Consider the following 60,948-nt stretch of genomic DNA (forward strand, 5'->3'; position numbering starts at 1 on the left):
AAATGCACATATTATGCATAATAAACTTATTGTCCAGTGACATCTTGCTTCTGTCTTCTCAATTGTATTTATATATGCAAATATCCGCAGTACGGTTTTATATTCTGATGTACACTATTTGTTGCTGGTCAAGAAAAATTGAATCCTGTCTGAACATTTTCATTTCGATCACACAGATGTCATGCCGGGCAAAACATAATTCAAACTTTACAATCCATGTGTCTTCACGTCATTACAGTGGACTCCCGTTATAACAAACTCCTCAGGACCGGCAGTTTTCTTTCGCTATATTGAAATTCTGTTATAACCGAACAAATAAACGATAAAAAACAAAGAGCCGGTAATGTTGCGGCCTGAATTTTTATTTCGTTGTAACCGGAATTTTGTCATAACCGTGTGTGTTATAACGGGAGTGCACTGTATTTACTGTCGAGAATTATTATGATTGATGGCTATCATGGCTATATCGTCAAATTTATATAGAGACATATAAACAAATAGAACACTTAGTCTATGAATCATCTCCCAAAGAAATCCCCCCAAAATCTCCCAAAAATGCATAATAATTTTCACACATGTACATTATAATGTGAATGTATATACATACATATGATTTATGTATTGTGTGTGTATATATATATATATATATATATATATATATATATATACACATGTATGTATATGTATACTGTATATGCACACACGATAAAATCATACACATACGGAGGTACACATATATACACGTGTGTGTGTGGGTGTGTGTGTGTGATGACAAATACATTTCGCACCCTAATGAAACATCCACATGGGGCAAGCAGTAATTGACATAAGGCCATAAAACATGTCTTGTCAAGGAATAGGCAGATTGCAAAAAGCTTGTTACATGACAAAACTGTCAGCCACTTTATTCCCAATACAATGAGATCACAAAGAACTCACAACCTTAAGGGTGGGATTTCACGGAGCACGCGAACGATTTGCGAAGGACGCGAATGACAAAATCCAACATTCGGAAAAGTTTTTCTCCGAATGTTTTCCGACAATGAAGCCGGAAACTATTCTTGCGCAATTTGTGCGAAGTTCCCACGACGTATGTGCGATTGTCGTGTGTATCATTGCTAAAGTACAGCATGTTACGTACACGAAGAACACGCGACGGAAATGCGAACAACGAAAAATTTTCAATAATCATGGGAGAAAATGTAGCAAGGAGAGGTGGAAGCAATAAAAAAAAATCAACTCAAATCAGCTTTTTTTAGTTGATTTTTTTTCTTTCCTCTATTTCTCTTTTCGTTTTCTCTCATTTCTCTATCGTGTGTTTGCCTACATTTTTTTCCCCTAGGACGTATCTCCACTAGTAAAGCATTTGATCATTTTTTTTTTGCAGTTCCTCCAACACATAATCTCTATAGTTCAAATGAAATCTACATACTTAAGATTGATTTTAAGTATATTCTGCGATTTTTTTTTGTATATCAAATATTCTTTCTCTTTGCTAGTCTATAATTTCTTTTGTTACTATAGTTGTTAATGATTGTTTGATGTTTAGATGTATGCTACGATTTCTATTTGCAGAAAACGTACAGGGCATACATCCCCCAAACGTGCGCTAAACGTTCGCGAGAATGTCTCAAAAGGTACGCGAACAGTTTGCGATTACGTCGTAAAATGATCGGAAAAACTTCGCAGATTTCGCGTAACATACGCGAGACATTCTCAGAAGTTTCGGAGTCTGTTTGGGGTTTCACGAACATTTTGCGAACATCGCGCGTGTCTTGCGAAGGTCTTGCGCATATGACGAAGCTTTAAAGACACTTTCGAGAACAATTCACGAGCAAATCCCGACTAAGTGTGCGGAAAAGGTTCGCGAAAAATTTCAAACTTTTTTGAAATTCTCGCCGAAGTAAAAACGACATTCGCGAACAATTGACGACGCTTCCGAACCCTCACGTTTGTTTGGCGATCTTTTGCAGACTAAAATGCGAATGCTGGATTTTGCCATTCGCGTCATTCGCAAATCGTTCGCGTGCTCCGTGAAATCCCACCCTAACAAGACAGCTTTTAAGATACCCACATTTTTGTTTGTTGTCTTATTAAAAAACACTGCTGTTTTCTCTGACATTGTGAAATGTGAAACATCAATGTACATTTTTACAGCTGGAAGTATAATGGGAGTTTTAATTTCAGTCATACCACTATTTTTGTCTATTTAGTTGTAACATGAATGAACGATTTCATTACTGCAATACTGTATCTGCAAGATACTACGAAATCATTGAAAACATACTGATGCCCAGGGGGAAAAAAAATCCCCACACACAATTTAATTTTTAGGGACAGATACATTTTGGTTAGGATATGTTAAATTAAATTTCATCAGGTTATTTTGGGTGAGATGTATATATGGCCTATGACTATTATGGCTACTCCTCAAAGACAGTGAATAATCTCAGTATATTCATGTCAATGAAGGGCAATTCGTCAATCAGTTGCAATAAACACGACTCAATGCAAGAATCATTAATTTGCATAAATTGCAGTACTGTACCAGCTGCCAGGAAAGGAATTAGAACCATCACTATCCACTGGGAGGAAGCTCATCGATGAAGGGTGATTTGTCAATTAGGTTAAAAAAAACCACACACAATAGATGAGCACTGCTCCTCTTTCACATCCATTTACCAACATAGTGTAATCACTGCACATACAAATTCATTGTCTACAGGCCTACTGTAAAAGTGGATATTTTTGCGTGAGTAATTTTTCGCACTCAGCCAGGTAATGTGAATTCTACATGTTTTTAATTCCAAGGAATCAAGGCATAAACTATTGGAACACATGGCAAGCAAAAATATTCACGTGCTTTTATTTTCCCACTACTTTATGGTTGCACAAAATGAGTGCAAACATTTCCACACTGCAAAAATTTCCACTTTTACAGTCATATTTAAGCAAGTGATAGTTCAGCATGATAGCTATTGCATAGAGAGATAAAAAATTGACACAAATGCACACATTCTAGGCTGTGTGTATAAGCAAAGCTGACACAAAGTTAGAAACATGTACATATAGATTACTATTTTCAGCATACGAATACTCTATTGTACAAAGTTTAGTCCATTTTTATCAGAACTTGAGTTGTACACAACATAAAACAGTGTGAGTGTGCAGGTGTGACATCAAAAGCGAAGCTGTTCAAATGGAATCCAGTGATTTGAAATTGAAAAAATAAAAAGTGGCTTTTTGATTTAGCACAAACTCCCAACAAACAGCTGCAGTGAATCAGATAATATTTTTAACAAGTGGCTCCCTGGGTAGTGCCTCAGTCAAAAGAATGACTGAAGGTGGGCACATCTGTCCCACTTTCTGTTTTACATCATGAAGATCAGAGAGACAGCAATCAAAATAGAAATCTCCCACGTATTGATCTGCAGTGTTTAACTCATACAATCAACTGTTAAGTCAGAATAAACATCTATTTTATAAGTGTCAGTCCATGTCACTGATGAGACTATTGTTGCTTTAGCAAACATCATCCTCATGGAAGATGACTTGAATGAAATTTTCTGATAAGGTGAAAAAGTCCACACACAAAAACAAAAATGTTGTAAAATATCACTTTCTTGTTTTTTCCTTATACATGATCAAGATCATTTTCTGGAAGACATTACAAGAGAGAAAGGGGGTGGGGGGGGGGGTGGGAAGAGAGCAATTTTTTTAAATCATTGCTTCCTGCAAATACATTGATATCTGATTTTCTTCCAGGCAAACAAAGAGAGTTCTAAGCTCCTAATGCTCTTCAAGAAGGCACATTCATGTGAGCTGCATCTCACCTTGCTTTACATGTTCAGCAACAACACCAAAAAAACTGAGACAATTTTGTGATTTTTCTCTCATCAGTATTAAAGCAGCACCTCATCACTCTCTGAGGTAGTATAGTTTCACTAACCCTATGTGTCCTTTTGAGCACTCATTAACGCAGAACACCCCAAAACATACACATTGTCTCAAGTCTCTGGCACAGAAGGGTTAACCATAGGACTGTAAAAATTTACAATAACAGACAGGACCAAAAAAAAGGTAATTTAGTACTGTAACCTCTCATGAGAGAACATGGATACCACAAAACCTTTGAGAAATAAAGATATACAAATGTATATTTTTGAAAACAAGTTGTTGGGTGAGGATGTGAGCTTTGACAAAATAGAATTTTGTTGACAAACATTATTAATGTGCTTAGTCTACACCGTTTAAACATGCAGAGATCCTGCTACAAAAATCAATATTGCACTTTATATGAACTACACTTGGCGGAGGGGGAGGGGAGGGGGGAATCAAGAAACTGCATTTTTGAGCTATCATCTTCCCTTGAAATGTCAAAAGAGCATGTTTCTCACAGTCGGTCTGCCCACGACCACAGACACCCCTCAATCTCTTTCCAAGGGTTTCCTGTGCGGTAGATGCGGAGCCTCTTGCTTAGATGCAAAATCCTCCCAGTAAGCGAGGTCCTCCGGATGCATTGCGGTTGCCGTGGCGAGAAGCTCCTCCGGCTGCAGGATTGTGAAAGATGGGCAAGTTGGTCGCTGGTAGTCCGGTCCTAGCTGGGATTGGATAAAGATACAGAATGGACAATTTGTTATCAGAGATGATGGAACATTGTAATGACGGTCTAGTCCAATCCGGACCTATGCAAACTAACCACTTGTTACTATCTGGTCCCAAGTGCATAATGTAATTTGCACGATATCATCCTTTTATTTTCTCTTTTAATTCAAGTAGTTTGATCTTTCTTCTTGTGCTTCCTTTTATTGTTGCTCTGTATTCACTTGATATTGCTTGAGTCTGATTGCATATTAAAGACTGAGCACATTTTACCCACAGGGGAAGCGACTGATTAACCCATTCCTCCCACAATTTTCAAAGAACCTTTAATGCCAACAGATGAGATTCTTTTTACCTGTCTACAAAGAGAGAACAGCTCGGTAATTTGCCAGAGCAAAAGCAGTCAAGCGAGCTGATGAGATGAATAGAGCATGCATTGGGCTCACAAATTCCTTTGCTCTACATTATAGGGGCACCGCAATGGGGTCAGCGAAAGTCAAAATCTAGCGAGCTTAGCATTGACTGCTACATAGAAGTTTTCTAATGAGTTTAGCAGTGAAATATACACACTACTACATTGGAAAAGGTGAATTACACAAAAATAACTCTAGAGAGTACATAGTCATTTACGCCAGTCTGGTATCAATATCACGTCTGACTGACATACCTATCTGAATGATGACCAATCAGGGCAAACACTTTTTGAGCTACTCTACTGCGATGTTTTAGAAATATAACTGTGACTTTTGACTCTCTAAACTCCAGGACTCTGAAGCCTCCTGAGTCTCATGACTTAATCTCAGATGTTATCAGCTTTCATTTTACACCATATTTGCATCAAGTCTGATGAAGTTATGAGACATGTGTCAACAGATACGATCAGTTAATTGTCTTATTTCATTTTTCACTTTTTGTACAATGCAAACATAGAGATGGACAAGCAAAAATAATCTTTTGTGCACTGCACAAAATAGGAAGTCAAAATGTGAAATTTGCTCATCACGACAATAGAAGCGCTGCATGGCATACTGCCACAATTTGTATGATTTATGGTTTTTGTTCTTGTTCATGGTTACAGAAATAATTTTCCATCAAAATCAGTCTCATTGTTACTTCTGACAAACCTATAATTTGCACAATGACTATTTGTGCTCAGGTCGGCATACAACATCACACAAACATCATATTCCCCTGTGGCAAAGCAAAAGAATGGAGACTTCAATCTGTTGACCTCATCTATTAACATGAAATTCTTCAATGTACCTTGGGGATAGATCACAAGATAGAACAATGTGCGTATTTTTAAAGTCTACATATTACAAAAACAGGAAGGAGGTATGACAAGATCTTGGCAACAAAAAAACAATATGGTGTGGTTGCCGCCATGCCTGGTGACATTTTTTCCCCTGAAAAGCCACCCCCCCCCCCCCCCATCCCCCCGGGCTAGCACTAACCTGCAATGCCACTGCCACATAATGCTCCTCATCCACCATGGTTTCCTGGAACACCCACTTCTTATCCAGTCTATCACGCAGGTACAGCTCCGTATCCATGGCGACGGATGAGGGAGACAGCTCGAGGGTGCCGAGCCGGAACTCGGCCCTCTGGAGGTCGAAGCCGAGGCCGATTCCGAGAGCCTTGATGTAGCTCTCCTTCAGGCACTGGGGTAGATAAAATGCATAACAATGATTGTTAACCCACTGAGGACGAGCTGATTTTGCTACAATGCTATAACGCACATTTCCTATAGACACCTGCCCCAGTATACTGGGGACTAGTCTTAACAACAAGGGTTAACAACAATGGATGGGACAAGAGAAAGAGAGAGAGTGATGATGATGAAATATCTTGACTACCAGAGAACACTATGGACAGTGGGAGGGAACATTAAAAATGAAAATTCAAGCACATATAATCCTACAGGCTAAGGGGGGAAGGGGAAGGATGAAAACCCCTCTAATGAGCTCAAAGACTATCTACATAGAAAAGAGAGGAAAATAAATGTGAGAAAAACAAGGAAATGAAGAAGAGTCCCAGAAAATGAGAGAGAGTGTGTGTGTGTGTGTGTGTGTGTGAGAATTTAAAGAAAGGGTTTTGAAACTGTAGGGAAAGAATGCAAGGACATCTATAAATGAAATTTAATGTAAGAGAAATCAGACTCGGAGTAAAGGTGTCTCATTAACATTTGTGTGAGAACAATCAACACATGTAGGAAAGAATCAAGAATATACAGGTCTTCCATAGGAAACATCCTCACTCACAAAGTACACAATATGGAACTAAAGATATTGAAACAAAAAAGATTAAGTAGCAAGATTTAAAAAATAATAAATATATAACTTATGAATGTTGCGGCCTGGCCCCACTGGCATTTAGACAGATTTGCATATGAACTGCGCGCAGAATTGGTTTATATTCACAAAACATCCACAATATTTGTGAAACATGCTTGTATGAGTCGGCCGACATCTGCACACGTCCGCAATTATCCACAGAGACACGATTTTCCGTTGCCAGGATTTTTGAGCTGCACAAAATTTTGGTTGCAGATGCTTAGCAGATATAACCAACTTTGTGCACAATTCATATGCAAATCTTCTTAAACGCTAGTGGTACCAGGCCCTTAGGAAGATTTTAATAGCAGCAGGGCAAAGATTAATAATGGCCACTCTGTCATGTGGAGCCAGCATCATTTCACCTCCAGGTATTACCTAATGTACTTTTAAGAGAAAACATAGTTCTGGCATGGGTTTGAGTACACGTCTGGCACCATTTCATATTTGCCAGGATGATAAGTTGTTTTGGAGTATTTTGAGATCAAAAGTGTCTCAGGGAAAACTTGGCCCTATTTCAGACAATTTACATGCAGTTTGTGATCACCATATTCTACGCATAGGCGCTTTATAGGCACACATTGGCATGCTGTATCAACTCCGCCCATAACTGCGACCAGCCAGAATGCGAAGCGCTCCCATAGTACAACATTGTACAATCCAGAGGGACAACGTTTAACTCGGCCCCGCCGTCAAAGCGAGGCCGAGTTGTCCCCCAGTCCAGGTTAGCCTGACCCCAATCGGGTAAGTTCTGGGATTGCAACTCCAGCGAACCTTTTTGGTTAATATTTTGCAGTTTCGTTGTTACCCAAAAAATATCTTGTTATTACAGCTTTATTCCACACATTTCTTAGGCATACGTGTACATTTGGGAGCGAAATTTGACAATTTTTGCAGGCGTACCAGAACTGAGTTTTGGCTTTAATACTAAACAAAAATTTTTAATTTGCACGAATGAATAAGTAACTGCGTCTCCGACATAGAATACATGAGTAAAGAGATCTTCAACCATCTTATTAAAGTAGCTATACATAGACTTGTAGACTACAATCACGGGTGACACAAGCACAAATAAGCACTCCTGCGATGTCAACTGTTTCCAAGAAAGAAAGAAATTTTCATCAAATAACTTTTTTTAAGAGGAAACTCAAAAGCAACAAAATATTAGACCTACCCAATGTCGGTAGAACCTGTGAAGTTGTTGGTATGGTGTGTCTGCTGCCAGGATAGTCTGCCACTCATAGGGAGTAAACTGTCTCTTCATATTCCGGAAGAAGTCCTCCATGCTTTGATCTGGGAAGAATGATAACCAAAGAGAAAAATACTACAGAACGGGTTGGGAGAATCCTGCGATCTTATCTTATCAATTTTACTGGCAGCACCCTTGATCACTTGCGATCAATGTTGTTGCGCATACTTGTAACAAAGAGTTTGTGTACTTTAGCAAGCATCCAAACACTCTAATAGCAAGAGATGACTTACAGTACCCATGGAGACCGGGTTCATGCACTTTCTTAGCAAGCATTTGAATACTTGGCAAGAGATGGCTAGCTAGCCATGCATCAGTAAAAATTTTCATGTATCAATTATTCCATGGCAAGCCAAAAAGAGAGACTTGCAAATTTTCAGAAACGAGATAAACAACTGATTTCGGGCAAAATTTGTCACCATCCTATCACAGACAAATGATGTATGTGCTTGCTTGTGCGTCAGAAGGAATTGTGTACATGCGGTAATTATGGAATGTAGCCAAAACCCACTTAGTTTCGCCTCGTGGGTTAAGCATTCCATAGTTACCTTGTGCACACAATTCCTATTATAAAATGGGTTCAAGAATGTAGCCAATAGGAAGCGCTGAAATGAGACACACCTCCTTCCTTTACTTCAGTACAATTGCACTGCCTGTAATCCTATGGTAAATTGCCGATCGTCTGTGCGCGCGGCTCCTTTGAATTGCAGTGCCTGCAATGCTAAATATGCGAAGTCCAGAGGTTAGATATCGCGATATCGATAGCCCAGCGAAACGAACGAAAAATGGCTGCCTCCAGCTCGGATCCGTTGCAGGCGCAATTTGAACTGTTAAATGACGAGGAATTGGATGAATTAATCAATGGAACTGATTCGGCGAGCACGAAGCGGTCTCTGAAATTCGGATGGCAAAGATTTGAGGCCTTTGTGAAATTTACCAAGACTTCATTGACTGATATTTCCCGTGAAATTTGGATCAAGGAAGGAGGACGGCACATCGTACAGCAAACGTAGTATTCAGTCAATCAGGTATGCAGTACAGCGTCACTATCTAGATGAACAAGATTTTGACATTTGTGACAAAAGCACATTTCCGAAAAGCAATAGAGTGTACAAGGCAGTTCTTGTAAAGCACAGTCCAAGAAGAGCGTAGAACTTCAAAGACATGATCTTTCTGATGCCAGTGTTACTAATACTACTGTTAGATCTACTGTTGCTGGTGAAGAACATAATCGTCATGATCATGGAACAGAGTCAGAGGAAATGTCAATTTCTATTCAGAGTTCTCAGACGCAGAGTCAGGTTCAGGAGTATCGGTATCGAAGTGTCTCCATTTTACAAAACTCACCTCAAGTTCGCACTTCTAGTGCACCTCACTTCCATTTCCAGAACTGCGAGGTGCACTTCCACCATAAGTAAGGCAATTGGAACTTGTACGTGAGTTGATGTTTGTATTAGTCTTCATTTCACTGTTCATCTTCAATTTGGTTGACGTTCACTTCACTTCGACGTTCACTTCACTTCGACGTTCACTTCACTTCGACGTCTTCACTTCACTACTTCATCTTGAATTTGGTTGACGTTTACTTCACTTCGACGTTTATAGGTAAGTAAATAACTCATAGACCCATTTTATAAAACTAATGATGCACAGGATTATTTCGTGGCGTAAGTGAAGGTGCGGCGCACTCGAGAGTATTGACAATGGTGCAACATGCACCATTGTCAATACTCTCGAGTGCGCCGCACCTTCACTAACGCACTCTTTCCTGTGCATCATTAGTATATTATAAAATGGGTTCAAGAATGTAGCCAATAGGAAGCGCTGAAATGAGACACACCTCCTTCCTTTACTTCAGTACAACTGCACTGCCTGTAATCCTATGGTAGATTGCCGATCGTCTGTGCGCGCGGCGGCTCCTTTGATGAATTGCATGCATACGCGTACGCGCTGTCAATCCTGTAAACAACTTCTAGTTCGGGCTGCCGGATAACCAAAAACCCTAACCCAACGTTTTTCCCATATAGGTTTAACACGCGCCATGCCCCAATCTGTGCCGTCTTAAAAAAAAAAACGCCGGCCGGCCGGCCTGTCTTCCCTTGTGCATATGTGGCGTACGTACGTATACTGTACTATACGTACACTTTGTACAGTACAGTAGACCAAGCGTTATGGGACCGGACGCGTACATGGAGTCACTTTGAAGAGCAAATCCAACGATTTAGCAGGTTGATTCTCACGCCGTTTTCAGAGTATGTTGTCTAGTAGGCCTATATGAGGAGTCTATATCAAGTCTTTAAGGTAAAGGGTGCATATTCTATGTAAAATAAGTAAGTTTTCATGCGGGTGTCCGGAAACCCAACCCCCCATTATACTTATACACACTGTACTGTATGTGCGGGACTTCCGCGAGTGCGACGTGCGTAAAAGTTTGGGACGAACATCTTCGGACGTCTTGACCCACAAAGGTACGTGAAAAACGCTGAAAAATGATGTTAGTTTTCGAATTTTCGACCCATTTTATAAAACAAATGATGCACAGGATTATTTCGTGGCGTTGGCTAACGCACTCTATCCTGTGCATCATTTGTATACTGACACACTCCGACCCGTGCATCATTTGTACACTTAAGTATCTATCTATTGTTTAATTTGACACACTTAAATTAAAATGGAACCCAAAATATACATATGACTTGCATGAATGCTTCAATGATATTGGAACACATCAGTGAAAGTTTGAGGATAATAGGACAATCCATCCACAAGGTATGAATTTTGAAAAGTTTTGGTACTGCCATCATGGGTAAAAAAACAAGTACAGATTGTGATGTTTCATACAGAGAACGATATACAGAAAGTACGAAGAAAATTTTGCTAAATTTTACTTTTTATGAAAAGTACACATTCCCTCGACTTGTAACTGACATATGGTAAGGGTAATAGTATTCGCTCTGCTTTCTGAGAGAGGTAAGTCTAACGCTCTTTCATGGTGCTAGAAAAGTAAAAATATGTTGATTGTGTTTTTTTGTTTTCCATATGCAACATCATGAACTGTAGTAGTCTTCTCACCCGGCCGTAGCAGCCCAAAAACTTTAAAAATTCATAACTTCTGAACGGATAATCTGATTTTCCTCAAACTTTCACTGATGTGTTCTACTAATATTGCTGCATACACTCAATCTACAGACAGACAAGGTTGTTTGGTGAAAATGAGTGAAACCTGCCCAGATGCCCTGATGTTTCAAGCAATGATAGCAAAAATACCATGAGGCAAATCTCTCGTTTGAAGAAGCTACACCCCTGTAGACAATGCCAGTGTATATCTTGGCAATCAAGGACTTAAAAACCAAAGATATGAAACACCTGTTTCTTGACCCTGGCCTAATCTAAGCATCAGTCACTGCCACAGGGGTGGGGGGCACCCGCGAGAGGAGGAGATTGTTTTGGTTTTGGCATGGGCTATGTAGCTCCATGGTGCGTGTGTGTGTCGACAAACTTCTACAATGCTCTCCTTCTTATTCCTGTATTTTCGTTATTTATGGGTCAAATTTTTTCGTTTGAAATTCAAAACGGATGACTATAGAATTTCTCAATAGAATATAAAATCTAAAACTTTAGAAAGAATAGAGAAAATTGAGTGCACTTTGAATGGTCTGCCACAGGCAGATATCCTTATCATGCTCTTACGTAATATGACAGCTGTTGCGGTCATTAAACCCTGGCTTGGCCTCCAGGTTTGCCACGCCTGAGTAGAAAGTTATTTTGCAGTGGGCAAGTACATCAACTCCCAACTCTCAAACGACAAATCGCTAGGGGGGTATAGCATCCCATCAGCTTCGTTTGGCGATGGGGTCTCGCCTCAAACGGGGGTTTGACAGCATGCTTTGGCAAATGTTATCATACATCTGAATAAATCCAACACTCTTCCAGGACACGACTAGGTTAATTTTTCTTCAAAAAGCTACAACATGAATGATGCTTTAGCAGCCTTGGTGCTTACACATGCTTATGCTGCATTCACACCATGTTCCCGGCGGCCACCGTGGACGAAACGGGATGGATGTGAGACAATGCAGTGAGATGTGATGGACAAACATGACAGGCCATGATTGCTATGGACACCATGTCAGATTTTAAACTGTCAACAAAATTGCCATTGCAGTCCTGGTGCTAATGAGAGACGTTTGTCATAATAAAGTGGGGTGAACGCAAAAAAACAAAAACAAAAGACATCACGTAATAGGCTGTAACAAAACTTGGAGGTTGTCTGTAGCAGACCGCAACAGAAAATATTGATAGTCTAGCCTGACCAGACGCTGTGAGAACAGCGTCTGATAGCTATATGTTTACCAGGGCGAGGACTGGAACGAACAAGACTAGAATACGAAGAGGGGAAAAGAGGAGAATGTCTAATCTACCCACGGTCCATTGAGTTTTGGGTTAACAGGGCTGCCATGGCTGTCGGGAACACGGTGTAAATGCAGCATAAGGTAAGAAAAGAAGAAAGCACATCTCACTTGGCCTGACAACTTTCATGACGTCCACGCCGCAAGGTAGCTCGGGTTCTGTCGCCAGGACGGCGTAATCCCCGTGGTGGGACGTGTTGAAATTAAAGCTGGGGTATTCGGCTCGGTCGATGGAGTCCATTTTCACCAGATAGGGCTTTCCCCTCTCCGTCCTGGCCAGTTGGATGTCAGCCCAGGGGATGCTCAAGGTCTCATGGATGGCCTTCCGTGCCAAAAGCCGTCCTGCCTGTGCAGTGTTATGGTAGAAAAACTCTTGTATTTGACCTCGCGTCACAAAACTCACAAGTGGCAAGTGAAATGGTTGAGTTTAGGTTAGATTCTGAAAGACGATAAGATTCTAAATGTTCACCAAAGGGAACCTCTAAAGTGATTTTGCTATTTTTAGCTTCCTAAATCATGTTTTCTGTATGACTGGATTTTTTATTTTCTTGGGGGGCAGGGGAGCAGGAGAGGGGTCCTAAGCTACTGCCTATGCAACACTTTTTACTTCTCAATGTATATATGAAACTAAGCTGTCATTCTTTGAAAATACAGCAGAATGTGAGAATTTTGTGATCACTTTGACACCATAAGCAAATTTAAGGCAAAGACATGGACAGAGTCCCTAAGGGTCATTTAGTTGATACTGGGTAGACATAAAAGAGTTTTAAGCCTCACTGCATCAGCAGAGGTACTGATATGATGTCATATCAAGCAATAGGACATAGGCCTGCCACTCATCAGCTAATGGTTAACATGTACTATGTCACAGATGCTAATTTGCGCACTTTTAACACAGAGACTCCAACCCCAAGCACCTTCTGATCTGGAGATTCTCCCGCCTGAAATCCCTAGCAAACGGGAGACTCTAACTTGGTGTGCGCGAAGCGCATATCACGAGCTCGAAGTTCCTTGTGGCCAGGGTCCAGGGCCCGCTTGGGCCCTAGTGGAAGCTCTCATGATTAGGGTTCTTGATGCTTTCTCATGCTATCTAAGGTTATTTTTCAACATATACGAAGACAAAAAGTAAGAAATCATTTCAAGCGGGAGACACAGAGCCAGGGCGGGAGAAATTAAATCTCAAGCGGGAGAACGGGAGATTTTGCAAAAATGGGCTTTTGGCGGGAGATCTCCCATCGAAAGCGGGAGAGTTGGAGTCTCTGTTAACAGATAGCCTTGTGAATAAAAGAACAACGGCTAAAAAAACAACAACAATTTTTTTTTCTTCACCAGACAAGGTCACAATTTTCATGCAATCCACGCACAAGGTCATTGTTGCCATTTACAACCGATGACAGGGAGCTTTGTGCAGACTGCTGAAGAAAGGAGGTGATCAACATCTACTAAGATTTCAATAGACTCCCTCTAAAGACCACTTGCAAGTTCCCTATGAGATTTTATGCCCCTGAGCAATTGCATTCTGTGACCTCCCCATCCTCACTAATCAACAATTCTCTACTCGGTTTCCTGTAAGGTGAGACTGCATTGGCAAACGAACCATCGCTGACTTGGCATCCTTGGTGAAGACAAACTGACCGATCCTCTTCTTCTCCTCCGGCTGGATGCTGGACGAGGCCAGGAGCCACTCTGACTGGTCAGGCGTCCAGGAGCCGCACTTAAATGCCCATCTGATACTCGTCATGGTCTTCAGCTTATGGGCAAAGAACAAGGCACACATGATAACACAATTAGCTGTTTTAGAATGGAAAACATTTTGTTGTGCCCCACTGCCAACTCCTCCATCAGTTTTACCAGGTACGTACTCTCTAGGTCAATACATGCCAAGTTCAATTTACTTATGCACAAACAGATCACAATACACTCTGTGCCTGGATAAGAGAAATCCTGTGCATCATTACATTGTATCTCAGAAAGATGAACCAGGGCCAAGACAATATGGATTCTAAAAGGTTTCATTAATAACAGATTTATAAAAAAATATATATACATATGATTGATGTACCCCAAGCATAAAGGTTCAGAATCTATATTTCCCAAGCTCTCATGTTGACATGAATTTTGATATGTCACATCATTTAAATAATCTGATTTACACAGTAGAGAACTGGCAATGCACATTCACATGTGATCTATGTCTTTATTGTGGCAATTTTAGACAGCAAATTGTTTACCAAACTGTATCTCTTTCTCCCAACTCACCAGTTTTCAAATTATACCATTCATGTGGTCGCTGGGGCAACAATACCTTATATTAAATGGGTTAGTCAAATACCGGTTAGTGATTGGCAAAACAGCTCTAGTCACGTGATGGAGGTACATTCGTTATGTTCGCCCATCGGCGAACATTCTTGGTAATGTTCTCCCATGGGAAAACATTTTCACATAACAAATGACAGAAGGCCTAGGACCGTGCACGCACAGTGAATTTGGCTCTGCGCGAGCGAGCGATTGAGTACGTTGTGCTGCATGCTGGTGTGGTTGCAAAGATGTTAATATAAGATCGTACACTGAATCTCTACGATCTTTGATGGTTGACGTTAGACGCATTTGACTAACCCATATAATATAACAGATGATGACTTTTGTTGTCGGGAACATGTACCAAACATTCCACCCTCAGGGTTTGAAATGCTATTTCGGGAGGCTATAAGTCCCTCGACTTCGTCTCAGGACTTATAACCTCCCTTAATAGCATTTCAAACCCTTCGGGTGCAACATTCGGTATGTTCCCTCCCCCGCCAGTCATCATCTATATAATATCCACAAAATATCAAATGTTCAGGAGAGAAAAAAAAATGTCGGCCAAAGCACATTATCAAATGGGATAGCCTTCCCTTTAACATGCTGTGGTGGTTTCATTTTGGGGGTAAGACAGCTGGGATATGGACAGAAACATCACTTAACTGATTATCTGACCATTAATCAAAAAAAAAAGTCATTTTCACCAAAATTTAAGATACAAGGTCTTGTCACCCCAGCGACGGTGATATACTACCAATGCACACACATGTGCTTGGCATCATTCCAGCTCAAGATGTCTCTTAACCAGTTGAGGACGAGTCCCAAGTATACTCAGGCAAGAGTCTATGGGAAATGCGTGTTGTTGCAAAATCAGCCCGTCCTCAATGGGTTAAGGAAATGGTTCACTTCACTATGTCTCCTGTCCCCTTGATTCTGGACTCTTGCTACCATAATGATGGAACTCATCATACTGTGGGGAAAATCTGCAATGCACATATAAACTATACATATACATATACATCTTTTAAAAATGAAGTATGAAAAGTCATGTAGTCATTGAAGAAAGAAACAATTCAGCTTACCTTGTGTCCCTTACTCCTGACTGTCCTCTGTAACAGCCTGGCACTGCTGAGTGTCTGAAGCAAGACTGGCAGGTTTGGTGCATGGTTGGCTACCAGCACATTCATTCAGTCAGGCCATCCAATCACAACCAAGCTCCAGGAAGTGGATTATTTCCTGAGATACAGTAGGAAATGAAATAAGGGATTCCCCAAAGGAGTGCTCCCAAGAACAATACACATGTGATGACATAATAAGGGGGTGGGGAGAAGAAATAAGTCTTTGGCCAAATACTTTGTATAGGTTTGTTTTTGGAAAGTGGTGGTCTCAAAGAAAGGTGAAATGATGTACATATCTGCATAGATCTATACATTTTTACTCTGCACTTGAAATGATTACACATGCTGGTTTGCAGAGAGAGAAGGTACCAGCTACTATACAAGACTATAAAGCAGGTAGAGTAACATACTGGTACATGCTGTTTGGCATACAATGCAGTTACGTACGTCGCAACTGCGGCATGTAAAAAATAACAATAACAACAACACCACACACTGAACCACAAGGGTTGTGCACGTTTAGTAATATCTAAGTAGTATGACTTGCTGCATATCATTGCTGTTTTTATCATGGTTCAGACGTCACTGGCTTTTGGATACAGAGCTACCAAGTCTCATGCATTCTGTGTGAGACTCAAGCATTTAGGGGCCGTCTCACGATCTCACGCATGACACCCATTTTTCTCACGCATCGGGCGAAGTCTGCAACTTGGGCCTATAATAATGAGCATAGCTCAAAGGATTTCCCTTTTGTCTTTCAAAATAAGTCAAAAATAGACGCTTACTTTTAAGTATGCACCTGATTCCACCATTAAAAGCTTTAAAAAAACCTGGGAGGGGGGAAAAATTCATCCCACACCCTCGCTCGCGCACACATTTGCGCGCCGAGATGCCTAGTCATGAAAATCTCACTCATAAAAAGTTTTTGAACTTGGCATCCCTGTGGATACTATTTGACGGACTTTTTATCTCATTTTTTTTTGTCCTGTCTTCTCTTTTGCTGTATTTCAATATGAAACACAGATTTTGCATTGAGTATTGTTAGTGAGCTTTATCATTTTTTTCTTTTGTATCACTGGTAACACAATCTGAACTTCATGTGAGCATGGAGCTTTACCTCATATATTGCAGTGATGTATATAATACAGCAACCACCTGAATCAATAATGAAGATAGATTATCTATTCCAAAGTACGTAGGGAGGCTTTCTTAGAACATTCTCAATATTCACTTTAACATAATAGATGAAAACGATGGCATAATACACAATAAATCTATTTAACATTCATCAAGAAATTATTTTGGTACACACTCCAGAAGGACCAGAATAAGAAATAATTTATCTCAATCAACTTGCTGAGGACCACATACAAGGATTATGTATAAAGCCTAAATAATTGTTATTTTCCAACAATACCATGTACAAACATGGTGTTTACTTTTTACTGTACTGGAGAGATTCTGGCATATATAAGATTAAAGGCATATTCCAATGTCTCAAGTACAGCTGACCATATTTTTTTTTCACTAAATTTTTTATATAGATACACTCATCATACACACAAGGAAAGAATGATTTGGACTTCATCACTGTATGGGTCTGTAAAAAATTGTTCAATTTTTAGACACAAATTATACAGAAGGAAACCAATTTGTGCACTTAATTCTAATGAAAATAAATTATTTTCACATCTGATTCCCTGCAAATGAATGTATTCTGCAAAGAATATCAGAAAATCTCACTGAAAATGTTGAAGAGTGCATTAAATACCTAGTTTCCCATAAGTGTAAAGCATGTTACTTGATGTCAATTCTATTTTTCACCATGGGAATGGATTTAAGGCTTTTCAGATATGATATCAAAAGGAATGAAACTTCTCTGGTGATGAGAACTTTATGCATAATGACACAAAAGATGTACCCTAGCCCAAATAGTGGTAAATGAATTTTGCAATGTTGCTGGCAATGCTGGGTTCAATACAACTCCACCAAGGAGGTCATGTTTTTGTTGGCATGTTGGTTACTTTGATTGCCTGTTTTCAAAATAACTCAACAATTTGTGAACAAATTTGAATGAAACTTGCAGTAAAAGTTGATAATGACACAAGGAACAGATCAAATTTTGGTGGTGATCCAGGAATTTTTATGATTTTTTTTTACTGATTTTTATCTTTTGGCAAATTATAGGGGAGTTCAAGCTGCACATATTTGAGGTTTGCATGCGCACACTAAAGTGCGTGTTCTGCTTGAGAATATATGCTAGCAGCAGGAAGCTGATTACGAAGCAAAAGGCTTCTTTATCATTGGAAAATTGGGCAATTTTCAGCATGTGTGTATGGGTGAATGAGCTGCTTGTCAGACTCAGAGGTCTGCGCTTTTAGAGTGCTTTATATTCTAGTTGACTATTTTTAGGTGCCGACAGTAACACACATTAGCACTGGATTTTCATTAGGCAACTGTACACTAATTTCATATGTGTGTACCTTTCATTGCTCTGATTTACTTCATCCTCAGATTTTGCACCTAAAATCAACTCATAGAGTGCATGTATCCAAGACATTCAAAAGGAAACATAATAAACACTGACATATCCTGGAGATACTACACTGCAACATTATACTTGGTGTGTATTTGGTGTCCAACCTCTAAGCTTGTAGCACACATTTCAGGAATATAACAGTCATTATAGAAATTATCTTCAAAAGTAACAGAAAGAGCATTTCCAGAAAGAAAATGGATGCATTTAATAGTACATGTATGTGAATGACTAGGTAGTAAATCAGACATAAGAAAAAAAAACTGTTCGTGTTCTGGCTTTAAAAACGAGGATATTTCTAAATCTTTTAGCACATTTTGATTGTGACCATGGGAAATTAATGATTCAGAACTATGTATTGTCACACTTTCATTCACCAGTAAAAAAATATCCATGTTACATTTACCTTACATCACATGCCTTCATTGGCTTGCCAAGTAATGTTTTTCCAAACGATAAACAACATTGCTCTGGCAAGTGTTGGCATTCACTTTGTCCTTGTTCGGCCTGGATCATCTTGCCTATTCTTGGTTCTGCATTTGATCAAGCCTCGCTTATTCACTAACCGTTTGTGTCTAGGCCATGATACATGAATATAATTTATTAATTATATAGCAGGAGCAGTAGATCTCTATTCCATTTTATATTTTTAGTACACATACATGCATCTACTCTAGGCAATAAGAATTTGTCTGTATTTGCAAGCCTTTGTCTTGGCAACAACAGAGTGGATTACTACACTATAAGTCTACCTCACACATCATTCTCTGGCGGAGAATGAAGACTCTCCACATATTTCTACTGACACTGCTCTCATCACTTTGACATATCCTACGACAATAAATGGATTTGAACAACCAATGACTCCTGGCTGTAAACACTGCACTATCAGTTAAATTTAGCAGTTAGCATGGTTAGTGTTTGAAAGAATCTATACTAGCTTGATCGTATGGAATCACGTTTATACCTCGGTCAGAAGGGCACCATTACACAGCTAATAGTAAACTATAAATGGACAAAAAATATGCAACAATAAAAGACTATAAAGGGTAGGTCCTAGCCAAACTGGTTTGATCGGCTTACTCAGCTCACCGATGCAGTCCGGAGCGGTTGTTCACCAGAGGATTCCCCGGAACGTTCGGGGCGAACTACTGACTGTGGTTCCGCCGCCCGCGGCCGGCGATTATCATACCAGCTAGCTCCAGTCGCGTGGTACACGCACTGATCTCAGATATAGATCAGTGGGTACACGTACGTCGTGTGTGTGTTTGCATACGATCCGCGGCCCTCTCTGCGTTGGCTGTACTGCTGCAACGGCACTCACTGCACCGCGCGCTGCATGATGTCCATAGATTTTATGGGTTCAACATGGCTTCCAGTGGAGAGGAACAAATCGCCGGACAAGTCCGAATTTTCAACAAATACACGTTTATGTGCACTGGTTATGGACTTGCATCGTCGCTTGTATATAATGGACTTATGAAAGTTCCGTTAGTATCAGGTAATTTATACTCTTATATTTTTTTCCTAGATGTATGAGCTTCGTTTATGAAGCGTTGCTTCAACATACAGTAACCTTTAGGCTTTGCTTTGTATTTGTAAGTAGACAACTCAACAGTCCGATGTGTGAGAAATTGTGTATGTAGTAAAACCCCGGGGCGCTGTGCTGTGCGGTTATAATGTAGGCCTAACCTGAGTCTTTTAATAGGCCTACCTTATACAAAGAGTGGCTTAATTTTTAAGCTAGTAAATTAGATTGAACTCCTAAGTCAGCTAAGAAGATTGCTTCTCTACCCTGACTGAGCCTAACCGCAGGCGCAGCAGCGACCCCATACGGACAAATACGCCCGTCCACTACTGTGTTACAGCGCCCCGCGACGGGGTTACCCTGAGCCGTGACCGAAAGATCGGTTTGTATGTATCTGGTCGTCGGGGAATGTTCCGCGGAGACTGCGTCTGGCTTCACGGATCCCCTCCTTAAATTTTATAAAATTTACACAGAGGAGAGCGAAAACGTAAAATTTAACTAAAAGTATAAAAGACTCCTCCGGACAGACGGATCTTTCTGTCTACCCTGGGCTGGGGTCATTCTAAGTGCGACCAGCCTGAACACAAAGCGTATTCGTGCATTGATGAAAAGATCGGTCTGTATCTAGACCTTGTCCTTGTCCTTGTCCTTGTCTGCGGTTCGGGTTCATGTTCTGCAGAGACCATGTTACATAGTCTATATAGTCTTCTCTTGCTTCACGGAAGGAGAGCTGTTGAAGTGTTAGTGTTAGTGTAACTATTAAAAAAGTAAAAATATGATTGAAATTCTCCTCCGGACAGATAACCGTAACTGCACCAGGGACCCCAACACGTGTCATATTACTAGTTACAGCGCCCCGCGCCGGAGTTACCGGACAGACAGAAAATTGTACATTTTATTTATTTTAGATTTGAATACGTAAAGATGTACAGTAGTTTGATTGGTGACAACTCGTGCTATGCAAAATTTGGTTCCTCCAACAGTCTCTTCCTGTCCAAATTGATGATTTTTCTTGATTCGGTCAATCGCAGTTAAACCCGTCCATATAGTATGACAACTGATCCACTTGAACCTGTGCACAGCGCACATATATCCTTCAAGTCATTAGTTTTACTACTACAGACAGGTGTACATGTAATGCAAAAGAAAAAAAAAGGATTGCAAAAATATATGAATTCGTAACAAATCGTGGCTCTTGCAACCCCACCCAGATTCAAGATTTAAACAAATTTCAAATGCAATCAAAACATTGACTGTACATAGTCCCATATTAATAAGTGTTATTCCACTTGTGTGTCATTGTGTGCCTGATTAGAAGCTGAATTACATTGTATGTGTAAACCACATCTTTGTATTATATCAACTCCAGGTGGGCATAGGCACATCATTGCATCCATGGTCGGAGGAGTACTCGGTTACTACATTGCAAAGTTGGAGAGCAGGAGGGTGGCGGAGAGGGAGTTCTACATACAGGAGTACATTAAGAGGAATCCAGATGACTTCAAGAAAGGTATACTTGTATTTCCATCTCTTTGAAAAACGAGAAACCATGTTTTCCCCATCCATTTACACATGTGACCGGTTCCACAAGCTTCAAATCCTAGAATTTAGTAACCATTAAAAGAACTGTCATTCTTAATCCACTGTTTCTCCTCCAGCACATTACCACTCAATATTGCAATGTTATGTTTAACGTTGCAATGTTTACAAGTTTTGGGACATGCTGGAAACACAGAGTGGTGAATGTGAAAGAATTCAAATGCTGTGAACCAGTGGCAAGAGTATCTTAATAAGTTCAGTTCAGTGTTTACATGAAGATATTGTGATTAAAGTGGTAGATTGTAAATGAAACACAAACATTTCATTCCTGTTTATGTCTTGAAGTGAACTTACCTCATCTCAACCACTCAACCTCAACACTTAACAGTTTTTTCCTATGTGTTTGTACATCATGAGTGACTTTCAAATTCGTAAGCTCACAGTGATACATGTCTTTGTATTTTGCAGAAGAGCCCAAGAAGCTGGCGGAAATAACACGACTATGGCTTCCTGTCCGCTGAGAATCACCCATGCCAATCACCTGCAGCCTGCAGAAATCTACTCTGCATGCAAATCCGTGCATAATGTTAAGCACAGATGTTGATGTGTAAATAGTATCAGATATGATATGATTTTGAGAGTGATATGTAAAGGGTTACAGAGTAAATGTCATGGAACTGGACACCTGTTTGTGGAAATCTGCAAGCAAACTTTTATATACAATTGTCCACGAATAGAGTTTGTCTTCAGATCTCCCATGCACGGCTGTTGAAGCATACCTCCATGTTGTATTTCAAGCCAAGCCTTTTTCTTGTTGCAAACTTTGACTTGACAAGATATTCTATGATATGGATTTACATTTTAATGTAAATTTGTTCCATGTCTGCATTAAGTTTTACAGCTGATGTACTCAGGAGCATGATAACCACTAGCAGTCCTGTATTTTTTTTTTTACTGAACGTGTTTTTCTCAAACAATTGACTGTATTGTGGACACGAGCCAAACGTAACATCAGCCATGGTTATTCATGAATGTGAGGGTCCCGAATTTAATCTAATTTCAGATTTTTTTTTACTCTGCCCAAAACCCACTTTTCAAACTTTTCAGCAATTTAATTGCATTGAAATGCCCCCAGTTTAATGCACTTTAGACTTTATTTTTTGTCATAATTTTCTTTTCTTTTTTCCTGCAAGTACTCTCACACCCCTGCATATGACACTGGCAGCTTGCCCTTTGGAATGTACATTGTAAGATTATCAGGTAGTGCATCATATAAAAGTGTAAAATGAAATAAATCATTTTACTACTTTTTTCTACTTGAACAACTCTTCCTTTACAGAGGTTTCCAATTTCACTTGCTGAAGTGTGTCCAAGGCATGCAGTCAAAACAGATATCATTCACCAAACAGAAATTCAAGTAAATGCAATGAATTGAGCACTCATTTGTCATGGACTATCCTTGAAAAAGAAACAATGGAATGGACTTGTAAAAAGATCTGTTGTTAGGAACCAATATGTCCAGTGGTATGTTTGGTTCCTGCATAAAACAGCCGTGAATTGAGCAAGAGTAGCTTTGGATGTTTACTTCTCATGCATTCGAAGTGAATAAGACTAACTTCAATGTATGCTTGTCTCAAATGAAAATGTTTCAGTCATCAGTGTGCCATGTCGAGATGACTTTTAAAGGAATTGTGCAGCTCTGTGGTCCAGAGGAGGGTGCATTAAACCTGTATTTCATGTGCAAACTCTATACAACGTATTGAATTGCGTTTATTGTTTACATAAATTTTGTCCCTTTTTATTACAGTCAACCTTGCCTAAGTTGAATTTTATTCGGACTGAATAGATAGCTTTGACTTAGGGAAAATTTGACTTATGAGGATTAAAGTCAATAGAATATAAAGAGAAGAGGACTTGACAAGTCCTTTGACCTAGCCGATTGTTCGACTTATGCGAGGTCGACGTACGCAAGATTGACTGTATGTGGAAGTGATTATCATTGCAGAAGAGTGTTCTGTGGAGGCATAGCCATGGGTGTGAAACTTTGAGAGCTTGTTCAAAATCAGAGAAAATGAAAGGGAAAAAGCGCTTGACAAAAATTGTGTCAATATCAAAAGCATGTTTGTGTCTGATGGCCACTGCAAATACATGTGTGTGTGTGTGTGTGTGTGTGTGTGTGTGTGTGTGTGTGTGTGTGTGTGTGTGTGTGTGTGGTTGTTTTGTTGTTTTTGGTATGTGTGTACAATAGATATACTTCTTCAGGATGCAGTCAACCAAGCATTTATAAGTCAAACATTTTAAAACCAAAGAGATGGTTTTAAATTTAACCCATCATGTCCCAGGAATCACATTCAGTATATTATGTGGTTTATTGCTGTATGATTTTTCATTATTGTTAGTATTTCATTAGGTAGGATGAAGTGTTTTTTATTTGAGCCATATTTTGATCAGAATTACATAATTGTTCTTTTAAATAAAAACCTCTAAACGGCTCAATTTGGAAGTGATTCTTAAACTGGCAGCACATTTTAAAGCCACCACACACTATACAACTTTCTATGCACGACTGACCGACTTTGGATTTGAAATACTTCGTACTGTACATTGTAAATCACAATAGCATCAGAATAAACACACTTGTTTATTTCACATCCACAATCAGTCAGTCATATGACCAAAAGTCGTATACATGTAGCATGCAGTGGCCTTAGACTGGGGTAAATGTTGCTCTCTCATACTGCAATTTTGTAAAAAAAAAATCTACTCTGATTTTGTGCAACTTTAACAAGTTTCATGTAGTCTTTCTCAAATGTAGGACATGCAGTAAAATCTAGATTTTCAATTCAATGAGGACTAGATGATAATTTCTCCAGCAAATTACTACAATTACCTGATGGCTTAAAGAGATGTTTTCATTCTCAGCTGCTGACCTTTAAAAGGAAATTCTTGACTAGTTAAAAGTTAGTCTGAAAAAAAAGAGTAAAATCCTTCCAGACATGACAGTGAAATTTAATAAAGATGGGCTTGTATTTTGTGTGTGTGTGTGTGTGTGTGTGTGTGTGTGATTTTGACCCATTTATAGAATTTTAGTATTTCTTATCAGAATAGCATTTAGCTGGTCTGAAATTTCCCTTGACGGGGATGGTATAGGTTTGGCTGAGATGAGGATTCAGGTTTTAACTTTTTGTGAGATAATTAGAAACCACTTCATTATGAAAACTTTACAATTCTATGAAAAATCAAGTTTTATGGATGACAATCGATTTTGAAATGGCCAAGATAAAAAAATCAAAATAAACAAAGAGGTCCTAATAATCGAGTGGGTTCAAACTTTTAATTCCTCTTGAATTGAATGCTCATTAATATTTCATATAATTATCTCGCAAAAAGTTAAAACCTGAATCCCCCATATCAGCCAAAACTATACCATCCCTTTAAATGGCTATATACAACATACTGTAGTTTGGCTGTCCTTAGACAATCTTGACACAGCTTGCATAAGAAGGTTGACACATTCACTTTGTTGAGGGTAAAAGATGTTTAATAATTGTCCTCAGCACAACTACATATATATTATATCTACATTCATAATTTGAAATTTAAAATGTCTATTGCACTTCACTTGCATTTACTCTACACTTAATTAATGGGATGCACTTCTCTGCAAGAGTTGTAGAATGTGTGTGGGAGTGTGTACAAACCTTTGCGCCATGACACATTCATGAACATGCTATGTGTACAATGTAAAGCAGCCCTGAAATGCAAATCACCAATGGGGCTTTAACTTGATAGTCCTATTGATACTGAAAGTGATAGATTAGGCAGTGCCTTTCGTATTATTGATTCAATCAAAAGCATCACCACTACGTTATAAAGGTGACCCTTTCCTTTCTTGAGACAATGAAAGATAGGAAATGAAGGTTTCACTGCAGATAATTCGACCTCAGTGTTAATGCAAGTTATTTCTTGCATGTCAGTTGCTACATGCACATTCGATGGGATGCAAATTTGAAGACTCGCATTTAAAAAAAATAATGATAGTAATTACAAACACAACATATAATTTGAACTTACACAGTCACATTCACACATAATTCCTGAAAGAATTTAAGGAAAAGAAGGAAAGTGCAATGAGGGAGTTGTACAGTCAAAAACTATCTAGTGATTGGGGTTCTTATGGGTTTCCCCACCCCAAGCCTGCAAGGTTTACGCTTCAGCAAAGTTGAGATGATTAGTGTTGTTCAATTGCATGAAAGTTTGGATAGTGGGAAAAAAATGGCATCCAAGGTATTGGTGTTGTTGGATTATTACCATGGACAGTCCAGTGAATATTATCTACAACATGTCTCATGCTTAGTGACCACAAAGGTGTTGAAGTGCCATACTCCTTGTATTTCAGCAGATAAGCTCACTAGTTGGTCCAGAGATATTTTACTCTATCCACTCTTCGTGATCTACAACATGAAAATTATGCTTGAAAAGTACATTGCATGTTTCAGGATAACCCCAAGAATATCTATCTATACTAGCGCAGTCATTTTGATAGTTCAAAAAAACTTGATTTTTTTTCTCTGTTAATAGCATTATCTATTTTGTTCTTGAACTTCAAGTATAAAAGATGAGAAAATTATTTGCTCTCAGGTGTACTTGAACATCAAAGGTTTTGCAAAACTTGTGATCTGATTTTTTTTTTTTTTTTTGGTCTCTTGGAGAAAAGGCACAAGGATGGAAGATAGTGTTATCTTGCACTCCCCAAAAAATGTCTACACTTTGCTTGGGCTTTACTTTCTTCCAAATAAATATATCACATATTTTTACACAAAAATATTTACTTTTAGATACACTCCAATGTGCCACTCTGTTCCAAATTTCAGTCTTCATACCCACTCATTTACATAGTGCAAGTATAAGCAACAAGACGGATAAATAAGCCCATAAATGTGATTGATAATGGTACAGAGTCAAGGGACTAATACAGCTCGTGCTATTTAAGCATAATGACTGGGTTCATGTACAAGACAAGACCACCTGGCTTTGCTGCAAGTCAAAGTTAAAGGTGAACCAAAGTTCTTGTGTGCCTGCAGAGACTGTTGATTTTGGTCTAAAATGTACACACATCCATACGAAATGTGTGAAATACGTCTTTGATGACTCAATATCTATTGGGTTAAAACCAAAATGTGAAATATTGGCCAAAAAAGTTTGGTGACAACATGGCAATCTGAGAGTATATCTGATCATGGTTGCTATGTAATATTTCATAATCGAATGTTAATTGAGCCATAGCGGTATCCATCACTCTTCTGCGCGAGAGTGAATTGCATGCAGCTTGTTGGGAAATATGACTGCTATAGAACAATATATAGAACGATAGATCATCAAGCGATGTACTCCGTACCTACCCACTCCTGACTGGCGAGAGTGATTGAGGAATAAACATCGGGTAAAGCGACCTTAATTATTTTACACTTTTGATCTGAAAGTACTCCAAAACAAATCATTATCCTGGCAAATTGCATCTGCCATACGAGTTTCTTGGCAGACTTTTCAACACAGTATATTGCAAGCAAAGTCCAAATGGTGGAAGATGATTTTTTAGCCCTTCTGAAAACTATATTTCACCTGAAATGCTTTGTCCAAGTTTGCAGAGCAAAATACATTTCATAAATCACAAGAATACATGACTGCTCTATCGTCACTTCATGCTATTAGCTAAAGAAGCTGAAGATAGTCATTGTCAGCCATTCAAGGGCAAACTAAGGAGGCTCTTGTGCACGGTGGAATCTGATTTGTTTCTCACTCCAATCATCCTACTGCACATAGCCGACTTCATCACAGAATCATGATTTCACGCTATGGCGTGTCCAACTTGGGTAGTTTCTTCACTGCAGCTGTCTTTCTGATGGGTCCCCTGCGGGGGTCTATAATTCTCTGGTTGTCCGGTACACTGTATGAAGAAAAAAAGCAACAAAATAGACATGTTATGAAATGCTGCAGGTTATCAGGTTACCAACATACAAGTAAAGTCAAGCATTCAAGGGACAGGCCCATAATACCTACTTTCAAACATCAGCAAGTAAACACAAACAAGTCATCAAACAACTTGTGGATAAACTGAAGCATCTGTAAATCTGTTATAATGAGGTCTTCAGGACCAGCAGTTTTCTTTCATTATACCAAAATTTTGTTATAGCTGAACAGTGAAATATATAAAGATTATATAGATTATAACTTTTTGGACCTGAATTTCTCCTTTGTTGACAAAAGATATTTGTTATAACCATGTTTGTTATAATGGGAGTGCACTGTATGAGGTGAATGATATCTTCTCACTTTCTTCCAGGCTCCCTGCTCCCTGGGGTACTGTTCTTGCTGTCCCTTGGTGTGCTGAAATTACTGCCTTTCAGCCCCCTTTGAGTCTGTCTGTACTCCTCCTCCTGAACTCTTGCCTACAATGGGAAGCAGATCAAACCTTATTTGGGAGTTGACCATTACAAGGAGTAATACAGAAGGATAGATTGATGTAGGAGCAGTAGCAGAAACACCCACACACACACACACACACACACATACATACAAACAGCATCAACCTTAAGGTAAATATTTTAAAGCTATGATGTTGCATAACTGAAATGAATACCGATTAATCTCTCATTCTCTTGACATTCTTCCCTCTGGAACTTCTAGTCTCCATGCTGTTTGTGAATCGACTCATATCCTTGCACATTTTTATAAATTTCATGGAACGAGGCCATCTTGCAGTGGTGTGGGCACAGAACACATTGCCGCAAAGTGTGTGGAGCTATACCAGGTAAATGGCAGCACAGACAGCTTGAGTGAGAGGACCTTATTGATCCTTGCAGTGCCATGGAGGTTATAACTGCTTGATATTTTGCTCTAACAGTTGAAAATTACTGCTACCATTGCTTGCATTGATCCTGAAGGTTGGCAAACATGTACCCATAAGGGTATATTATGGCACATTCTGCACAGGATGTGAGGGAATTCAATTTAATTTCAACAATTTTCATGACTCCAGTTTTACTTTCAAGCATGTCAGTTACTATAGATACTGTAAAAGTGGACATTTTTGCGGTGCTGAAGTTTTTGCGCATTTTGCGCAACCAGAAACTAGCGCGAAAATAGAGAAAGGCATGTGAATATTTTTGCTTGCCATACGTTCCAGTAGTTGATGTCTTGATTCTGCGGAATTAAAAACATGTGAAACTCTTCTTACCCGGCCGAGGACAAAAAAATTAGTCGCGCGAAAATATCCACTTTTACAGTATATGGCAAGCGAGAGAGAGCTTTGCACTGCATTCAATCAATTCAGGCGATTTGAAGTCAAATGGAGCTAGGACATTCTTTGTACAATAAAACACTGGAATGGTCTGTACTCTCTCTGTAAAGAAAACACACACACACACACACACACACACACACACGTTTGCCATTTCAAGTGAAATGAATGCAATCATCTAACAATAACATTTACAGACCACAGCCATGGTCAAAGTTGAACCCCAAGGAATGGAACTGTTTTTCTCCCTAAGTATCTTGACACAAAATATGTACACGTACATGTACTCACTGCTATCTATCTGTATTAGTACAGATGTAGATATACACAGGGTATACCTGCACTATAGCAGGGCTAAAACACCAGGTTTTAAAGTTGCAGCCACATCGCGTTTGGATTGGTTACCAGGGACAAACGAAATATCAAGTTAACATTAGGCCTACGTATGTCTTACAGCTCTATGACAGCTACGTGTACTTTTCTGACAGAATAAAGTGAGGTGTCTTACATTTCTCAATTCTGTGAGGTAGTTCTTTCTTGCTTCATGCGCCTTGTGAAATGCCTGTATGAGACCATGATGAGAAAATGAAGGAGATAGTACCTACTGAACATTGATATTATATCTCAGTTACAGTATTTATATAATTAGAGAACAGGGGGGCATTTCATCAACGAGTTTGTCGGAGTTTTCACCGACAAATTTGCTATCAGCCAATCAGACGCAAGGATTTACACTGACAACTGTTAAAAGCTAATGAAATCCTTGGTCTGATTGGCTGATAGCAAATTTGTCGGTGAAAACTCCGACGAACTCGTTGATGAAACGCCCCCCAGGTCACAATAGACATAAAAATTTGCTCTGACAATGCAGACAGTATACACTATTATACCACATGTCATACCTACATACCTGTATGTACATTTTTAGAGGGTTTTTTTTTATATCCAGGTATCAGTTCATAACAATGACAATTCCTTTGAAGAGCTGATAAAAATGAATATAATAATCATTTGCAAAATGATGTTGATTTCAGGTCGGCATCTGTCTGCTAGATTTGTAACTGAAAAGGACAAAATTGTTAGCAAAAGAGAAGATGAATGAACATAGACCCAGATTACAACCATTTTACATAGGAATTGAAAGAAAAAAAAACTTTTTTTATAAACATGAACAGCTATGTTATTAACAATACAACTGCAGCAAGGCATATATGCTTGCATAAACATTTACATTCACTGAAAGAAAGATCATGCATAGATTATTATACATTCATTAATCTTCCTTCTGTTGATTTCTTTGATAACTTGCACTCGCAAATCAAAAATATATGCATCAGGTCTCAGTGTGTGATCTGACTCATCTCTTGTCCTTGGATAGAATTGGAAACAGGTTTGAAATATCGTAAATCCCTGACAATGTCTTATGGTTAGAATCTTGGATAAACGCTACAGAATGCAACAAATGTACAACAATGATACATAGTGCCTTCAGGTTGAAAGAGATATGTTAGGAGATTGTTTCAATCACCAGTTATAAAATGAAACCACTCATCTCCATCCCAAAGCAAACTAAAATACAACCTACAACTTTAAAACAAAATAGAGGAAGAAAAAGGGGAGACCCCCCCCCCCCAAAAAAAAAAGAAGGAAATAATGAGCAATGATTTCTGTAATGCAGCTAACCTTAGACTCCTGGTCCAGCCTCCAGTCATAATCCCTCAACTGACTGTTCAAGCTATTCTTCTCTCTCTCAAGTTCTCGAACCAGCCTCCTTAGACTTGACTGAAAACAAACAAAAAATAGAATGATACTGTATGTTAATAGCATTGATTTAATTCAGAACATACCGGTACACCAGAGCCCCATTTCATAAAAAGTTGATACGATGGCAACTCTTGCTGGAATGGTAATCGTCATGGTAATGATACGGATCTGGCCTCATGATTAGCTGTTGCTGTGGGAAGTTGTCATTCCAGCAAGAGTTACTGCCCTAACATCTGTTATGAAATGGGGCCCAGATGATGGTATCTTAATCATTATCATCTGACCAGAGCATAATACGTATGTATAAGAAATTAATTGCAAATGTTCTTCGTGTTTAAACTATTGACAGTTAGGCTTGAAGTGATAAACAGTCAATGATCTAAGCTAATACTATTGGCATGATGAAGCTAACTTGAACTTGTTATTATCCTCAACTCTTTTCTATGTGATGCGCATCTTAACATGTTAAGCCATTAAGTGTTAAACTTTTATCATGTCTCAACTCATGTTTATGTGAATATCTGTGTAAAAGCATAAAATGCTAACTTAACTACAACCACAACATGCATCCTGTCTTTACAGAAGAAAATTTCCTTAGCTGACATCTTGCTAGCAACAAACCCTTTCTTCATTGGCAGAATGCCAAGCATTTTGTGTGAGGCCTACAAATTATGTGTACCTCAGACAGCTCATCATAAGATTTGAGTTGTGCATCAAAGCCGTCTTTGGCATCTTCTTTGGACTTGTCCAGACGTTCCTTGAGAACGAGAATCTGCTTCTCAAGGAGAGCGTTGAGTTCTTCCTGAGTCTCAAACCTCGTCTTCCATTCATTACCTTGGATTCAAGGAACACCAGAACATCATAAAGACAAACATAATTCTGTGATATAGTCATAATGATTCAATGAGAACTTTTTTTTTCATTAAAACAATCTGATGAAAGTGTCAGAATAATAAAAACAAAAATTATATCCTTGCCTCTGGAATGTCAAACATGGCAGTCAATGAGCAACACAGAATAACCCTCTTGAATTAATGACTGAGGTAGTGACTCATAATACAGTGTACCAATCCAGAAAGAGCAAATTGATTTAATCACTGTTGAATAAGGGAGTCAAATTCATTACTGTACAAGCTGAAATTTTTGCATACAGATATTTTCGCGAATCGCTACTTGGAGGACATTTTCGCGGTTCAAAGGCGATTTGCAAAATTCGCGAAAATAAAACCACCTCGAAAATTTCAGCTCGAACAGTACCTTTACAGACAAATATGTAAGCAATGGTCTGTGAGGAATATCAAGCAGAGCCAGAGGAGTGAAAAACATGATATAAAAAAAATTTCAGCTGTTCCAGATAAAGTAATAGGCGGCTCATGGCTGCCAGTACTGTAACATTTCATTTATGGCAAATACTATGCAAACTAGAAAGGCACTTTGAGAGCGCAGACCTCCACCAAGCAAGCCACTCATTTCCACCCAAACATGCATGCAATTTCCCAATATACAAGCCTATTGTTTGCGTCATCAGCTTCAAGCTGCACAGTGCCTTGCCTGAGCAGAGCATGCGCCTTAGTGTGCATATGTAAACCTCCAGTAAGTGCTGTTAGCTGCTTGAACTCTCAAGTTCATTGGCCTTATATGCCAAAAGATTAAAAAATCTGTCAAAAATCCAGAAAAACTCCCGGATCACTACCAAAATTTAATCATTTCACCATTATCAAAGCAACTTTTCATGCAAGTTTCATTCAAATCCATTCACAAGTTTTTGAAGTAATTTTGCAAACAGACAAACTAACACCCATGATCACATAAAACTTCCTTCCTTGGCGGAGGTACGTATAGGCCTGCAGTCATTAGCTTATTGGGGAAGGAATCATAATATAACATGTCATACACATGATCATGTAAAAATACAAAAATACAAACAATGTCAAATATGTCAAAGAATGTTTACCTTCATCCATGACACCATCATATCTTCTCTCCAGCTCCATGAGTGTGTTTGTCAACTCAAGCATTGATTGATCGAGCATTACGCTGCGGAAGCAAGAATAAGGGTAGTAAGTCATAGATTTAATGAGTAGGCTCTAGCGTAACTTGATACACATTATCATTCCTGTGTCTGTGATGATGAGAGTATGATTGAGGGTTACTACCTATCGCCACCCTAAGAATCTGTAGCACGTTTATTCCAAAAGTATCAAACAAATTTGCTTTAAAGTTTTGTTTCAAATATGCCATAAATACTGCAGTTTCAAATCTTATGACCGTCCTGTTGATTCTCAATCTCTGAAGTGAAATAATGCCATTCTTTTAGTGCGTGCAATGCATTTTCTTCGCACAGCTTAAAAGGGTACCTCAAGATCAGCACCCCTCCCTCTATAGTGTTAGTAGGTCATACACATGTGAATTTCAGTCATGCGTCTTATTCATAATTGACTAGATCTAATTAGTAATAGCATGTAATTGAACCCTGTGTAGTTAGGTTTGTTTTTCGTTTCTTCATTTGACATAAAGTTGTATAATTTGCGTAGCTTATGGCGCGTCATCCCATGCATACCTTTTTGTTTTATAGGATGGGGGGTTGGGTGTCCGGACACTTAAGACTCTCGCGCACTGACTTGCTTATATCTAACTTTGAATACGCATTTATGCACAGCTCCTCACTGACAAAAAACTGTTTACGTAGGCATGTCAATGTCAAACCAGATGCACTTTACACTAGTTTACAGTACGCGTCCGGTCCCACAACCTGTCCGGACACCCAATGACTGGGTATACACTAACAGCCATGATACGCAGGGTGCTGATGTTAAGGTACCCTTCTGATGCGTGGTGCCCTTACGTAAAGTGCACAAATTATTTTGCCCTATGCTGTAACATTACTATAGTATGGTTGGGTGTTCATAATACCGGACACCTAACGTTTTTTCTATCAATAGAAACGTGAAAAATCTCACAATTTGACTGAAATTTTACTCACGTGTGGAGAAAATACTCCGGATTCACAAGCGCGCACTAAAAATGCGATCTGAGGTACGCGCTCTTAGATGGCGTCTTCGAACGCGTGGGGTGTCATTTTTTCCGCACTCAGTTGCCCTGCTCATTTCAACCGACCACCCTGACAATGCGTATAAAGGGCACTTAAATGCGTTTTTTCGACAGGCCGCTGTTTTTTTCTAGCCGTCATTTTTTCCCCAATAATATTTGAATATATTTTGAATCCTTCGATATTACTTTTGAAGGACTGTTTGATGAATTTGACTTGATTTTCATTAGGAAACTTTTCATCGTAATTGAAATAAATTAGATGAGTCGGTTTGTTGTTTCACATTCATTTCTCGTTTCTGCATCAACTCGTACGGTCGTAGCGGGCGACAAAATGTTTGTGTCATGTATATGTGTAACGTGTGTGCACGATCGTACAAGCGGCGGTGACAATTTTGCGGTCAAAATCGTCAAATTTATTACGGAAGGATACTCGACATCTAACAACGAGTCAGCAAAGGTAGGCCTAGTTATATGTAGTTACACGATAAACCTTACTCGATTTTGCTAAATTTCGGTAATTTAGAGGGAATACTTAGATGGGTCTAGTTGTTTTCGCCACATTTTACTCGGTAGCGTAGCCCAGTGAAGAATCGAACACCGTTGCGCGTAGTCCCATGCGTACATTTTCTTTCTGTACGCGCAATGCCATTATAATGCGCGGCCGGTCGTTATGGACCCGGTCGGTAGGTTGGACACCTACCATACTACACGTGTCTTCGCACAATGCGCAGCGTCTGGTCATTCTAGACAGATGTGAATAGCATGGACCCACAATAAGGCCGGCGACAGATCTATAATATGCATAACCATCACTCAAAATTTACAGAATCACACAAAGTCATAAATATCTAGGGCACATGTGGATTAAACTGGTCACAGCGCTCCGGGCGCCGGGGTTCACTTTAGAAATAGAAAGCCCGAGCTGAGCAAGACATAGGCGTGAGCCAATGCGTGACACAACACAGATCAAGGGGAGTGGGACTACGATTTACTTCCACGATTGCATTATTGTGATACCTCATCTGCTTTTCTTGCTCAATTTCAGCCCGAATTCTCTCGATCTCTCGATTATCATCAGAGGCATCTCTTCCCCTCTTATTAGCCATCGTGACTTGTTGGAAACATCGACGGTTCGGTGAAAAGCAGCTCTCCTATCTCTGCATAGAACACATCAAAAGAAACTCGATGAAAATCGTTGCCAAGGTTCAGGCTTCGCTTGACGATAGTGACGTCATCACTCCACTTGCCGGATCGGATCGAGGATGGTGTGTGAGTCGAGTCACAGCGGCGACACATTTTGACATTCATGAAAAAAAAAACAAACACACACACACACACACAACTGTTTTTTTTCAACCCCTGATTTAAAGACAAGAAAAAGGGTACTGTCTCATTTGACTAAACACACAGGCCTTAGTATTATTTGCTTGTTAATTGGTTTGTTTTCTTTTCTGTATAGGCAAAGGAACTGGATTACAGGAGCGCATTTGGTTGTCACTGTTGTCATTACTTTTTTACAGAACACAGAAATTTTCCTTCAGAATACAGCATCGTAATAACGGCTTGCTGTTGTTTTTATTCCTTTACCCTTTTTTTTTGCGACAATTGCTTTCATCAATTGATGTCTCTGAGGAAAAAAAGACAACAACACCTAATGAACAGTGTCGTTCTCGGTGTAAGGAGAACGGGGAAGAAGAAGAAGAAGAAGAAGAAGAAGAAGAAGAAGAAGAAGAAGAAGAAGAAGAAGGAGCAGAAGAAGAAGAAGAAGAAGAAGAAGAAGAAGAAGAAGAAGAAGAAGGAGGAGAGGAAGAAGAAGAAGAATTATAAGAGGGGAGATCGTTTGTGAAAACTTTTCTTTTCAATGTTTTTACCATCATTCACTACTTGTAAGGCTTTTATGAGTATCAAGGCTATGCCCCTTATTTGTAAGACGACATTCATACAAGCACACTTTTGTGTTACTATTTCTGTACCTAATAGTTCACTAAAGAAAGAACTGTTAGGCGAACACTATAGATAATGGATGAACATAAGGGCCCTAATCTGTATTTTTTCTGTCTAGACCGCCTTCTGATTTCGTGTATGTCCCTGCATTTAAAAACTATTCTTTCTCTTTTTCTTTCTATCCGTGATGTTTCCTTTATTCTAGCACAAAAATAAAGCTGCACGCGCACTATGAAATAGAAATAACTGGACATTGTTAGTCACTCTCCTCATTTCTCTTCCCTCTTCTTCTTTCACTTTTTTCTCACTTTTTTTTTTTTTGGGGGGGGTCTTCCCTTTTCTTCGTAATCTGTGAATATTACTTGGACCGATCACACTGCATCATCGCATTTTTTTTCAGATGCATACATCTCCTAGTACAGGGGAGGATCCAGGAATTCCGTGAAGGGGGGGGGGGGAGCTTTACAAAATTAAAGGGCGCACACGACCCTTCCATTTTTATTTTCATTTCTTATATTTCAACAAAAATTTAGGGGGCGCTCGCCCGTTGCGCTCCCCTGGATCCGCCACTGTCCTACTCAAGTGCATTGCTGTTTTTTAAAGTAAGACATCCCTTTCTTTTTAAATTTTATTGTCCACACATGTGCGCAGGGATGATAAGTGCAATTAAGACGGATTTGAAAGTGCGGTTGATCTTTATAATCAATGCTGCAGCTTTTTTATCTCCTTTTCTGAAGAACCTGAAGCCGATTTTGCTCAACGTTCTAATATTGTCCTCGCTCTCCGCTGATGATATAAGATTATTGATTATCTGATATGATGAATCATGGTCATTATCCCCTACATCTGACAGTCTCTCGTTCTCTCTCTCTCTCTCTCTCTCTCTCTCTCTCTATGGGGAGGGATAATTATGGGAAATGCAATATATTATATTTTACTATACTACACTATACTATACTATACTATACTATTGTATACTATTTGCAAAAAAAAAATGATGACACAACGACAAAGCAATTCTGAAATTGTACTCAGCTTTCACGCATCGTCTCTCTGTGAAATATAACAATAAAACAAAACGATTTTATCTGAATATAAGAACGACTCAAGTCCATGGAAGACCATTTCGAGTAAACTTAAAAAAGACTTCAGATCTTCTTTATTTTTCCAATAATATTCTATTTAACTGTGATGGGAAGGCAACACTGTATATACAAATTAGAACATATGTTATTATGACAATTAACATTTACATTAATTGTCGAGAGGCCATTTTGTGTGATGGACTTGGGTCGTTCTTTGATTCATATACATGATATTTTGCTATAAAGATGACAGAAGGATGAGAGAGGGCGCTATAATATGAATGTAAGCATGACCCAAGTCCTTCATTCTTACATTCATTAAAGATTTAACTCATTCATTTCAGGCACTTCCAGGGGTAATTAGTATTTATCATTCATACACAAGATGAGTCCCTGCATAAGCTACAATTTCTCATGTCAAACTGAATTTGGCAAAAAATTGGACTTGGGTCGTTTTTATATTCAGGTCTTCAATTGTGACATCACAAAGCAATTCTGACATCGCGCACTGCCTCGTACCGTCACTCTGTGAAATGCAACAATTTCTAACAAATTATTGTGACGTCGCAAAGCAATTTTGACATTGCGCACTACTTCGTACCGTCACTTTGTGAAATGTAACAATTTCTAACAAAACAATTGTGACGTCACAAAGCAATTCTGACATTGCGTACCTCTTTGTACCGTCACTCTGTGAAATAGAACATTTCACAAAGAGCAGTAGCTCTGACATCGTGCGCTGCTTCGCAGGGTCAGTTTAGGGTTCCTTCACAGTATTGCATCCACCACAAGACTTCTCACCTCGCATTTTTAAACTATTTTCCCTTCTTTTGTTTGAATTTTTGATCCAAAATATAAAACAAATATACTTTGCCTAATTTCGAGTTGTTGTTTAAACCTATATAGGCCTTAATGCCTTCAGAAGAATACAAGTATTTACTTTGGGGTTGCGCCCCTCAGTGAAAAGTTCTTTTGGAGTCACCTCTGCCTATAATTGTATCAAGAAACTCTCAAGGCAAAGTATATTACTTTTACTCTACTACTAGTATACCATAGGCCTACTGTGCTATACTATACTTTGTGTAGACTACTAAGTATACTGCTAGTATACTATGCTCTGCTATACTATACTATTATGTACCTTCTGTAGTAACAGGTCTCTGGCCTGGCATCACTGATGTGATAGAAAAACAAATTCAAACAATCAAGGACAGTCCTATTAAACAGTATTTTTTTTTTCTGAGATATCCCAACAGCCACAATAGTTTCATTTCAAATACAGATAAGACAGAAGACTTGATATGACTTTAAAGTCCAAGATCTCTACTGGGAGAACCCCCTCTCTCTTTTATAGAAGGTTCATGAGCGGAAACTGCAGATAAACTCAATGTAAATTCAGCAAATTGTTAATAATATCAGTTGGATAGATGAGGAATATTACAAGACAATATTGTGTGATATGTTCCTGTCGTTTGCACATAAATATGAGAGAATTTTGACGACTAAGGAAGGAAAAATACAAAATAAGGTTAGAATACAAATACATTGTATTGTTTTAATAGATTTGTCTTTCTTCTGGACCTTTGAGTTTTTACAATAAATTCTGTGTGATTACCAACATCCAACATCGGGTGTTCCTTTTTTAGCTCGAGGGACTTAGCTAAATCTTGAAGAGGAGCGCCAGCTTGTGGCAAAAGTTGAAACAACGAGACCACCACATCATTCACACGTTGGCACCGCATACAGCGCCGTAAGCGAGCAGCTGCTGTATGTAAACCCTATGGCACGCTATAATGTACGTGAATAGTACGTAATTGTACGTATGTCGGTAACTGACCCTGTGTAATGTATGGATATCGTTCAACAACGTCGGCAGTATACAGTACAATAGAAACCGGTAGCTCTCACGGGAGGGATTCTGGCCTCCGACGAATATCGGATATGGTACGTATCACTTCAAATTGATTTATCATTAAATTTACCGTATAGGGCCTACTAGACAATAGTAATTCATGCTCTGAAATGTGTATTGCTATTTGGGCTTTAATTTGTAATAACCCTTGCTTGGCCTTGCCGTGAATCTCATGACATGAGTATGAATGACAGGGCCAGGAGGGGCCCAGCAGCAGCGGGGTCTAACGTTAGGCTAGGTAGTCTGGTAAGTGTTGGTGAAGCTAACTTTTTAGACCGCGTAGCCATGCATAGACGTGGTCTTCAAACAATGTTTGATTTAGAGGATATCTAAATACTTCTGTAGAATTCTTCTTCTTCCTGGTGAGTGACCGCAATCAACATGCTGATTATTCTGTCACTTTGTCTTTGTCAGGTAGGTCGGTATTGCACGGTGCAGTGGATTTTGAGTTTAGCAGCAATATAATTTATTTTGTTGAATAATAGATAATCCCAAGAAACAATAAAAGTTCATTCATTCATTGAAATAAAGAATAATAAGTAATAAATTAACAAAGAATTTGATGCTTGGATTACTCCTGTCTCGAGGCCCAGGACACAAACAAAGGTGTCAATGGTGTTGGCCTCGATGGCTTCCTGAGGAAGGCTGTTCCACTGCTTAATTGTGCGTGCTCACTGTTTATTACAATTCAACCCGCTAAGCACAGACCAACCACTCATGTAAATTTGAATTCAAATTTAGATATCAATTATCATTATCATGGACATGGCAAAGTAGAAATCTAGAATGTGTAAGCTGTTTTACCTTGTCTAAAAACAGAAAAATCTGTCTGTCCAGAGGAGTTTTTGTCATTTTTTTACGTGAGCAGCCCTCCGTAGTAGGAAGCCAAGGCAAAAGCCAAGGACCCAGGCGGTCTCTGCGGAATATACAATCCCGACAAGATACATGCAGACCGATCTTTTGGTCAGTTTATTAAACGGATGGGGGTTCCTTTTTAGTTTTGTGAACATCAGTATCATGAAGTGAATAAATTGCCTGATATGCACAGGACTTAAAAATCGTAATTCTTACATCTGCTGCATTCAGTGTGTGAGTGCATTCTTCTTGAGACACAGTGAAATCATACAATTGTACTATGACCCATCATGTTTTTATGATTATACAAAAATTACTGTAAATGGCATTTTGAGGTTATCGCATGTGCTTGGCCATGGCTCATCTGTCCTTGCTTTGTAAAGTTGTCTTCTCATTATTATTCTTGCAAGGGCTAATAAAGTAGGAAACAATGTGTTTCTTCAAAAGTAGTTTGTGTGTATGTGTGTGTGTGTGCATTTGTTTGTTTCACCATTGAGCCCTACAAGTGTATTTTTCCAATCTTTATAGTTGTACCACAATGGATAGCTGACAGTCCACAGCGGTAACGGATTACAAAACAGGCAGCTTGGTAGAAAACACAAATGTGCAGAGTACAGATACTGCATAGACATGCTTCCATGCATATTCATCCCTACTGTATTTTGCTTGAAAAGATAGCATGGAATCCTCTGTGCAGCTGTTGTGTAGGTTCCACTCTCTTTGAAGAAAGATAAGAAGAAGTGAAAAGAAAGTTAAGAAATCTTATATCTTATTCTTAAATCTGGCAGCCTCGATCGTATGGTTCTATCAGCATGACATTGACATGACATCTGCCCACTCATGGCTGACATGTCTACTATGGGTCCACCGTGTCCTGTGGCTAGTATCATGGCAACCCCATTTGAGCATCCCACAAACTGTACAAATTATGTGCATTTCCATGGGCTTGTTATACTGCGATGATATCACACATGGCTTATTGTGATTTTCACATACAAAGATCATAACACAAACAATTTGCTTTCGTGTCAGTCATCAGTCCACGCACCATTTCGATCACTAGAAGAGCAGTGGTGGATCCAGAGGGGGGTGCTCCAGGCATGCGCCCCCTCTTTACTTTTTGTCAAAACAAAAGAAATAAAAAAGAAAAAACGGGGAGGGGTGTACGCCCCCTTTACTTTTGTAAAGGCGCCTCCCCTTTACGGAATTCCTAGGTCTGCCCCTGAAGAGGGTACATTTGTAGCATTTTGTGTAAAATGAAATTTTAGCATTTTGTGTAAAATGAAATGAAGGTAGTTACTGGTACAATATACACCAGTGTATATCAGAATGCAAAGTATACATTGTAAAGGCATCTACATGATGCAAGGTAATAGACACCTGTAGGCAACAGTTGACGTTCAGGTAGGGCAATGTGATCTATTTAAAGGGTGTCCTTATTGTTGGAATTAAAACACAAACCATTGTTTGCAAATCTGTGTCTCTGCAAAGGTTACTTTGGTATGAATACAGGTCAAATGTAGGTCAAACTTGGTCTTAAACTCTGTCATTGTCTTTATCTCAAGTGATGCGATGAGGCTGATTACAAGCTAGAGGTGCATAGCATTGATGAAGGACTAAAGTTCAGCCAGTGTAAACAGCATGCTTTTATGTAAATGCTTTTAAAGGTTTAATCTTACTTTGATGACCATTTTAAGATTAAAAGTCGGTTGCTGCTGTTTTATGCAATGTAAAACTGGTACACTTACCATGCTTGATAGGTGAATAATTTAAAGGGACTGTGCAGTACTGGTTGAGGTGGGAATTCAGGTTTATAATATTAATAAGTGAGATAAGGAGGAACCTCATATGATATATGAAAGAGCATGTGATTTTAAGAAGGATTCAATGTTTATTTGATGAAAATCGGTTTTGAAATGGCTGAGATATCCAAAAAAAGTGATAATGATAAAAGGCGACAGGCCACAACTTTATTAGGTTTCACCTTGTTTTTGGATATCTCAGCCATTTCAAAACCGATTTTCATCAAATAAACTTTTGATACCCTTTAGAATTGCATGCTCTTTGACATCTCATAGAGTGGTTTCTGAATATCTCGCAAAACGTTAAAAGCTAAATCCTCACCTCGACCAGAACTGTACACACCCTTTAAGCTGTAATATGATGCCATAACCTGATTGGAAAAAAAAAAGAAGAAGTAGAAGAATAAAAGACAGGGAATGATTCTAGTTTCTTGTATGTTGCTCTGTACAGACTCCATGTGACTGTACATTGTACATAAGCCAGTTACAGTTAGCTCATGGGCACATTGGTTCAAATGACCTTTCTTTTTTCTCAGTTGGTTAGGCACTTCGCTTGTTTTCAAAGCAGCATGATGCATGAGCATGCCCACAATTTATGGAATTCACGTTCAAACAAAGAATGAACTTACGCAGAGCAGGTGACAAGAATGGTCTGTCAATTGACATTTTGGCAGGTATTCATTTCATTGTTTTGTGTTGAATGCATTATAAACAAACTTTTTCTACCAATATTGCTAAATATGAGGCTTGTTGTCAGGTGGAGTAATTTATATGCTATGATAGTAAGCACCATTTGGGTTACATGAATAATCATTACATCAGGAATGCTTATCTCAGTGAATTAAAAGAACAGCATGCCTGATTGTACAAATGACCTTTTTCTGCTCATGTGCAAAGTGGAACTGTACACTGGCTTACACTGTACATGTATGTAGGAGCATCATAGTGAGAACATAATTTCTTTTTCTTTTTTAGGGGGGGGGGGGGGAGGGGGAAGGGGATGCCAATATCTTATTCGACATCAATTTTGTAAATTATGCATATACATGTACTAGTAGATTAAAAAAAGTCTATCTTCCACTGATGATCACACAAAAAACATGACAAACCCTCCAGAACCTGTTATTTGCTTGGTGGCAATAGTGTGAAAAAACACAAGTTTAGGACTATACTGAAAATCTGTGCTGTACTCAATCAGAAATGATTGGACCAATTTTGTTCTGTCTCTTTAGTGTTTTCTCATTCAGCATTTCTCTTGATATTTGTTTTGTTTCATATCCTCAGGTCTGTGTTGCTGATGTTCAGAATTAGCCAGCGCAACTGAAAGACATACAATACGTTTCCTGACTGGGAGTATCAAAGGACAGACCAGTTTGTTTGTCTTGGATCTAGAGAGACAGTGATAAAGACTACTTCAAGCAGCTGTCTTAGGGTGATCCGGCTCACCCCCAAATCTTCTGGACCTTGAAAAAAAGAAGAAAAGAAGGGCAAAATTGGTCGGGAAGTTGACAGTGACTGATAAGGAAGATGAGAACTCAGAGAAGACGAATCGTGTACCTGCATCTTGTCAGCTGCATTATGTGTGGCCTGTGCTCCTTTGGACTGGCATACGCCCAACAGCAGTCAGAGAGCAAGGAACGCAAGGAAGACCAGAAGGCTGCCCTGGTATGTGAGGCGCTGATTATTGCTGATGGGGGCAAGGGGGGGGGGGGGGGGGAGGATCTAAGGTTGTACTCCTTTTGGCTGAAGTTTGAAACATCTGTGGTTCAAGTACGGCTCCACACCACACCACAGTTTAATTGGCTGTATCAGAAAAAAAACCCCAAACAAAATATTGTGGAATACTCTTTATATACATTGTATTGTATGTTGTACATACATGATGTTAGGAACTGTTGTTTAATGTTGTCTTCTTATCCAGCAATGGCTGCACTGAAATTTAATGAACATATTGATTACTGTTCAATGGATTGTCTGATTTTTCCTCAAAACTTCGCTGATGTGTTCTACCAATATTGCTTGATCCACACAATCCACATGGACCTACAATAGTTACAAAACAACCTGTGACAAAGTTAAATGAAGGCAATAACTAGGGACTTGTTTTTCAGTCTCCACTTGTGTAAATGACATCTATTCACATTTACTTGCTTTTAAAGGGAAGCAGTCCTGAGATTTTCACTGTACTGATAATTAAGAAGAGTAAAAAATATAACCTTTCACCAATTTATACGCGTGGACATCAAAAATTGTCTCCGTACGCGATTTTTAAAAAATAATTCCTGCAAGCGATCGTGTAAGAGCCTGCCAAAAGGTGCAACGTTATTGATGCCCTACTCTCAAGTTGACAGCCGTGCCTCAGAAAACCAATTTAAGTGTTCAAAATGATCATATCTGATTTTTTCATAAAATGTGACAATATGTGGTTTTATTATTTCAAACAAAATATTTCAAGCTTATTTATATATACAATCAATATAAAAATAAATAATAAACATGTATTTATAAATAACTAGGGATGACGAGCAGAACACCGCTGGAAAGAGTTGTGCATCGATGACGTATGACTCTCCGCCAAGACTTGCTCATTTGCAGAGTCACACTTTTTTAACCGAAATGTACGAGCTTATTTGGTGATTTGAAAGTTTGTTTTTGATGAAAGTAGTTCATTGGAGGTACCAACAACAACATATTTTTTTAAATTTCGTGAGGACTGCGTCCCTTTAACCATTCCCTTCCTGAACAATACAGGGGCCGCAGAATTATTTTTTTCATTATTTGTTTTTTTTTTCCAGGGTGGGGGGGGGGGGGGTGGGGGCTGCAGGCCAAAGTGGACCATCAAGGAATATCTTTCCCTTGTATAGTCTTGGATTTTGTTGTGACTTTTTAAAATTAGAATAATTTTTCAATGTCTTTTGGAGTCAAAAGAGTGTGGGACTGCAACCATCACACCCCCCCCCCCCCCCATTTTGCGGTGGTCCCTGCATTATACAAATAGGTACTGTAATGTTGTACGTAACTTATCCCATTTGTTAGTGCATGAATATCATACTAATGACAATTTGAATTTATTGCTCTATGAAATACATTGTACATGACAACAGCCCCAGGTAGCTACATGTCTATCTGTACCTGCACTCTATCTTGATGTCACAAAATCTTATTCTTAGTCATTGTATCAATGATCACTGTGCAATTTGCCAACATGAAGAATGTAGTTCAATGTTAATGTAAGTGATGTAACAGAGTGTGCATCAATTACATACCCATTACATGCAAGGTCTTGCTTCGATGTAGCATCAAGTATCATAAGGCTGTCTAAGGCAGACAATCTGACTGTCACAAAATTAACAAGAGAAGCACTCTGAGAGTGCAGACCTTCACCAAGCAGCTCATTTCCACCACTGATCTTGTTCTTTCATGGAAATCAGTGATTTCCACCCATAAGTACAGTGTAGGCCTATGCATGCTGAAAATCGCCCGATTTCCCAATATAGAAGTCCTTTGTTACGTCATCAACTTCTAGCTGCATGGTACACCTCGCCCTAGCAGAAACTAGAGAATGCACTTTAGTGCACGTATGCAAACCTCAAGAAATGTGCAGCTTGAACTCCCAAGTTCATTGACCCTATCTGCCAAATATGAAAAAAAAAAATCCTTCATAAAATCCATTAGAATTCCCAGATTACCACCAAAATTTGATCATCTGCTTTCTGTGTCATTCTCAACAGATGGCCTTTCCTGCAAGTTTCATCCAAATCTATTTACAAATTTTTGAGTTATTTTGCAAACAGACAAACAGACGAACAAACCAATGCCGATGAAAACATAAGCTCCTCCCTTGGCAGAGTTAATAACACTATTAACACTACCCCTTTAATGCCGCTTTTTGTCTTTGCCCATTTGTAGAGTTCAGCTTCAAGGTACTGATGACCATTCAATAAACAAATGGCACAATCGAAAAGAGATTACAGTTCACTATCACACACTTGAGAAGTTTATTTCTTGCCTGATCACAGACATAGAAGACTTTATCAGGTATTCACCTCTGTTCCAGGGGACTTTGGACCTTTTTGACAGTGATATACAATTTGTAAGGTGTACTAAAGTAAATTCTGGTTTTTTTTTTAATTATATGGAACATATTGTTTATAAATGAAAGGTGTTTGATTCACAACACTCGCCCCAACAAACATTCCATGAGCAATGTGCTTTCCTATGTCTTACTTGTGATATCAATACCCTTTCTGCGTATAATCACAATAAAACAAAGTGAAATGTTCACTTGTCAAGAATAATTGAAATATAACACAAAGTGTATCACTTAATCATGCCATGCTGTATTTTCTAAAGTTATTATCTTCCCTGGTTAACATCTATCCATCAAACTGAATACAAATTATGTGAAGTTGGATCTGCATCCAATTTATCAAATAACACTGACACCAGTCCAACAGTCTCAAACTGGTATAAAAATCACTGTCCAGACAGTAAAATATTCAGGAAATACTAAACTTTAAAAAAAAAAATTGATTGTCAGGGTCATTTGAAAAAAAAGAACAGGACAAGTAAATTTTAGGTTTGGACCAGTAAAAATTGAAAAAAACTGGGCATCTACTGGTCTAACAGGAACAGGTTCGACCAGTAGACAGAATGGGTTAGTGTGCAGCCCTGAATATGTACAATTGTACATACAGCATGTGGTATGTAAAACGGTCTGAATGTCGTGTTGGGTCTTGTCGTATCTTGTACGTGAACAGCAAATACACTGTAGTAAAATCTGTAGTTCAATAGTTGATTAGACACTGTGACTTTGGATGAGAAAGTCCAAAGCCCTGCCACAGTCCTTTTGAGTCTCGTAACACAGCGCTCCTCTCTTTTCAAGGTGTATGGATGTGGGGACCTGATAGAAAAGCTGAACATCAGTGGGGTCAAGTTTGCCTGAGAGTGGCTGCCTAGTTTGAACCTTTTTCACAATGTGATATGCTTCCAGTGACAGGAGTGTTTTAAAAAGGAGAATTCTTGACCAGTTCGAGTTACGTCTGGAAAGAAAGAATTAAATTTTACAAACGAAACTGTAAGACTTTGCTCAAAATGATGTATTAAAAGATTTTGCCTTTTTTTTTTTCAAGACAGTTCCTGAACAATTTTAGTTGATATGACTATCCAAATGAGTCAGGTAATGATGTCATCACTTCACAATTTTCGTCACTGTGGCTGTCTTACATTTGTATATGCTTTAGGATAATGACATCGTTGTCAACGATGACCGAGGAGAGGGTGCCCTCGATAGTCCTGTGGAAAAGGCTGTCGTTGACGTTACATTCGTCCATGCCTTCGTTGCCTCGCTCTCAGTCATCATCGTCAGCGAGCTGGGAGACAAGACCTTCTTCATTGCCGCCATCATGGCCATGCGACATCCCCGCATCACCATCTTCACTGGAGCGCTTGGCGCCCTTGCTGTCATGACGGTGCTATCTGGTATGCCAATTCCCTTAGCTCTGTATGTCCCTGGGCATTTGCGGATGAAACAACCCAGCTTTAGTGCTTCAAAATAGTTCTATAATGTGAGTTAGGGATAGAAACAACCAATGTAGAAATTTGAGTAAGTATAGTCAATGTGAAGCATTGTTAAATATACAAAATGTGAACAATGGCTATAATAAAAATGTTTCTAGACTAAACTGTCTACAGTTGAGGTTTATTGAGAAAAATATTGATATCTCATATTTTTGGCTTCACTGCAAAATTTTTACATAGGAGGATGTATAGTGATACAACTGACTTACAAATATGCATTAAAAATTATCTCTTTTTAGATCATTGCTCCCAATGGTAAACAGTACCTGTAACATTCAATCATTCTTTCAAACGTAACCTACACGTGTAGTTGCAATTTGCCTTTGTTCAACAGGAAGACCATGGTGACACAATAGGGACATAGGGGCGGGGAATTAGGTAAACTGTACTCTGTGATGATTAGTTGTCAGAGATGTTGTATTGATGTGTTAATTGTTGAAGCAAAGCATGCAAGCGTGTATGCTAATTGGTGACCAAAGCACAGTATTTTAAATATAACGTGCTCTGCTGACATTCATCATATTGCATGGCTCCATCCCAGCGAATACCTTGTGTTTACTCTCTACCCAACTTTGTTGTAGTTTAAATACGAATCCACAGTTCACTGCTTGATCGTGAAGTATGGATTAACTCTTTTTACCGTCTTTTATTGATTTAGATAAGTATTCATGTATTCATTTGATGCAAAATAGCACACTTCATGCTTATATCTGAAATTTGTGTTTTGTGTACAGCCCTCCTTGGTTATGCCATCACCATCATTCCGCGCAAGTTCACCTACTACGCCTCAACCGTCCTCTTCTTCATCTTTGGTGTGAGGATGCTGCGGGAAGGGTGGAACATGTCTCCGGACGAGGGCCAGGAGGAGCTCGAAGAGGTGCAGGCTGAATTGAAGCGGCGAGATGAAGAGGTAAGACACCCGGCTGTTAAGCTTCCAGCCTTTAAAATCAAGAGTTTTATAATCACATATAATACTGTTTACGCCGAATATTTTGCGAGGTTTCTATTTTTACAAATTTCGCAAGTCAGGTGCCATTCGGGAATTTAAAGACGTGAAAAAATTGGCTGTGACCCCGATATGACTGTGACAGGCACATCCCCCATACATTTCTCCGTTGATTGCTAATTTAACCACATGCAAAAATGTTGGAAAGTCCCGATACGCGAAAATTTAGGCTTGCTTGATATATGGCACATACAATAGTTTTTGCTGTGTTGGAGCATTACTTTAGCATTCAAAGAAGCTTGTAACGACAAGAAAAGAAATTACCATTGCAAGACTATATCTAATGATCATGTGTTTAGAGTTGTCTCTGGCTACCTGCTTATAAATGAATGAATATTAAAATCTATTTAAATCTATTTATTCACAAGTATGAATGAAAAAAAAATGTGTGAAGTGAAGCTTTAAAATGTGGCGCTCACAAGGGGTGTATTACCCTATGCAGAAGGGAAACTCGTAGCACACTAAACTAACCAAGAATGGCTACATACATGTGTACTTAAACCTTGTTGAACCCAAAGAGCAAGAGAGATTTTTGTAAGAATTAAAATTTTGTGAAGAAATTGAACAATTATGTGTGATTTATTATTATTTTTTTTTTAACGGGGAGAGGGAAAAGTATTTGACATAACTTTGTTGTTTGATCACAGAAATGATCTTCTGTAAAAGTGGAATTTTTTTTTGCACATTTTGCTTAATCAGACGCTACGAGCATGAAACTAAAAGCCCGAGAATATTTTTGCATGCCATATGTTGCAGTAGTTGATGTCCTGATTCCGCGGAATTAAAAACATGCGAAAGCCATCTTACCTGGCAGAGCACGAAAAATTAATCGTGTGAAAATATCTACTTTTACAATATTTCCCCTTCCCCCTCTTCTCTCTCTTTCCATCCTCCTCTTAGAGTGCATTGTATCCTGTACTTTAGTTTCAATTATGTTATATTTTCCTTCTTGTGGTTTGCTGTGGCATTATTATATTTCTCTATCTTGAGTACCTTGTTTTATTTTAAAGCATTTTTTACAGCCTGTGTATTTACCCAGTTACCCCTTGTTCATGCTTTTTATACAGCTATCTAACTTCTAAAGAATCTAGTAAAAAGAATCAAAATATCTATTTGTATCTATGCATGCATATTTTTTTGAGTTTCAAGAGAGCAGTTGATATCGAATTATTTGCAAAGAAGCGTTGAATCAAACTAGCTTCATTTACATGTATATGCAACACACATACGAATATGTGTGTCATATGTTTTGTGTGTATCTCCTGCTTGTATGTGTGGTTGGTCCTTTTTTTAGCTCACCTGAGCTGAAGGCTCAAGTGAGCTATTGCGATCGCTCTTCGTCCGGAGTCCGTCGTCCGTTGTGCATCATGCGTCGTCCGTCTTGCGTAAAACTTTTTACATTTTCATCTTCTTCTTGAAAACCCCAAGACCAATTTTCACCAAACTTGGCAGGTAGCATCCCTAGGAGGTTGGGATCTCAATTTGTTAAAATGGGCACCATTCCCCACCACCCAGGGGGGGCCCTGAAACCCCCCAAATTAAGGAATCTTTAAAAATCTTCTTTTCTAGAACCAGAAGTGATAGAGCTAAGTTGATACTATGAGTTAGTTCATTAATGACTGTAGTTCCAAGTTTGTTCATGGCAGACCCAGGGGTGCCCCCCTTGGGGCAGGGGGCGGGGTCCAAATGGGGCCTAAATTGTAAATTTTCATTATCTTCTTGAAAACCTCACAATGGATTTTCACCAAATTTGGCAGGTAGCATCCCTAGGAGGTTAGGCTGTCAATTTGTTAAAATGGGCATCATGCCCCACCCAGGGGGGCCCCAGGGGGCCCAACCCCCCCCCCCAAATCAAGGTATCTTTTAAAATCTTCTTCTCTAGAACCAGAAGTGATAGAGCTAAGTTAATCCTATGAGTTAGTACATTAGTGACTGTAGTTTCAAGTTTGTTCATGGTGGAATTAGGGGTGCCCCCTTTGGACCCACAGGAGGAGGGTGGGGGAGGGGTCCTAATGGGTCCTAAATTGTACATTTTCATCTTCTTCTTGTGAACCCCATGACCCATTTTCACCAAACTTGGCAGGTAGCATCCCGAGGGGTGTAAGATCTCAACTTGTTCCAATGGGCACTGTATCCCACCTGGAGAACCCCAAGGGACCCAAACCTCCCAAAATTAAGGAATCTGTAAAAATTTTCTTTAGAATCAGAACTGATAGAACTAAGTTAATACTATGGCTTAGTACATTAATGACTGTAGTTTCAAGTTTGTTTGATAGTAGATGCAGGGGTGCCCCCTTGCGGGCAGGGAGGAGGGGTGGGGAGGTCCAAATTGGGGCCTAAATTGTACATTTTCATCTTCTTTTTGAAAACCTCGTGATGGATGTTCACCAAACTTGGCATGTAGCATCCCTAGGGGGTTAGGATCTCATTTTGTTAAAATGGGCACCATGCTTCTGCCCCCCCCCCATCATCCCCCCCCCCCCCCAATTAAGGAATCTTTAAAAAAAAAGTGTTTTTCTATAGAACCAGAAGTGATTGAGCTAAAATTTATACTATGGGGGGGGGGGGGGGGGGGGGGGGTGATCTGAATTTAGGCCCTAATTGTACATGTTCATCTTCTACTTGAGAATGCCTGGTCAAATTTTGGTAGAGCTGTGTATGATTTAGATTAGTGACTGCGTGAAAGGTGAACTTGCGATACTCAGGTGAGCGCTAGACCCACGGGTCTCTTGTTAAACCTTTATTTTGGAAGAGTTTCAAGTTATACGCATGTATGCATGTCTTATTTCTGTTTCTTTGCTTGCCATATTTAGAAGGTATGTTATGATTTGGGTCTGTTTTGCATGCCTAGTTGAACCTTTTGTTCTTATGTAGGTACAGGAATCCCTGAAGAAGGGAAGTTTGCCTGTTCTTCAAAATCACACATCAAACCATGTAGAAACCCATATAGGTGTAGAGAACGGCACTGATGAGGTCAGTAGGTCAGAGTTCAAAGGTGACAACCATGTGTCCCTGTATATAACCTTCAGAACATCTACATGCTGCAGCAGCTACTTGAAAAGTTTACAATATCCAGCATCCCACATGCGTCTGTGACCCGTCATGTGTCCCTTCTCCACACAAGTGTGATCAGCCTTCACAGATGGCTCATTTCATTTCGTGTTGTTGCATCTCACACCACACTCAGTATTTGGGATTCATGCACCTTGAAGACTGCCGGATCGTATGTATCGTTGCACCACCCTGAATTTACAACCAGAGAATGAAGCACTCTATAATGCACAACATTCAATTGAGGACCTGAATATAAGAACGACCCAAGTCCAATTTTTGGCCAAATTCAGTTTGACATGGGAAATTGTAGCTTATGCAAGGACTCATTTTGTGTATAAATGATAAATCCTAATTACCCCCGGAAGTGCCTGAAATGAATGAGTTAAATCTGATATTGATGTAAGAATGAAGGACGTGGGTCATTCTTACATTCATAAAATAGCGCCCTCTCTCGTCCTTCTCTCATCTCTATAGCAGAATATCATGTATATGAATCAAAGAACGACTCAAGTCCATATGAATCAAAGAACGACCCAAGTCCACCACACAAAATAGCCTCTCTACAATTAATGTAAATGTTAATTGTCATAATAATATATGTTGTAATTTGTATATACAATGTTGCATTCCCATCACAATGAAATAGAATATTAATGGACAAATAAAAAAGATATGAAGTTTTTTTTAGTTTACTCGAAATGGTCTTCCATGGACTTGGGTCGTTCTTATATTCATATATACTCAATTGTATCGTATTTGACCGTGCATCACAAAACCAACAAAAAGTCGTATTCATGACCCAGTTTTGCGCAAAGACTCACAATAGGTGAAATGGGTCAATCGTGTCAAGTATGATTTTGTGTCTTTTCAAAAAGAGTAATTCTGTATAGTTCTAAAATTTGAAATCATAAATGAAATGGGAAAGTGCCCCTTTTTGCAGTTTTTCAAGAACACTCTTTTCCCCAATGAAGGGTTCTGGTGTGGAGTTCTTTTTATTGCAACTGATTGACAAATTGCTCTTTGTCAATGGAAATGAACACTGATTATTCAGTGTTTTAGTAATAACCGTGATAGAAAATCATGGGCACACACATACTTGGGTCGGACTCCAACCAAAGACTTCCTGATTGCTAGACAGGCATCATATATCCACAACTAGACCACCAAGCTTCCGCCCAACAGCCAGTGATGGTTCTCATCTCTTGTAGCATGCTGGTAATACAATATGGCCTCAGACCAGCATCACAACATGCCTATACCTACACTTGACTGTATTGCTTCTTTGACTGTATGGAAGATGACAATGCAGCTTACACTAGATGTAAGAGGTAACAGTCTTCCAATGAACAATACAGCTTTGTACCTAACAGAACAAGACTTCAACCCATTCTCTCATTTTGAAGCCTCACCAGATGTGATAGTGTGGCCTATTACCAATAGGTGTACCAAAGCAAGATCTTAAAACTGTAAAAGTTCTTGAGTAACCTTGCATCTGTCTTTGTTGCTCTTTCTCATACATGTGTACATACACATGCACAAACATGCATGCATCATCGGTAAAGTCTTTTTTTTTTGGTTAAATCCAGGAATGTCACAGTGTGTATCTTCCTGTTATTTAATCCAGGAATCTTCCTGTCAGTTAATCAAGGAATGCCACAGCGTGTATTATTACACGTAATGCAACAGTCAAATGCATGTCATAAGTCAAACATCAAGACACTACTTCCTTCACAGCAATCATGGCAGCAATGTAACACTACAATGCAGCGTCATAAGACTTCTTCTGGTTATTTTATGATTATCATTGTTCTCATTATCATTTATTTGAAGCTTATGACCCAGTTTGCGATGACATATTCTTCCATAAATCATACACAATCCATCTGCTGTACACCTGTGGTTTAAATTTAGGTTCTGACATGATCTCACTTGCGAAACCTCATTTGTCAAGATCAATGAACATCATCATATCAAAATGTGAATGAAGGGCCCCCTGCACTGGTAATGCTTGTTAGGCATGTACATTGGTAACATGGGATCTACATTATGGTGCAGTTGAATTGCTCTGCATGGGGTGGTTGTTGCTGGGTTGTTCTTATTGTTGTTGGGTTTTTTTATCAATGGAAATAGTGCATCTTTTGTTTTGCTGACTACACATAATTTTTATATATTGGCAACTGAACAGTAATACAGTCTTTTTTTTGTTTGAAACTACAGATCAAGGAAGTAAAAATTGCGAGTAGGATTGCCCCGCTGTGCCTGCATGCACTTACAATTGTATTGATATCAAATGGGACAATTTTATTACAGGTAGTTCTGCTGCACTTGGAAAAAACAGAAAGTGAAAGTAGACATTAATATCGGTGTCACTTTCTCAATCCCTATATAATACAAGTCTTGTGTTTAGTAGTTGGCAAATACAGTTGTAGGTCTAATGTTTGGTATTTAAGGGAGAACTCTGTACCATACATGTTCCAGCGCATTATGATTTTTAGCGTTGGATACACTTTGAAGTCATATTTTCCATAATACACATCTACTGCATGCGTGACTGCATGGGGCGGAAAAAAAAATGAAATCATGCCCCCAACCCCCCTCCCCCCCCCCCCCAACACATACGCATCACTCATATAATTTGTTAAAGATACTTGTGTATGTACATTACTACTTTGTATATTTAATGAAAAGGTAAAAACAACGTTATATTCTCCCTACATCTATCATTTGTTTTCCATGATACATGCACATGTATACATGTATGTATTTCTGCATTGACAAAAAGGAATCCCCTCCAAATTTATCTTACTTGCATTTGAATACAACTGTCATTGTTCATTGCTTTGCCTTGTCTTGCTTTTTTTTTTGTTTATCGCATTTTTCACCAAAGCCTATACTACATCCCAGCAACAAAAAAAAAAAAAAAAAAAAAAAACGACGTCCTCTCCATATCATCTGTTTTGATTCAAATATATTTATACATTCTTTCAGTACTAAGAAATGTCCAATTGCTGTTTTCCAATGCTTACATAGTATGCATAATTGTACGCTTATAGTCAGCCAAAGCATACAGGTCTAACTCAGATACAGCGGTAACAGAGCAGTTTACAAATACCATGATATACATGTACATGTATGGTTTGGGCTACCTGTATTACCCACTTTCACAATGCATCTCGTTACCAGGATTTATTAATTAGTAATTTACACTAATTTTGGTTTGGTATACAATGTACATGCTGTGTTACATGAAAATAATGTTGCTCAAAATATTGCCCTTTACCATTAACATGTTATTGAGGCAATGGAAAGTATTAGAAAAAGAAATTTCCCCCTTGAAAGTGGTAATATGGAATTATTAGGCAACAGTTAAGTCTTTATGAAATTACTCTTTACGAGGAAGCGTTCAAGAGTCATTATTCAATGGAAATTTCTAGGTAGTAAACAAGCTTCCAGGGTGGATGTGTATATTTTTATGATTTTTAAACATGATCTGCATTCAGGTGTGTTGTCGTTGTTGTTTTTTCCAAATATATCTGACATACTCATAACTAACCTTGATAGCACTAAATGTCAATAACAAGGAACCTTCCCCATTTTTCATTACTGACCATCATTCAAGATTTGATTAGTTTTGATCAGCTTTTTCACATTTCTTTGATTTCAGGATTTCAGAAATCTGAAAATTCATGCAACTTGAGCTTTAAAAGCAATCTCCAGGAATGATCGCTTGTTAATCCTAGATCTATGTATTTCTTTTAGATGTGTTTATGTGTTTATTCAATAAAATGCTTTGGCCTTGTGTGATATGATGGTTACATGTTTTGTATGTCAAATGAAAATGTGTTGATTTGAGTATTTGACTCCTTGTCTGATTTTTCTCAGAGAGAAAAAGAAATGATGTCAAGTGTGACACAGGATCCAGAGTCTGGAATCATAAGAGGCGGGCAGCGGCGGAAAATCCTGGGTCTGTTCTCACCAATCCTGCTGGAGGCGTTCACACTAACATTTTTAGCGGAGTGGGGTGACAGGTCTCAGATGACAACAATAGTATTAGCAGCAAGAGAGGTAAGCACCATTGTAAATCGTTATTGTCGTCTCTCTTCACGTTATCAAGTTTAGCCATGCGAAGTGACAGGCCAGAGATAATAAGGCAAGGGTGATGATGATAGTGTGAACAACATTGCAGGAAAGCAGAACATCATGTGTTTGATGGCCACCTCCTGTTCACATTAGAATTTTACCAAAGTGCATCAAAGACCCGATAGCATGGAGAAACGTGGGTGGTCCAAAATGAATTGATTTTCATTCGCTGCCCACCGGGGGACGTTTGAAAACCATGAAAATTGCCTATCAGTCATGCATCAGCAAATGCATGTGCATTGAAGCATGCGTTCATCGGTAATGGTCAACTCGACTCAAGATTCTTCAGCCGCGTGTGTACTTCATAGAGATCGGTGATAAAGCTGTACACAGTTCCTTTGGGGATTCCTGAGTATATCCGAGCAGGACCAGCCTTCCCACTCGATGATATCGTTGGATTTAAGATGATGCTAACAACCATCCAGTGCTGTTCATTGTAGCATAAAGTGACGTTAATGTCTCTACCCAGATGGGTTCAGTTGAGATACATTCATCATTTGTCATGACTATGATGAACGATAAATCTCTCAGTTTTGTTTGGTGTGAAAGGTGTAGATGTGTTTGCCAAAGATTGTTTTTTTAAACAAATGTAAGTTTACAGAGGAAGAGATCTCAACAGATCACCTGTGCAGGAAAATACAATGTAAGATCAAGGTTATCAAAACAGAATCTGTAGATTAAAAAAAAAAAAAGGATGTAGGATGGATACATGTTTATTTTCAATAATGACTCTGTCTTTGTCAACAAATGAACATACCAGGGCCCCGTTTTATCAAAAGATATAATCGATAATACATTTCCTTTCCTCACCACACACTGCCATAGACTTACTGTGGAAATCAACTATATAATCAATCATAACTCTTCATAAAACAGGGTCCAGACAAAGAAAAAACAAAACAAGACCCAAAAGCACAAGGAGGTTTGTGACCTACAGTACATCTTCCATTAAACAAGATGTGCTACTGAGAGTTGCTCAGCTAGACAACCATATAACTTGCCCAACATATTCTATGCAGTGATTGCCGGCAGTTTGAACTTAGATATATGCATAGGACATTCTGTGTTTTATGTTTTGATAATTGTTATCAAACTCGGGCTTATGTTAAAGATCAACGTGTGGAGATGTAGTCAAAGTCAAATAGATAAAGTGTATGTGTGAAAAGAAGAAAGTAGATACATTAAGACATCAAGATTTATAACATGATTCAATCACGGGAAAAAAAAGTTATACAATCTAAAAAAGTGTTTCTGTGGAGATGTATTTTTTGCCATTTTTGTTGTTGTTTTTTCGGGTATGATGTCATAAATGTCAACTCCTTGAGTTTTATTACTGCCATATACTCTGTCATTACTGATGATAAAAGGGCAGTTTGTTTTATTTATGTCTCTCACAGTTGTACTGAAGATATTGGCAGGGCGGATGGGGGGAATGTCTCACTGTTTGGTCTGTCTCAGCGATCATGCGGGTCAAGATACATTGTACTTTTACAGGCCTACACTGTAGCACTTCTTTTATACATCCAGGAGGACTCTTGCCTCCAATGATTTGATCTAGTCATGTGCATCACTTTTTTTTTTTTGCCCCCACTGACAAGCCACTTGACCTAGTGACTCCCGATGTGATTAATGCCAGATCAGCATTGTCAACGGCAATGACAGGTAGAAGTGGCATTGTGTGACAGGGCACTGTTTACAATTCATTACATGTCAGCAGTCTGATAAGAGTATGTTGCACTCATTACATTCTATTATTTTGGGAGAGGGTTTTTTTTTTTGTTTTTGTTTTTTGTTTTAAGTTGGTCACATCACAAGACGCATTGCTTTTGATTGACAAGATAAATGAGGAAGGCAAAGTCTACCCTCCGGTTTGAGCTGACTCCCTGTGACACTTACTTGCGTCAACTCAGGGAAAACATTGAACCATTTATATGACACAAAGTGCCATTTAACTCTAAATGAATCAATATGGCACTGTATCAATATTTTCGTCTGAAGCCGTGATGGGTGAACTTTGTGGCAGTCAAATATTCTGTTGCATTATTTTGGATTGAAAAGGGAGAATTATGTAATGACCGCATTTGATATAAAGCTGGAAGTACATTGTAGCAACACAGTGGGCCGAATGCATAAACGCTAACAATTGCTTGTGCTAGCCTTTTACTCGAATCCGTATGCATAAAAACGAGCAATTGCTTGCGAGCAGAAGCTTTTGCTAGCAAGCACAAGCAGTTGCTTGCTGCCCTCAAGCAATTGCTTAGAGACCAGGCATTTGCTTAAAAACGTATGCATAAAACATACCTTTTGCTAGTTCTTGCTAGCAATTGCTTACAATTTTCCAAGCTCTATAAAATGAGCTTGAGGTTTTGCTTAGCTGGGACGTTCCCTTTTAAGTATCATTTTCATATTCATAAAAGAAAAACCACACTTGTGAAGGAGTGGTATAAATCTACAAGAAATTACTCATAAGTAGAGTAAAAACTTTTTTATTTCAACAACGGGAATGTCTAGTGGTTAGCACGCAAAATGTGATGAAAAAGAGGTAAGACGTCTGACTTTGGTGGAGAGCAAAGAGACCCACTCCACGTGCGATCTGGAAGATCCGGGCTGCTGTAAAACAGTGATGGGAATCATGTGTGTGTATTCTTGTGTGTGTGCTTCTGTGTGTGCATTATGAGTGTCATTTCATAGCTCTTCTGCTATGTCAGGAAATGTTTTCGCACACACATGCCCTTTCAAATACATGCTGCCACACTCCTTTGTTCTAGTGTTCGCACAGGCGTGACGTCCCTTTTGTTGGAAACGCAAGCAATTGCTTGTGCGGGTCAAGCAAAAGGTATAAGCACAAGCAAAAGTTTATGCATATGGTTTAAGCAAATGCTCGAGCTAGACCTTCTGCTAGACGAGCTTGTGCTTTTGCTTGAAGCAATTGCTTACAAGCAATTGCTTGTTTTATGCATTCGGCCCATTGTTAGGTATTTCAGCATAATTCAAATGCACTAGTATGTATTTCAAATCACAAAAACTAAAAGTCTTCTAGTCAGCAGACAGACTTCTTGTTGTTTTTGTATTTCTCCTCCCTTCTTTCTTCTTGTTGGACTCTACCATGTATTTTTCGACTGCACTTTCCTTTATATTGATGTTGAGAAACAGATTAGTGAGTACCAGTTTTTAGAATGGTTAAAACTACAACTTACAGATGTTATGAAGTCAAAGTCATAATCAAGAATGCGATGTCACTTCCTTGAACATTGTTCAAAGATCTCTACATTGTATATGTCTCTGTACCAATTTATTTTCGAAATATTTGCCCACTTAAGATTGTTATTGAAATTACTTTGCATCATCTTCAATTATTAGATTTTGTTGTATTTCATGGATATAAAAAATTCTCCATAGCTTTTAGTTTTAATATGTAAATATATGAGAATATGCATATTTTCAAACATTCTCTCTCTACTGTAGAATGAGGAATGTTTGCATGCATCTTTGATAATTTCATGACTTTTGTGAGAACCAGGATTCGCGAAATTAAAATGGATGCGAAATGCATGTTTTGTCTACACTATACAATGTATGCATTGAATGCCAGAGGCACTTTGCAAAAAATTGCGTGCTGTGAAAAAGGCCGTTGGCTCCAATTTACAGAAATTTCTTGCTGTGAAAATATCATGTTTTACAATATCTCTCCAAAATCAAATGTAAACCTTAAAACTTCTTTTGCTTTTTCCTCACACAGAACGTGCTAGGAGTGACAATAGGGGGGACGCTGGGTCATGCATTCTGTACAGGCTTAGCTGTGATCGGTGGGAGGATGGTGGCTCAGAGGATATCGGCCAGAACAGGTATGGAGTCCAGCTTGACCCACTTAGACCCGCCGCCCGATAATACAACCGAGATCTTGTGCCGTGTAGTTGCTACATACTATAGATGCAGAATTAAATTGCTGTCATTTTCTTGTATTCATGATCTGTTTTGTTTCAAATGTAGACTGTAAGAAAACAAACTGTTGATAATTTCTTGAGGACAACCAGTTCTAGAATTTGTTTAATAAACCAATTGGCCCTTACAGAGAAGAAAAGCATTCAAGAGAAATAGATTTGCATTGTGACGTCTAAACGCCTAATTTCAACAGGAGATGGATGTGATGATATTCCCTCCTTCCAACATTTATGATATAGATAACACATAGTATTTTTGTAGGGACCTACACAGAATTTTGATTGTTTCTTCCATTGCTATTTAGCTTGTCATGGGAGAAAAAGCAAGACATTGCAATTTTGCTTGACACTAACTTTTTCCTCTGATGGCCCTAAAATCATGGAATTTGAAATACATGTATAGGTGGCGTGAAAAAGAAATGTAGTCGCCTGAAAGAAAAGAAGATGTGAAAATTTATTTTGATTTGTAGCTGCCCAACTGGGCCACCGAAAGATGATATTACAGAAGGGAGGGAAATATTGGTGGCCCAACAACATGTCACACATTCTGACAACAAAACAAATCACCACCACCAATGATATCATCTTTAAAGTAACAAGAAAACTTTATTCTTCCCTCGCCTCAAGCGCCATTGTCCCAGTCTCAATCCACCTTCTTCTCCAATGTGGACCGAACAGGCCACACCCACTTTGCACAAATGCATATTCTTGACAATAATCTTTTTGGAAATTTGGGCTCGACATGATCTCTAGTGGCCCTGGAACATCACTAATGCCAAGCCATGTCGTACATATCCCATCCCCTGAGTTGTAACTGTAATTTTTGTGTGTATTTTGCACTCTCCCTCGTAGTGACGCTGACTGGAGGTGTGGTCTTCTTGGTCTTTGCTCTGTCGGCTCTCTTCTTCTCCCCCGATGAGTCGTGAGTCGGGGAGAGTCCGGCGTGTTTTTTGCAACATGTTTCTGAGATTGGGTCTTGCGTGGAGGAGACGACCCGCTCTTGGGGGCCAGTCATTTTCGCACAAAGACAAGAATGCAGAGACAGAAATTTGCCATTTCATTTCTCATTAATAGTTTGTGTTTTTTTTTTAAACAAAACATTTTGATGTCGAAATGGTTGCTGCAATAATGAAATAGTATGTGCATGCCTTGTCGTATCACCAGCTCACATTTACAAGCAATCATACAACTATTGGCCAGTTTGCTTTGCTTATGCACCATCTCAGCAGGCTGGAAGGTCAAGATTAGATGTCATTTTGTAAGCCTGGACAAATTTTTTATTTGATTTAAAAGAGACGATGTCTCATTGCACATCAAATTGTATTGCATCTTTCCAAACACGCCTCGACTCACATGAATTATACTTTGTAGCAGCACCAGCCACCTGCTATGAAAGTTTCTCGCTTATGCTACACCTAGGGTGGTCTTTAACTCAGACAGCCAGATAAGATATTTTTATACCCACACTGCCATGGTATTTCAAGGAGTGTGATTTAAGCAAGACAGGGCGCACTGAAGATAATTGTGATAGAAAACTTTGCTTACATTGTGTGCCTCACAGGTTGATCTATGGAATGCAATTACTTTGATAACCCTCTACATGTTGTAAACCTCTCCTCCCTCCATGTACACATTAGGAGTCAGAGTAAATGCTTCTGAAACACCTTAAAACAAAATTCTCGCTGCCATTATCTCTGTTCCAAGAGGTAAATGCAATACTGCAATAGTGGAAATTTTTGCGTGAGTTATTTTTTGTGCTGAGGCGGGTAAGATGAAATATTGTATGCTTTTAATTCCACGAACTCAAAATATTCAATCCTGTTGCATGTAACAAGCAAAGTATTTATGTGCTTTCATTTCAATGCTAGTTTCTAGTCACAAGAAATGCGCAAAAATCTC

At 38.9% G+C, this 60,948-nt stretch overlaps 4 protein-coding genes across 4 annotated transcripts; 2 read left to right on the top strand and 2 right to left on the bottom strand.

Annotated features, from left to right (window-relative positions):
• Nucleotides 1–4,359: 4,359 nt before the first annotated feature.
• LOC139744374 (L-aminoadipate-semialdehyde dehydrogenase-phosphopantetheinyl transferase-like) lies at nucleotides 4,360–19,702 on the bottom strand. The gene is made up of 7 exons (XM_071654814.1): nucleotides 19,641–19,702; nucleotides 15,977–16,130; nucleotides 14,191–14,343; nucleotides 12,705–12,939; nucleotides 8,110–8,228; nucleotides 6,057–6,263; nucleotides 4,360–4,601 (listed from the first exon to the last, which is right to left on the bottom strand). The coding sequence occupies exons 2-7, from the start codon at nucleotides 16,079–16,081 to the stop codon at nucleotides 4,428–4,430; spliced, it is 993 nt and encodes a 330-aa protein (XP_071510915.1). The 5' UTR covers nucleotides 16,082–16,130; nucleotides 19,641–19,702; the 3' UTR covers nucleotides 4,360–4,427.
• Nucleotides 19,703–19,916: 214 nt separating this feature from the next.
• On the top strand, nucleotides 19,917–23,351 carry LOC139744375 (NADH dehydrogenase [ubiquinone] 1 subunit C2-like). The gene is made up of 3 exons (XM_071654815.1): nucleotides 19,917–20,049; nucleotides 21,446–21,586; nucleotides 22,084–23,351. The coding sequence occupies exons 1-3, from the start codon at nucleotides 19,917–19,919 to the stop codon at nucleotides 22,134–22,136; spliced, it is 327 nt and encodes a 108-aa protein (XP_071510916.1). The 3' UTR covers nucleotides 22,137–23,351.
• Nucleotides 23,352–27,437: 4,086 nt separating this feature from the next.
• On the bottom strand, nucleotides 27,438–34,922 carry LOC139744376 (coiled-coil domain-containing protein 169-like). The gene is made up of 7 exons (XM_071654816.1): nucleotides 34,748–34,922; nucleotides 32,634–32,716; nucleotides 31,359–31,513; nucleotides 30,599–30,697; nucleotides 29,424–29,477; nucleotides 27,949–28,064; nucleotides 27,438–27,562 (listed from the first exon to the last, which is right to left on the bottom strand). Exons 1-7 carry the CDS (start codon nucleotides 34,834–34,836, stop codon nucleotides 27,469–27,471), a joined length of 690 nt encoding a protein of 229 aa, XP_071510917.1. The 5' UTR covers nucleotides 34,837–34,922; the 3' UTR covers nucleotides 27,438–27,468.
• A 7,927-nt stretch (nucleotides 34,923–42,849) lies between these two features.
• LOC139744377 (putative divalent cation/proton antiporter TMEM165) lies at nucleotides 42,850–60,551 on the top strand (the record flags this gene model as incomplete). The annotated part of the gene is made up of 6 exons (XM_071654818.1): nucleotides 42,850–42,993; nucleotides 46,572–46,809; nucleotides 47,643–47,818; nucleotides 54,851–55,033; nucleotides 58,848–58,953; nucleotides 59,902–60,551. Coding segments are annotated over 6 exons (921 nt in total), but the record flags the coding sequence as incomplete, so codon positions are not given.
• Between the last annotated feature and the right edge of the window lie 397 nt (nucleotides 60,552–60,948).

The sequence above is a fragment of the Diadema antillarum genome, unplaced genomic scaffold, assembly GCF_040938485.1.
Source record: "Diadema antillarum isolate AM-2024a unplaced genomic scaffold, OU_Dant_1.0 seq00001165_RagTag, whole genome shotgun sequence".
Classification (NCBI taxonomy): domain Eukaryota; kingdom Metazoa; phylum Echinodermata; class Echinoidea; order Diadematoida; family Diadematidae; genus Diadema; species Diadema antillarum.

Excerpts from the sequence above, each read along its gene's own strand:
- LOC139744375 (XM_071654815.1), top strand. The coding sequence starts at position 19,917 with ATGGCTTCCAGTGGAGAGGAACAAATCGCCGGACAAGTCCGAATTTTC. Across the intron at positions 20,050-21,445 it reads GAAAGTTCCGTTAGTATCAG|GTGGGCATAGGCACATCATT; the intron begins GTAATTTATACT and ends TATCAACTCCAG. Across the intron at positions 21,587-22,083 it reads TCCAGATGACTTCAAGAAAG|AAGAGCCCAAGAAGCTGGCG; the intron begins GTATACTTGTAT and ends TGTATTTTGCAG.
- LOC139744376 (XM_071654816.1), bottom strand. The coding sequence starts at position 34,836 with ATGGCTAATAAGAGGGGAAGAGATGCCTCTGATGATAATCGAGAGATC. Across the intron at positions 32,717-34,747 it reads GAGCAAGAAAAGCAGATGAG|CGTAATGCTCGATCAATCAA; the intron begins GTATCACAATAA and ends TTGCTTCCGCAG. Across the intron at positions 27,563-27,948 it reads AGCAGGGAGCCTGGAAGAAA|TGTACCGGACAACCAGAGAA; the intron begins GTGAGAAGATAT and ends TTCTTCATACAG.
- LOC139744374 (XM_071654814.1), bottom strand. The coding sequence starts at position 16,081 with ATGAATGTGCTGGTAGCCAACCATGCACCAAACCTGCCAGTCTTGCTT. Across the intron at positions 12,940-14,190 it reads AGGATGCCAAGTCAGCGATG|GCAGGACGGCTTTTGGCACG; the intron begins GTTCGTTTGCCA and ends AACACTGCACAG. Across the intron at positions 6,264-8,109 it reads ACAGGTTCTACCGACATTGG|TGCCTGAAGGAGAGCTACAT; the intron begins GTAGGTCTAATA and ends TATCTACCCCAG.